This window comes from Phyllostomus discolor, chromosome X (assembly GCF_004126475.2).
Source record: "Phyllostomus discolor isolate MPI-MPIP mPhyDis1 chromosome X, mPhyDis1.pri.v3, whole genome shotgun sequence".
NCBI classification, from domain to species: Eukaryota; Metazoa; Chordata; class Mammalia; order Chiroptera; family Phyllostomidae; genus Phyllostomus; species Phyllostomus discolor.
The window spans coordinates 84904450-84970120 of NC_050198.1; the positions used below are offsets into that span (position 1 = coordinate 84904450).

Consider the following 65671-nt stretch of genomic DNA (forward strand, 5'->3'; position numbering starts at 1 on the left):
CCTTCACACTCCGCGAAAATGGAAGACTTGGCGGGAACCACACCCCCGACCCTAAACGGGAGCCCGGGAAATGAAGGGGCGGTGGGCACCGGGATGCCAGCCCTTCATGGTCGGGTGATATGGAAAGAGCAGCGGGCACCCTGCCCTCCTCCTTAAACGGGAACTGTAAATTATGAGCGGGGGACCAGACCCGGTGCTTTGGAGGGGGACGAAAATGGACTGAACGGCAGGCTTCCCACTCAGGAGCCACAGTAGCCGTTCACGTCCAACTCTGATCCACGTGGTTCCAGAGCGACTAGGAGGGAAGGCTACGCATCCCGCAATTCCTTCCACTGGTCGCGCCGTCAGGAACAAAGGGTAATGGGCCCCTTTCCCGCTTGGGTCCCCTCCCCCGCTCCTTGCGACCCCACAGGGATTTAGAGGGGGATACCAGGGGCTGGCAGCGGCCCTCCGGGAAGCGGCTCTCTGGGAAGCGGGACCTCTTCACCAGTAGGGGGCGCACTGGAGCCTCGCGCTCCCTCCTGGCGTCCGATTTTAAATCGTCTTTTAGACATTTAGGGACTTGTCTCTAGGGACACCTTTTCCTTCATGCCTGTTGCTTCTTTCAGAACACCACTTTATCCACGGGCCTATGAGGGGCGTGTTCATTCGGGAGGGTCTGGGGAGAAGCCATTACCCCTGAGGAGAAGTGAAGTTCTCATCCCGAAAAGCCAGTGGAGGGAACCCCGGAGGATCAGTTCCGTGGGAGACCTGAGGTAAGGTTTGGGTCAGTCAGGGGAGCGCCGCCCAACTGTGAGGCTGGAGCACATGGAAGGGGGGACCCCGGCCTAAATCGGCAGGGTTCCTGGATGCCCCTCAATAACCCTTACGTGCCTAGACGGGGGAGTAGACGCTTTCTAGGAACGAGTTCTTGTAGCAGAGCTGTCTCTGTGCCAGACACACTGCCGTTCGCTTTCCATGCAATTGGATATGCCAGGGGCAACTTTATGAAGAGGATGTTACAGAGCGAGGCAGTGGGTGCCATTTAGGAAACTAGCCTGGGGTGAAGTGGGAACAGAGTGTGGTTTCTTGATGACTGGGCAGGAAAAGAGTCGTGAGTATTGTTTTTTCTTGGTCCCGTCCAGGAAAGAAGACTTAGGTAGGTGAGCTGTGTGGGCAAATGCAGAGAGAGAGGACCCATAGCACACGGGCAGGTACCAGCCTTCACACCTGTGGAGATATGAATGTGACTGCCTACATGACCTCAGAGACTGAACTAAGGACATTTGGATGTTTTTAGACATGAGCATAGCAGGATTCTGTGGTTCCTAACCTCACCACCATTTCCCTCTGGCTTTTGCTATGGGTGGTGGGACCTGTTATTCTGTCCTAAGTCTCAAGCCTCAGTGCCCTCATCTGTAGTTAGGGCATAATACTAGTACCCCCTCCTAACATTGATTGGGTGAGGGCCAAATGAACTAATATATGTAGGAGGCCTGTAACAGCACCTAGCTTAATGCAGGTGGATTCCTGATGGCCTGCCCTGTGCAGTGTGTTTTTGTCATGAGAAAGCCACTTGGACTGCCATTGCAGGATGAGAATCACAGTGATGTTGGCTGAGCTACACATACCTGGAGTGGAGAAGAATGGGGGTTTGTTGAGTTGTTGCCTTTGCAGGGCATGGTCTTGCTAAGATGCCAGTGATTGAAGGTGACTGAGGGTTACTCAGAGCTAGATGAACTTCCAGGGTTACTCACTAGTATAGTATTTCTTCCCTACTTATACTCAGACTCACAAGAAAATTGTTAGTTTGGGAGTGGAGATACAAGCCTACACATCTATGGAGAGTCCTCCTTAATGGCAGGTATTTTTGGCCTTGCTCAGTGAAATTCTAGAGAGAGCTATATGCTCTCCTCTATGCACTCATGGTTGTCAAGCACTTGTAGTTAGGAGCTGAATTTTTATTTTAATACATTTCAATGTAAATGTCCACATGCTTCTAGTTCCTAACATTGGACATCACAGTTCTACAGGGTGGGTAGATGGGTTTGGACATTTTATAAATTTTTTGGAAGTCGGATGCAGAATTGAAAGTGTATGTCTGTTTTTCTAGGAAGTGAGTCCATTGCTGTCATCAGATTTTTTTTTATGTTGAAGATATTTTTTATTATTCAATAGTTATAGTTCACATACAATATTATATTTGTTTCAGGTGTACAATGTAATAATCATACACTTACATAACTTACAAAATGATCACCCTCAGTAAGTCTTATACCCACCTGACACCATACATATTTATTAAAAATATGGAATGCTTCATGAATTTTCAGGTCATCCTTGCCCAGGGGCCATGCTAATCTTCTCTGAATCATTCCAATTTGGTGTATGTGCTGCTGAAGCGAGCACTCATCAGATTCTTTTATGTTGTTGTTACTTTATTTTCTAAGATGTCTCACAACAAGTCAAACTTTTTCTAAATATAAGTATGTTTATTTTAGGCAATGTGAGTGATTTTTAAACAATATGTCTAAAGTTTACATCCAAACAAATCCTTTCTTTTGCCAACAACATTTTTATTTACATTACTTGGATTTACATGTTGAACATACCTTCATTTTCTTTCTTTCTTTTTCACAGTTTACACTCAATAATATTTTGCATTACTTTCAGGTGTATAGCATAGCAGTTAAACAATAATAGTCTTTACCAAGTGTTCCCCCTATATTCTCAGTGCCCACCTAGCACCATACATAGTTATTACAATATTATTGAATGTCCTTCTTTTGTTTATATTCTCACCTAAGGACATGTTTATTGATTTTGGAGCTAGGAAGAGAGAGAGAGAGAGACACACACACACACACACACACACACACACACGCACATCGATTGGTTGACTCCTGTACATGCTACGATCAAGGGTCGAACCCACAACCTAGGCATGTGCCCCCACCAGAAATCAAATCAGCAGTCCTCTGGTTTGATTGATGATGCTTCAACCAATTCATCCACTCAGCCAGGGCATTGACAGTATTTTTTATGCTGTACTTTACATCCCCGTGATTATTTTCTAGTTACTAATCTGTACTTCTCAATCCTTTCACCTTTTTCACCCAGCCCCACAACACCCCTCCCATCTGGCAAACATCAGTCTGTTCTCGGCATCTATGAGTGTGTTTGTACTTTCTGTGTTTGTTTATATTATTCTTGAGATTCCACATATAAATGAAGTCATATGGTATTTGTCTCTCTCTGACTTATTTCACTTGGCATAGTACCCTTTAGGTCCCACAGTGCTGTTATAAATGGTAAGCTAAGTTCTTTTTTTATGGCCAGGTAATATTCTGTTGCATATATGTAGCACCAGTTTTTTTCCACTCTTCTATTGATGGGCACTCGGGTTGCTTCCATATATGGGCAATTGTAAATAATGCTGCAATGAACAAAGGGTGCATATAGTCTTTCACATTAGTGTTTTGGGATTCTTCTGATATATACCCAAAAGTGGAATTGCTGGGTCATAAGGCAGTGCCATATTTAATTTTTAGAAACCTCCATATTGTTTTCTACAGTGTCTGCACCCATCTGTGTTTGCACCAAGGGTGCACTTTTCTCCACATATTTGCCAACATTTCTTGTTTGTTGATTTATTGATGATAGCCATTCAGACATGTATGAGGTGATATCTTATTGAGATTTCAGCTTGTGTTTCTCTGATGATTAGTGATATTAAGCAGCTTTACATATGTCTATTGACCATCTTTATATCATCTTTGCAGAAGTGTCTATTCAGGACTTCCACACATTTTTTAATTGGATGATTTGGAGTTTTTTGGTGTTGAGCAGGATGAGTTTTTTTAATAGATTTTGGATACTAACCCCTTATTGAAGGTATCATTGGAGAATATCTTTCTCTATTCAGTAGATTGTCTTTTGCTTTATTATTATTTTTTATATCCTCCCCTGAGGACATTTTTTTCATTGAGAGAGAGAGAGAGAAATATCAATTGTTTGCCTTCTCATATGTGCCCCCATAGGGGATCGAATATGCAACCTGGGTATGTGCCCTGACTAGGAATCAAACCTGTGACATTCTGGTCTATGGGACAACATACCAGCCAATTAGCCACAACAGCTGAGGCTGTCTTTTCATTTTGTTGATGGTTTTCTTGGCTATGTAAAAACTTTTTAGTTTGGTAGTCCTATTTGTTTACTTTTTCTTTGGTTTCCCTTGTCTGAGGAAATATGTCAGAAAAAATATTGCTAAGAGACATGCCAGGCATTTTACTGCCGATGTTTTCTTTTAGGGATTTTATGGTGTCGAGTCTTACATTTAAGTTTTTAATCCATTTGGAGTTCATTTTTGTATATGGTGTAAGGAAGTGGTCTAGCTTCATCTTTTTTGCATGTATCTATAGGTATAATTTTCCAAACACAACTATTGAATAGACTGCATTTGCCTCATTGTATGTTCTTGCCTCCTTTGTCAAATATTAACTGACCATATAGGTGTGAGTTTCTTTTGGGGCTCTCCATTCTACTCCAGTAATCTGTCTATTTTTATGCCAGTCCTGTGCTTATTTAATCAGTATAGCCGGGAATTATAGTTTGACATGAGTTAATGTGGTATCTCTACTTTGTTCTTCTTTCCCCAGATTGCTGTGGTTATTTGGGGTCTCTTGTGGTTTCATATAAAGTTTTGGATTATTTGTTGTAGTTCTGTGAAATGCATGATTGGTATTTCAATAGGAATCACATTGAATCTATAGATGCTTTGGGATGTATGGACAAGGTAACAATATCAGTTTCCCTTCTCCATGAGCACGGGTATATTTCCAACTATTTATATCCTTTTCAATTTCTTTCTTCAGTGTCTTATAATTTTCTGAATACAGGCCTTTTGCCTCCTTGGTGAAATTTATTTCTATATATTTTATGTCATTTGCTTCAATTTTAAAGATATTTTTGTTTGTTTTTTAGAGAAGGGGAGGGAAGGAGAAGGAAAGGGAGAGGAACATTCATGTGTGAGAGAAACATGGATCGGCTGCCTTTTGCACACCCCTAACTGGGGACCAAGCCCACAACCCAGGCACACCCACTGCAGGGCCTCAAACCGGTGATGCCCAACCATCTGAGCCACATGGGTCAGGGCTGTTCAATGCGATTTTAAATGGGATTGTTTCCTTAGTTTCACTTTCTGATAATTCATTATTGGTGTACAAAATGCAACCGATTTCTGGACATTTAGTTTGTATCGGGCTGCTTTATTGAATTCATTTATCAGTTCTGGTAATCTCGGGGTTGAAATTTTTAAGGTTCTCTATATACAGTAGCATGTCATCTGCAAATAATGACAGATTTACTTCTTAATTTCCAATTTGGATGCCTTTTCATTTCTTCTTGTCTGGTTGCTGTGGCTAAGACTTCCTGTACTATGTTGAATAAGAGTGGGGAAAATGGACATCCCTGTCTTGTTCCTGATCTTAAGAGAAATGTTTTAGTTTTCTCCCACTGAGTATGATGTTAGCTGTGGGTTTGTCACATATAGTCATTATTATGTTAAGATATGTTCCCTGTATTCCCACTTTGCTGAGACGTTTTATTGTTACTGGGTGCTGGATTTTTGTACTTATCTCTATCTATTCATATGATCATATGATTTTATACTTCGCTTTTATGTGGTGTATCACACTAATGGATTTAAAGATATTGTACCAGCCTTGCACTCCAGGAATAAATCCTAACTGATCATGGTATACAAGCTGTTTTATATGTTGCTGGATTCAGTTTGCTAATATTTTTGAGAGTTTTTGGATCTATGTTCATCAAGGATATTGGCCCACATTTTCTTTCTGTGTAGTCCCTTCATCTGGTTTTGGAATTAGGATAGTGCTGGCCTCATAAAATGAGCTTGGAAGGCTTTCTTCCTCCTGAAATTTTTTTGGAATAGTTTGAGAAGGAATTCTTCTTTGAATGCTTGGTAAAATACACCTGTGGATCTATCCAGTCAGGGACTTTTGTTTGTTGCAAGGTTTCTGATTAGTGATTCAATTACATCAGCTGCAATCAGTCTCTTCAGATTTTGTTTCTTCTTGATTGGGTTTTGGAAGATATGTATGTTTCCAGGAAAATTATCTATTTCTTCCAGATTGTCCAATTTGTTGGCATTTGGTTGCGTATAATATTTTCTTATAATTCTTTGTGTTTCTGTGGTTTCAGTTTTTACTCATCCTCTTTCATTTCTGATTTTATGTATTTGGGTCCTCTCTTTGTTTCTTAATGAGTCTGGTTTGTTAATCTTGTTTATCTTTTCATAGACCCAGCTCTTGGTTTCACTGGTCTTCTGTATGTTTTTTTAGACTTTATTTCATTATTTCCACTTTGATTTTTATTATTTTCTTTCTTCTACTCTCTTTGGGCTTTGGTGGTTGTTCTTTTTCTAGTTCCTTTAGGTGTAAGATTAGATTGTTTGAGATTTTTCTTATTTCTTGAGGTAGGCCTATAAAACTACAAATTTCTGTTTTAGGCCTGCTCTCAGTGTGTCTTACAGGTTTAGGGTTGTTGTGTTCCCATTTGTCTCAATCTTTTGATTTCTTCTTGATCACATTGTTAAACCATTCATTGTTTACTGACATGTAAACATTGAGCCTCCATGTGTTTGAGTGTTTTCAGTTTTTTTTCCTTTAATTGATTTCTAGTTTCATAGCATTGTGATCAGAGAAAATGCTTCACATTATTTTCACCTTCTTTAATTTATTAAGACTTGTTGTGTTCCCTAACACGTCTTATCATAGGATATGTTCCATGTGCGCTTGAGAAGGATGTATATTCTCCTGCTTTGGGGTAAAATGCTCGATAGTATCAGTTAAATCCATCTAGTCTAGTGTGTCCTTTATGGCCACTGTTTCCTTGTTGATTTTCTGTCTGGAAGATGTATCCATTGGGATCAATAGGCTGTAAAAATCCTCTACTATGACAGTATTAGTGTTGATCTCTCCCTTTATATCCGTCAAGATTGCTTTATATATTTAGGTGCTTCAATGATGAGTGTGTAAATGTTTACAAGAGTTGTGTTCTGTTGTTGGATTGATCCTTTTGGTATCATGCAATGTCCTTCTTTGTTTCTTATTACAGCCTTTCTTTTAAACTCTATATTCTCAGATATAAGTATTGCTTCCCCATTGTTTTTTATTTGCATGAAATATTTTTCCATCCCTTTACTTTCAGTCTGTGTGTGTCTTTCTTTCTGAGGTAGGTCTCCTGTAGACAGGATGCATTGGCTCTTCTTTTCTTATTGATTCAGCTACCCTATGTCTTTTGATTGGAGCATTTAAGCCATTTACATTTGAACTGATTATTGATACATATGCATTTATTGCTATTTTCTTTATAACTATGATCCTCTTTCACTTTCTTCTTCTTAAAGAAGTTCTATTTAATTTGAACAATGATTAAAATAAAATTTAAAAAAAGAAATTCTATTTAACATTTTCATCCGTTTCTAAAAACTATCCAAAAGATTATATAGTCTGCTACTTTGGGGCTTTGCTGAAAAGCAAGCAATTAAGGGAAATAAGGATGCCCTCTGGTAGCCACTGCTGCTTCTCCTTTCTCATTCTCCTTCTTCTCAGCTTTAGGTGCCTCCTGGGAAGAAATTCACGAAGAAATAAATTTGAATCTGAGACTTCAGGTGCCAGATAAATTGGACACTGCTGGAAGAGGGCAATGGCTACTGCCTTCAGTAATGCAGTCCAGGCCTCCTTGAATCTAGGCTCCATGTTTGTAGAGTATGATAATGACACTGAAGTCTTCCGTCAGCGCTTCAGGCAGTTCCAGTACAAAGAAGCAGCAGGGCCTCGTGAAGTTTTCAACAAACTCCGGGAGCTTTGCGATGAGTGGCTGAAGCCAAAGATGCGTTCTAAGGAACAAATGGTGGACCTTCTAGTTTTGGAGCAATACCTGAAAATTATGCCTCCTGAGGTAGAGACCTCAGTGAAAGATCAATGCCCAGCGGCTACAGAAAGTTTTGTGTCACTATTAGAAGGATTAGAGACCGAACTGGAGACACCAGAGCCACAGGTGAGAAAGAGTTTGGGATCTTGGTAATTAAACCAAAAGGGTATCAGAGGCAGGTGGGATTGGATGGGACATTTGTCTCTGTGTCATTCTTCAACTCCAGGATTTCTCCACAGTCCTTTTCATGCCGCTCTTCTGCTGGAAAAAAACATATAGATCAGTGGTTTTCAACCTCATCATGCCCAATCCTCCTCCTGTAGCAAATATTCTCTAACTGCCCAGTAAATGTACTTAAGTGAAATTCATAGTTAACATAGCCTACCTACAATCATTCCTCAAAAACACCAATATTATGCCCTAGTGTCTGCACACCAGATCTGGCCACAACCTGTTTTGTATACCCTGTGAGCTAATAATGGTTTTGAAGTGATAAGGCATTGTTAAATAGAAAATAGGAGGAAGGAAAATAAGTCACAGTCTGAATGTGGCAAAAAAAGCATAAAATATTTACTATCTGGCTCTTTACAAAGAAAGTTGTCCAACTTTGAGTCAAGTAGAGTCTAGAAGGAATTTGAAGGAAAAGAAACATAGTTCACTATAAAGTAGAAAGCATTTCAGCATGCACATGTCTGGATTTGAGTGCACCTCAAGACCTCATGAAATTGTCAGGGGCTTGCCTGTTTGCAGACCCACTGTGAAGATGACAGTCTGTGTTTCAGACTGATACAGCTCAAACACTAATAGCAGTGTTGTTGTTTGTCCTGTAATTTTCCAAAGTGGCAAACAACTCTTGGTGAATCTGAACAATTAGTAGTATAGTTTTTTTAATTAAAAATTCAATTACAGTTTACACTCAGTATTATTCTGTATTAGTTTCAGGTGTACAGCATAGTTGTTAGGCAGTCATATATTGTACTTTACAAAATATTCCCCCTGATATTCCCAGTACTCACTTGGCACCATATTACAATCTTAATGACTACATTTCCTATGCTGTCCTTTACATCACCATGACTTAGATTCCCAAAGTATTGCTTCCCTAGAGAAGTCAAGTCAAGCTAAAATTTGCAAAAATATGTTGTGATTATATGATGAACCAAGGTGAACCAGGTTCTTTTACCTATGTGAATACTTGAAGGGGCCACTCCAAATTTGGTAGGGACCCAGAGCAATTCTGCACTGTTCATTATCTGTACTCCCATCTCTGCCCACTAAATTCTGATAGCCAGCACCTGCCATTATACCCAAAACACCTCCTGGGGGTGGTGGCCCTGTTCTCTGTTCAGAAGCACTGAGTAAAGCTTGTTTGAGGCTGCCATAGGTGAGCACAGGGCAGCATCTCTGGAGAAGGGAGAAAGTAGTTCTAGTTGGGCATTAAGGGCACTGGAGTCTTGTGTGTTGATGGGACTCTGCAGTTAGCCTGCATGAGCAGGACTCTTCCAAAGTTTGCTGCCTCTAGAATGGAATGTGTTTATGATTTCCCTTCTTTTGTGTGTCTCCTTGTTTGGCTTACTACATGAGATGTTGTCTTCATGTAGTGTAATCCTGCATTGCCGGCATGGTAGGCACCAGCCAAGCATGGCACTTGAGCACTAGAAATGTGGCTAGACCAAATTGGTATATGCTGTAAGTATAAAATGCACACCACATTCAGAAGATGTAGGCTGAACAATAAAGCAGGTGAAATATCGTATAAATAATTGTTTATACTGGTTACATTATGAAATTATGGTATTTTCGATATATTGGGTTAAATACTGCATGTTATAGAGATTGACTTTAACTATTTTACTTTTCACATGGCCACTGGAAAACTTGAAATGACCTGGGTGGCTTGCATTATATTCCTACTGGGCACTGCTAGTCTGGACTTTAGAATGATGGGTTCTGGCTTTTTTCTCAGATCGATAGGCAGGAGATGCTCTTGGAAGACCCAGCAGCAGTTGGAATGGCACACGTGGTACCAGACATCTACCTGGAGACACTCCCACCCCAAGCAATGGGACCTGTCCCTGAGACCCCAGTAGCAGAGGCGCAGATCCCACAGGCAGGGCTGCAGGAGCTGAGCAATGGTGCCACTTGGGAAGGCCAGGCCTTTTGGGACCCTGGTAAGGCAAGGGTTTTATTTCCTTTCCTTGATTTCTATTTTGACAGCTCAGGAGCTCTGTAGGGTTGGGGTTGGTTAGAAACACTGAATACCAGATGAATATGGATCTCTTTGATAAAGAGTAGGAGAAGGAAATGTCTCTTGAGGAATGGCTGGCCACAAAGCACACCAGAGAGATCAGGGTTCCAAATCCCTTAAGCTGATGAACCTGCTCAGGAAGGAAGCTTTGACCAAAATGTTATACAGGAACTTGAGGAGAGTTTGGGTGTTATGAATCAAGATTAATTTCCCCAGCATATGTTTCATCAATGGAACCTGTGGTGTTGTCGTGGGTCCCAAGGGCCTCAGTGGCTCTTATGGCACAAGAGCCACATTCACACATGCTACTTTATCAATTACCATACTCACTTAAGATCCTTTAGAGGATTTAATTGCCTGTCACAGTAAAGGAAATATGTATCTTATCCATAAAGACTCAGACTGGTGTCTTTCCCAGCATACTAAGCAGATTCTCTGTAGCAGGGTCACCTGGAGTGCATTTTTAATGAGCTACCCAAGTGAGTGCTGTACATACTACCATTCTAGAACCACTGCTCAAGATGATGCAGGAGTTGATGACACAGGGAGAAATTCCAGTGGGAGAAAGCCCAGGGGAAGAAAGTCTCGTAGGAGTTCATAAAAATCTTGAGGGTGATCAAGGACTCTCCAGGATTGTTTAGAGGGAGAAAGCACAAGGTTCTCTGGGCATACCCTGAGAGATATCACATTAGAAAAGACCATTATACTGCATATGAATTAAAAAAAATCTGTTAAATATTCAGGTACCTTTCCTGGTTCCTTGGTTTCCTGTACCTTAAGTGCATAAGAATGAGTATCCTAGTCACTAGGACCCATTTTCTCTTGAAGCCAATAGAAATTCTACCTCTGGTATTTACTTACCTATGGTTTGCCCCCCTCTCTTGTGGTCTCCATTCCAGCTGCCATCTCTCCTCGCCAGGTGTCTGATAGACGGTGGGGGATTGTACATGAGAGACTCCACCCTCTCCTTGAAAAGGATGGCTTGGTCTATTCTAGGCCTAGAAATAGGACCACATGTTATCTGTGCAACACCCCCACCCATGGAATTCATCTCATAACATCACAGTAATGTTATCTGGTCACGAATTTTTCTCCCTTTCTGCATTTGTTCAATTTGTCTGGGTACCAAATTTTGTAGCTTGCTCTAGCAAGTTTTGGGCATGTAGAAGACATGTATTCTGTCTCATTTTTTAACAGAGGTGACCAGGAGGAAAACCCCAAAAGGACATATGTATCCATTAAGGTCAAAGCTAAACTATGTAAAATCTTGTCATTTATATTCTAGTCTCTACCTTACCTATATCCCTGATCTGCTAACAAGTTTTTTAAAATCTGTAATTTGTGTGTATGCCTGCAACAAGTGGCAGAACCTAGCCAGTTGTGTTCAGTTATAAATCTTTCAGCATATGAATTCCGATTACATGTGTGAATTTGCTCCTCCTACCAACAGTGTCAGGTACAAAGATCACATATGATGCTGAGCAGCACTATTGCTCTTGATTTGAATACTTTAGTCTCTGAAGCACAGGAGTCCAGTATATTTAACAAGGGAGAGATGGAATGATGGAACAAGTAAAATATATCAATTAGGGGAAAAGGAAACTACCCCTTTCTCATCACTGTTTAAAGTAATATAACATCCTTTGTCCTACTGACTGGGAGGTCTTTATGTCTACCTCATGGTCACCAAAGTCTCTTCCTCCTTAACACTTGTGGAGGGTCAAAGGATCTGCAGGCTGATCTGGGAACAAGATATGACCAGGAGGGGGCAATAGCACATACAAGCTTTGTTGGGCAACTCTTTGTCAGGTGTGCTTGTGAGGGAAGTCAGGGATCAGAGGGGAGGGGCACAAGGGAACTCTCCAGGGAGTAAGGGCTCAGAGAGGGGGCTTACCTGTCTAGGTGATATCACAGCCCAGTAGTACACTGGCAGTGTATCAGTCAGAGAATTCCAAAGGGCAGCAGCAGCTTGGAATCATATAGCCACAAGGCTCCATCTTTTCCATGGCTAGCAGTTGTGGGGTGATATTTTCTGAGCTATGCAAAGGAGGGTGGCTGTAAATGGATAAAAATATGCTTCTGGGGCTAATTTTCAAAAAATTTGATGTGAGAGAATTTCAGGTTGGTGCTTGCAGGCTTTTGAGTAAGAAGTCCCAGGTGGGAGTGAAGAACTGAACAACCTATGGCCCAGTACAAAGAGGGCTCCTTCACTCCCTTAGGCTCATTTCCAGATCAACCTCTGGGTGGCTACTGTGGCGTTTGAGGGCAAAGAGAAGAGCACTGCCAATAGAAGTAGGCATAGATGCATGACTTCTGAGTGACATTCAATGTTGACCAAACTACTCTGGGGCCAAGCTATAAAAGATGCACCAAGAGCATCCTTGCAGGGGCATGTGTCAGCAGGACAAATTTCTAGGTTAGGAATGATTGGTTAGTGGGCATATACATTTAAACCTTTAATAGATATGGTTGAATGTCCTCCAAAACTACTGTACCAATTTGCCCTCCCATTCCAGCATATGAATGCCTGTGTCTGCTCACTTTCACGCACTGGCTTGCCTTGTGATGAGTGCCATGGCTGTTTTCCCCACGTTGGCAGACAGAAGGAGGGCTGCTATCTGTGAATATCTTTTTAATCAGTGTCCAGTTCATTCAGCATTTGTGACAGTTTTTCACTGACTGCATGAGCAGAAGGTGGGAACTGTGGTCAGAAGGGTGTCAGATGGGTCAAAGGGGGATGGATAGTGGTCTTAGCTGACATGGGCTGTGAGCATTGGTTGTGGAATGTAAATTAGTGATAGGGGCAGGAGGAGGGCTCCGAGCATGCAGAAAGTGGAGGCTGAGTGCACCCGAGCCACAAGGATCTGAAGTGACACAGGAGGGAGGTGAGTAGGGCTGGTGCTGGTAGACAGCTAAGAAGTGCATGAGGTGAATATCCAGCAAGGAGCTCAAGTTTGGTCCAGCCTCTTTGAAAGCTGGCACGAGGGAGTACTATGGTGGGGTGAGTAAGTAAGGTGACAGTTCTCAGTCTTCTTTGGGTGGTGCTGCACAGAAAGGGGAAGCTGGACTGATGGTAAGTCCATGAGACGTAGCCGCCTGGTGATGATACTCCTGGCCTTGTTCTCACAGGTGCTAGATTCTGTCTCTGGGGCTGCCTCAGTCCTTAACTAGTCACGCCTTTAGCTCCCTTTTACCCAAGGGGCAGATGTTTGGGATGGTTTAATGGTAACCTGTGATGAAGTCTAGAGCCTGAAGAATATCAAGTCTACGTTCTATGTATGGGACGGGAACCCCCATAGGAACACATCCTTTAATTCTGAACTTACTTTCACATCTCTGCTATGGGGAGGCTCAGCGCTTCCAAGTTTCTGCCACCCTAAGGCTGTGCCACTGTCCACCCACCACCTTTGCCATAGCTCACGCTTTCACTTGATGGCGCCTTTCCTTTGATCCATGACATCCAGGTTTATTTGACCTGGGGCTCATTCTGACCTTACTTTTGAAATGTAGGCATAACATAAACAAAATGAACAGTTGTATTTAAAATCTCTCTATTTGAAAGATCTGGTCTTTTAAAAATGAAAGTAGGAATACGGTGTTTTAGTCGACTTCCTGTGCTTTGATATAAGGTCCTGGAAGGTGAATTTTCCTTCAGATCAACATTACCCACACTGACTTGCTAATGTCATTTTACTAATTCCAATATTTAAACATTGCCCTTTATTTCCATCTGAAATGAGCCATTTCCAATCCACACTCTTCTACAGACCAGTAAACTTGGCCAGAAGTGATATAGGGGTGTGCAAAGAGGGTGGAGACACAGTAGCTCTCACTGAGGAGAGGGGTGGTAGGATACAGGGGGACTTGTGGTTTTTCTTAGATTGACAGTGAGAAGCATTGCTTGATGATGATTTTGGTTAGTTTCAAGAGAATCTACTTCTAGACTTCAACTGAAACAAACACATACAGGTTATTATTATTTTTTGCCTGTTGCTTACCCACTTCCGTTGTCATCATAATTTGAATATTTCTTACTAAAAGTACTCCAGTAACCGTGTTCCTAGCCCCCACTTTGGCCTCTCTCTTTTTTCACTTGGAAGTCAGTTAGACAGTGTTTCTCAATTTTAATATGACGTCACTATAAGAAGACTGATTCCATGTTCTGGCCCTCACCTACACAATCCCATTCTCAAAACAACAGTGGAACACGTTCAGTGTATTGACTTCACAAGGGAATTGATTCACCTCCCTTCCATAGACTGGAGGAGAACAGCTTTGAGTCGAACACAATGGGATCTCCCCCATCCCCAGTTTGGGTTTTGTTCTTATGTTGAAAAATGAAAAAAAAAAAAAAAAACACAACAAAAATGACTTGTCAGAGGCTCCTGGTGAAGCAATGCTGGCAAGGTAGTAGGCAGATACTGAGAAGTCGCACGTCCTAGAAAGAGACCTATGCTCTGCATAAACCTGTGTTGACTCAAAACTACCCTTCTTCCCATCTCTCCTATGGCCAGCATATTCAGTGCTAAAGCCTGACCCCATAGAGCCCTGGATGAAGGAACTACAGGACTGCATGGAAGAGGAACAATTTCAATGGCTTGACTTCAAGATAGGTAGGTGAGGGTTCATGTGATGCTTGGAAAAAATCTAAAGAAATTTCCATACTTACTCCCAGAGTAAAGAGGTTTGGGATGGCACTTGGTGTATTTATCTTCCCACTAGGTGTTGAGCCATAACTCTTCTCAGTCCCTACCTATTCATTCCCCTTGGAACATGGTGAGGTCTGCAATTTCTATTCATGCCATCCATTTTGATATTGGGAGAGAAAATGTGTCAAAACAAAAAAAACCCCTGGAGATTGTGTATCCATTTTCTTTTTCTTTAGATGGAAATGCACTTCTTGGTCCCAGTTTACCAGAAGACTTCGAACAGCCAAGAAGTCCGCTGGGAAATCCTGCAGAGCAGCTACCCAGAGAGCACACATTGCCTGTCTACGATGAGAACCCCTTTCCAGAAGAAAGAGCTGATGTATCCAACCAGGAAGAACCTCTCAGCCCCAGAGCCCATGAGCAAAACCATGCCCAAAAGAGCCCACACCAGTGTCTTCACTGTGGGAAAGAATTTGTTTCCAATAAGGTACTTAATGGGCACCTGAAAATTCATGCAGGAGATCTCCCTCATGAGTGCCTTGAATGTGGGAAAAGATTCCTTCGTAAGTCCAACCTAGAAAGGCATCTTCGAGTTCACAGAAGGGAGGCACCCTATAAATGCAATGGGTGTGAGAAGCAATTCAGTCAGTTATCACACTTCACAGAACACCAGAAAACCTCTTCTGGTCAAGAAGTATACATTTGCCCTGAGTGTAGGGAGCGTTTTTGCAATAGAAAAGGTTTTGTAAATCACCTAAAAATCCACACAAATGGAAAACCTTTTAAATGTCACAGTTGTGGAAAAACATTTAATCGACAAAGAGACCTTAGAGTGCACTACATGACGCACACTGAAGAGAGACCATTTATGTGTGAGTATTGTGGGAAAAACTATAGACATAAATCAAGCCTTGTTTTTCATTTAAGAAACCATTCGGGGGAGAAGCCATAGAAGTGCATTCATTGTTTTTACAAGCTTCATAAAGAAAACATGCTTTAATGTGCACCAACTGCTCACTTTAGAGAAGAATTTGTTGAAGAAACCAGGTTCTACACAAATTGACACAAATCTACCAAAACTTTAATGTGTATTAGACTGTCTGGGAAGAATGGTTTTGTTTGAGCTTATTCATAAGAACAGCTTTGTCTTTGGTGTGCTTAAAATCCATCTTCCAAAGCATATAAATTTTAGAGCAGGGGTATCAAACTCATTTTCACTGGCTGCCACATCAACCTTGTGTTTGCCTTCAAAGGGTTGAATGTAATTTTAGGACTGTGTAAGTGTAACCACTCCTTAACTAGGGGCAAGGAGCTTAGCACTCCCACTGGGTAGAAACAGGGTGCAGGGCTGGATTTGGCCCTTGGACCTTGTGTTTGACACCTGTGTTCTAGAGTATTCACTGACACTTGACACTGTCCCAGACATGATTATTTCTTTTTTTAATAATTATATTATTCTTGTTCAATTACAGTTGTCTGCATTTCCTCCTCACTCCCTGCACCCCCTCCAAACCCACCTCCCTCCCTTGCTTCCACCATCCCCCTTGGTTTTGTCCATGTGTCCTTTATAGCAGTTCCTAAAAACCCTTCCCCTCATTATCCCCTACCACCCCCCCTCTGGTTACTGTCAAATTTTTCTTAATTTCTATGTCTCTTGTTTTATTTTGCTTTCTTTTTTCTTTTGTTAATTACGTTCCAGTTAAAGGTGAGATTATATGGTATTTGTCTTTCACCATCTGGCTTATTTCACTTAGCATAATGCTCTCCAGTTCTCAGCAGCCTCAGACGAGGCTGCTGCAGATGAGAAAGTGGGTTGAGGTAAGGACAGTGGTGTGCAGATGAAACAGAAGGGAAGAGTTATTTGAAGGGGGGGGGGATTAGGAGGCAGTATCCACAGGCTCTAATGACTGACTGGATATGAGGAGTGTGATAGCCAGATCTGTGTCCTGAGGACCTGGAGTTGGGAGACTGAGGGAGCAGACCATGAAAAGGTCTGGAACTGGAGAGCATTTGCTGTTGTAAAGGATAGGAGCTCATTCTTTCTCTCGGCTGCATAGTATTCCATTGTGTAAATGGACCATAGTTTTTTTTTTTTTAAGATTTTATTTATTTTTAGAGAGGAAGGGAGGGAGAAAGAGAGAGAGAGAGAGAGAGAGAGAGAGAGAGAGAGAGAGAGAGAGAGAGAGAGAGAGAGAGAAACATCAATGTGCGGTTGCTGGGGGTCATGGCCTGCACCCCAGGCATGCACCCTGACTGGGAATCGAACCTGCGACACTTTGGTTCATAGCCCATGCTCAATCCACTGAGCTACGCCAGCCAGCAGACCATAGTTTTTTGATCCACTCATTTGCTGATGGGCACTTGGGTTGCTTCCAGCACTGGGCTATTGTGAATTGTGCTGCTATGAACATTGGGGTGCATAGGTTCTTTTGGATTGGTGTTTCAGGGTTCTTGGGATATAATCCCAGCAGTGGAACTGCTGGGTCAAAAGTCAGTTCCACTTTCAGTTTTCTGAGGAAATTCCATACTGTTTTCCACAGTGGCTGTACCAGTCTGTATTTCCACCAACAGTGCACTAGGGTCCCCTTTTCTCCACAACCTCTCTAGCATTTGTTTTTCGATTTGTTTATGATGGCCATTCTGACCAGTGTGAAGTGGTAGCTCATTGTGGTTTTAATTTGCACCTTTCTAGTGGCCAGTGATGCTGAGCATCTTTTCATATGTCTTTGGGCCCGCTATATCCAGACATGATTATTTCTGCATAGGCGAGTCTTGTTTAATCCTTATGATGAAAATGTCTTTGTCCCAGGTCAACCACAGCACAGGTGTTAGTAAGGGATATGCAATGTTGACATTCCTTTCAGGTCTAGGGTCAGTAATCCAATAGATGGCGATGTACCCATTTGGCCTGTATGTATGCAATATTTTAGTCCTGTGGAATGCATATGCTGTTTCTGTTCGATTGCCACAGACTAGTAGTTGCAGCAACATGCAGACGATTCCCTGACGGTGCCAACAAGCACTTCCCTTGACTCCCTCTTACACCACAGGCAGAATCTCCTGTGCACCCACTGTTACATTTATACATGACTTGAGCCTTGAATGCAGTCCATTTGTGTCATGTGGAGCACTTCCCAAAGAGAAGGACAAAGGGAAACATCCAACTCTTAACATGCTGTGAGGGGCAGGGAACAGTACCCATCGCACCAGTACCAGGAAGAGGGAGTGGACTAGATAAATGTGGAAACCCTACCTGGAGTGAACTTGCAGGAAATATTGTATTTTCTTTTTGTTCCTTGAAATGATGAAAGCACTGAAGGCCACAAACTTTAAGTCTAACTTTGGTCACCTCCCCAAAATCTTATGCAATGTTCTTACTTGTTATTTTGCAATTGTCTGTTATTGCAGCTTATATTTTTTTCCGTTCTGCCCCAAGAGTTGGACATTGTCGATAATTTCTGTCAAGTTTTGTTTATATTGCAAAGTTATTAATAAATGTGGTTCATTCTAGTTTTGCTTTGAAATTTATTTACATGTTCTTGAAGACTTATGACATGACCATAGAGACTAACGGTTCCATTTGTAGGGTACACCCTAGGAGAGGAGTGGTTGTGTCATCAGCTTATAGCCATTTACCTTCTCTAAAAACTGCCAAAACATACGACACACACCTTTTCCCACTCCTTGGCCTGTGGTTTCACTCACTAATTGGTGTCCCCTGATGAAGAGAATTTCCCAGGTGTAACATAGTTCAACTTATCGTTTCCTCCCCCTTTACTATTAGTGCTGTTTGAATCCTGGTGAAGAAATGTTTTGTCTACCCCTAGATCATGAACATATTTTCTACATGTTCATTTTAAAGTTGTATTTTTTTTACCTTCCACACTCGTATCACATTTTACCTGGAGTTGATTTCTTTTACAAATGGTATGAGATAAGATTCAAGGAAACACTTGATATTTGGTCCTCAGCCTTTAGGTCTTAGCAATAATTGAGGTGGTAAGAGAATGTATTTACCAGCCTTTACATGGAATCAAACAAGTGAGTTATGAACAACATCCCAGGCGAAGGAATGTCTCATAAAAAGGTCTGAGGAGAGAAACACAGAGTGGCTGGAGGTAAAACTAGAGTGCTAGGCAAAGACCAGGTAATGAATAGAGGGTGTCGTAATCCACCTGATGAAGTGGGAACCTCATCTCTCAATCAGTGGGAGACCATCCCGCTAGTTGAGAAGAACAGGTGAAATGTGCATTTTATAAAGCCCACTCTGGCCCCTGGATGGTGATTAGAGAAGACAAGATCGGGACAGGAAGACCAGTGACGAGGCTGCTGCAGATGAGAAAGTGGGTTGAGGTAAGGACAGTGGTGTGCAGATGAAACAGAAGGGAAGAGTTATTTGAAGGGGGGCGGGGATTAGGAGGCAGTATCCACAGGCTCTAATGACTGACTGGATATGAGGAGTGTGATAGCCAGATCTGTGTCCTGAGGACCTGGAGTTGGGAGACTGGGGGAGCAGACCATGAAAAGGGAATGAGAGCCCTCTTGGCCAATAGGTCCATGGTTACCCACTGAAACTCATAGAAGTTTCAGTCCTGTCACCCTATTCACTCTGCTCAAGACTGTCTCCTGCCCACAGTGATTCACTCTTAATAATCTTTGGGGTATGTTATGTTCCAGATAATATAGGTACTGGGGATGGCAGAGTCGAGTACTTACCATCCCCAGTATCGAGATGGTAAGTACAGTCACAAACAAGTATGTGCAAGTTAACATGGGAGGAAGGTGGTCAAAAGGTACAAACTTCCAGTTGTAAGATTAGTAAGTTCTAGGGAGGCAATGTGCAACATGATGACTATAGTTACCACTGGTGTATGATATCAATAGGTAGGAAAGTTGTTAAGAGAGTGCATTCTCAGAGTCCTCATCACAAGGAAACAACTCTTTCTTTCCCTTATCTTCTTTCTTTTTGTTGTATCTGTATGAGATGATAGATGTTAGCTGAACCTATTGTGGTCATCATTTCACAATATATATAAATCACCTTGACCTTAGACAGTGATATGTGTCAATTATTTCTCGATGAAACTGGGAAATAGAAAGAGAGATTTTTAAAAAAGATTTAAATTTAGAGAAAGATTAATTTTAAAAGAATTAAAAATTAATCATTACCTTATGACACAGGAATCCCCCCTCTGGCTTGTTATCCACAAGAATGGAAATGAGCATCTGCAGGAGATATTAGCACCTCAGTGTTCATGGCAGCACTATTCTCAAGTGGCAAGCTGTGGAAACTATCTAAATGTCAACAGATGAGTGGATAAAGAAAATAGGGTGCGTACATTCAATGGAATATTATTCAGCCTTAAGAAAGATGAGGAAATTCTGTGATATACAACAACATGGATGAACATTGAAGACAATGCTGAGTGGAATAGGTCAGTCACAGAAGGACAAATACTGCATCTTTCCATTTACACAAGGAATCTAAAATGGTCTAACTTTAGAATCAGAGTCAGGTGGTGGTTACTAAGGGAGGGAGAAATGCGGTGTTGCTACTCAGTGGGACTCAAGATTCACTTATGCAAGACGAGGAAGTTCTAGGCTCCATACTGTTATGTACACATCGGGCCTATAGTTAACAGCACTGATCTGTACACTTGAAGTTTTTTAGAGCGTAGAGCCCACGTTCACTGTTCTGACTATAATAACATAATTAAAAAAAATAGAAAGGAAAACCACCAAGACTCACATTTAATGGAATAAAAGGAATGATAGGAAAGCCACAAATATTCTGTAAAATAAAATGCCAAACTGCATCTAAGGAGGGTGGTCAATAAATATTTCTGAAGTGAAGCAATGAACACATTTTTAGAAGGAGAGAACAAAGACAGAGGTTGTTTACTGGCACCTGAGGATCTACTAGGGGTGGTAGAATGGTGGGATCACCAACGTCCAAATGTTTGCTGGATAGACCCAGACACACTGTTTTACATATACTCTGAGGAAACCAGGATGGGTTCCTGGGTTCATGAAATGGGTGCAAGAAGCAACAGTTTCTTCTTTCTCAGAAGGCCCTCTACAGTGACTATGTATTGACATTCAAAGGGAAATAACTTACAGTAGAGAATGAAATACTTGCGGTGTTTGATCTGTGTGTTCTTTTTCATGCTATGTAAATCACAGAGTGAAATGGCCCTCCACTGCTTGGCAAGACAACGAGAGTTCCTTGACCTCCATTTCTAGGCTCCTTACTGTTAACAGCATCTATTATTATTTATTGAGTGCTTACACTATGTCACAATTGTTAATAAGTATTTGACATACTTCATCTCATCTCACCCTCCCAATCAGCATATGAGACAAGAACTGTTGTTTTTTAAATACACTTCAGAAATGAGGAGACTGAGGCTCAGGGAAGTTTAAAAAATTACCCAAGGTCACACAAGTAACTGTGCCTCAAACTACAAAGCTTGACTCTAAGCCCTGAAACCCTTTGTTCCTTTCTGAAAACAGATTTTTCCCAGCCTGTAACAGATTACTAGAGGTCCTTAAGTCCTAAATCAATCCACTGGGGCAAGATGTGTAGCTGTAGCATTCAGACTTTTCCAATAATAGCAAAGTAATACATAGCACACTCAGCAGGACGTGGGGTACTATCCGTAATGAAACCATCAATATTAATGCAGACAATGCGTGGATGTTCTCCCATTAATTATGGGATAATTAAACTTTACAAATATCCTCACATCCTTCCTGATCAAATTTGGCTCCCCAATTTTTGCAACAAACTTAAGAAGAGCAATGTGCTTTTCAATACCTTTTTCTGCTTCACCTCTATATATGAAGGAATGTAGACATTTTTGAGATTACCCTCCAAAGAAAAACAGGGATCATCTCTACAGCCCCAAGCCATTGTCCCGGACAAGTCACTGGTAGATTTTACCTGGGAAAAAAAAGCTTACAATGACTTAAAAAAAATTCATTCTGGGCCCTGGCTGGCATAGCTCAGTGGATTGAGCGCAGGCTGCGAACCAAAGTGTCGCAGGTTCGATTCCCAGTCGGGGTACATGCCTGGGTTGCAGGCCATGACCCCCAGCAACTGCACATTGATGTTTCTCTCTCTCTATCTCCCTCCCTTCCCTCTCTAAAAATAAATAAATAAAATCTTTTAAAAAATTCATTCTTAATGTGTAATTTTCAAAAAAGTTCATTCTTCATGGGTAATCATATCTTCAAATAACCTTAAGGCAACCAAGAAATCTTGCTGTTAGTGTGAACACAAGCTACAGTATAATGTCTCATGTCTGATCACTAAGGACAAAGCAGTTGGCATATGATAGGTGTGGATATGATATGTTTGCAGGTTTGTTGTTAAAACAAATGAACATTCAAAGAAATGAAAAACAAAAACTTAATAAGAGCTCTGGAAACAAATGAAAAGCCACCCCAGGCATCCAACCCCACCTTCCAAAGAGAGACAGGCCTAAAAGGATTTGTAGCATTCATAATCTTCATGGAATATGCAATTCTTAGTTTTTTAAAGGATACACTTTAACCCCAGTTCTTGTAGCTCAGTGAATTAAGTGCAGGCCTGCGAACCAAAGGATTGCTTGGTTCGATTCCCAGTCAGGGCACATGCCTGAGTTGCAGGCCAGGTCCCTGCGGGGGGTGGGGGGTGAGAGGCAACCACACACTGATGTTCCACTCCCTCTCTTTCTCCTTCCCTTCCTCTGTCTCTAAAAACAAAATAAATAAAATCTTTTAAAAATACACTTTATTTTTCAGAGCAGGTTTAGGTTCATAGCAAAATAAAGCAGAAGGCACAGATTTTCCATACGCCCTGTCCCCCACCCCACCCCCACACAGCCTCCTGTGTTATCAACATCTCCTACCCAAGTGGTACATTTGTTACAACTGAAGAACCTACGTTGACACACCATCATCACTCAGATTCCCTAGTTATATTATGGGTGGTTCACTCTGGGTGTTGTTGTAAATCCCACGAGTTTGGACAAAAGTATAATGACATGTATCCACCAATCTACTCTTTATAGTATCATAAAGAGTAGATTCACAGCCCTAACAGTCCCGTGTGCTCTACCACTATTCTTATTTTAAACTGTGCAGGAGCACAACAAATTTAAGAAACTCCCCCAATTCCCTATATAAAGCCAAAAGAAAAGTGATTCCAAAACCTGACAAAATAAGCATAAAGAGGGACAAGTGTAGACCAATTCCACTTACGAAGATGCAAAAGATAATATCTGAATGAAAAATAAGCAAATAAATCAGACAGTACATTAGAAGAATTATATATCACTTCCTCAAAGTAACGATAGCTCAATATTAAGAAACCAATTCATATTTTCTCCACATTCATGATTCAAAGGAAAAAATGACATAAGAATCTTGAAGGTGTTGAAGAAACATTTGAATCATCTATCACGCCTTATTTTAAAAATCACTCCTTTACCAATCAGGTTATTTCAAAAGAAATGTCAGTGTCCTGCATTCCCAATAAAACAAGAACCAAATAAGGGTTATAATGAGTCTTTTTGTACTGTAAGATGTTAGTTTTTAAACATTTCAACATTTGTGAAATAAAAATGATAACCATGCATACTTGAGATTTCCATTATTAAATCAATGATGTGCATTCAAGTTGATGGTAGTCTTAGAATTGAGGAAATCTTGTTTTGAAAGGGTCAATCAGTGTGAGATAGGCAGAAATAATGTATTTTGTAGATTCTAAAATCTGCTTTTAGGATTCGGAAGTCATAATATTTCTTATTATAGCTGTCGAAATTGACCAAAAAGAAGTTGTGGTACATATATGCAATGGAATGTTACCCGGCCGTAGAAAGAAATGAAGCCTTACCAATTGTGACAACATGGAAGGACCTAGAGGATATTATGAGGCTATTGTGCTAAGTGAAAGAAGTGAGGCAGAGAAAGACAAAGACCATATAATTTCACTTATATGCAGACTATATAGAACAAAATAAATGAACAAACAAAACTGAAACAGACTCATGGATTCAGGGATCAGACTGATGGTTGCCAGAGGGGAGAGGGGTCAGGGGGGTGGACGACAAAGGTGAGTGGACTAACAAGTACAAATTGGCAGTCACAAGATAGTCACGGGAATGTAAAGTGCAGCATAGGGAATATAGTCAATAATTTTGGAATAACTACGTACAGTGCCAGGAGGGTACTTGTAACAGAGTATATGATGGTCTAACAACTATGCTGCACATCTGAAAATAGTAGAAAATAATATTGACTGTAAACTGTAATTGAAAAATAAAATTTGAAACAGGATGCGGTACACATGCATATCCAAAGGAATAGTACACTGCTGTTTTGTCAGCCAAGTTTCTTCTCACCATCTCTATGTAGTCTCTTTTTGAGGCTCTCAGCTGGAACTCATTCATGGCACAAAAAAGCCATCGAGAACCGACCCAAGGGCACCATCTCAGGGCCTTTCCTAAATGCCAAGCTGTTATTTCTGGCCTCATGTTGCCTCGTGCTGTTCGCGTGGGGCACTGCTAGGATGTCTCCATCCCACAGCTCCAGGTAGAATGTGGGGCCAGGTGCCATTCTGCTTTGGGGTCCCCAACCTCTCTTAGATCTCTGTCTATGTTTCCTATCCTGATATTCTCCCCTTACTTTCCAAGTCTCCCAACACCCCTTTTTTCTCCCCAGTGACACTGCATACAGCTATACAGGTGTACGTACCCGGGGAGAAACTCCTGGGAGAGCCTGGTGGTTGAGGTGGGATGTGATGGGAACCACAGAGCTACCAGGAATGGAGTCAGGCACATCAGGGCAGGCTAGGGGCTTGGATGGAGGAGTGAAACAGGGCAAGGATGGCAGGCAAGCAGGTCCAAACCCCTGCAAAGCATGTCCAGGAAGAAGATGGAGCTCTGTCAGGGGAAAAGGGACAGAAATCCACTGGGAATCAGTAAAGCAGGGAGAGAGGCAGCATCCACAGCACTAGGCTTTCCAGTGAGAAAGGAAGCAAAATCTCTCCATGTTTAAAGTATTTCAAGTTTCAAAGTTGGAGGGTGAATTAAAAATAAAAGTTGGGGGCTAAGATAAACACAACACGTTGTACTTGAATTGGTAAATTCTCAGATGAACATCTGAGAACATAAATTCTAGCCCTGGCTGGCGTAGCTCAGTGGATTGAGCACGGGCTGGGAACCAAAGTGTCCCAGGTTTGATTCCCAGCCAGGGTACATTCCTGGGTTGCAGGCCATAACCCCCAGCAACCCGCACATTGATGTTTCTCTCTCTCTCTCTCCCTCTCCCTCTCCCTCTCTCTCTCTCTCTCTCCCCCCTCCCTCCCTTCCCTCAAAATAAATAAATAAAATCTTTACTAAATAAATAAATAAATAAATAAATAAATTCTAGATGAACATTTGTGGAAACTGCTTTTACATGCATAATGTTTGAACAAATAAATTAATGGATGGTGGATGGTGGGAGCAAGGTTTCTCCTCACTGTTGTCGAGGGAAGTTATAATTAAGCATGAAGGGGCAGCTAGAATGATTCACATGGCAATGGATTAGGGTTGGAGACACCAGTATGAACTCATGTTTATCTTAATATAGACACAGATGTATAGATGTAGAAATATTTATAGATATGTGTGTGTACATGTTACATTAGTTTCCTATCACTGCTGTAACAAATTACCAAAAACTGAGTGGCTTTAAACAAAAAAGTTTTTTTCTTAGTGTTATGAATGTCAAAAGTCTAAAGTCAAGTTGTTAGTAGAGCTGCATTCCTGCTGGAGGCTCCAGGTGAGAATCTGTTTGTTTCCTGGTCTTTTTAGCTTCAGAGGCCATCTGCATTCCTTGGTTCATGACTCCTTGCATCTCTCCGATTTCTTTCTTCCATACTAGTATCTGCTACTACTCACTCTGCTCCTCCCGTCCGTCTTTTATAAGGACTTGCAGTGAGTTCAGGGATTTTTTTTTTTTTTGGCGCGGTGGTGGTTGTTATCAACGAAGAGACAGGACCATGAGAGGCAGTAGTAGCACCCTAGCTTTCTTTGGGCAGTGCTTGGACAGACCAGTATGAGAAGGGAAGTCCCTCCCAACAAGAGGCCTTCCAGAGACAGAGGCATGGGGCTACCCCCCAGATGCAGAATAGGGCAAAGGAATTCCCAGGGAAGAAAGGGAAGTCAGAGGGGGGCTTGCATTTATTCTACATGACGTCATTCAGCAGCTCAGTGATGAGTGTCTGGTCAGCTAGCTCCGAAGGGCAGCAGCAGTTTAGGGTCTTTTGTAGCCCCAGGATTTGACATTTGTGGTTAGCAGGTGCTGGGTAAATTTTTGTGGAGTATGTAAAGTAGGTAGGCTCCAAATGGCTTTAAAAATATGAGGGGGTGGACTATATTTAAAGTGGTATGGTGTATGAGAATTTGAGTTTGGCAGCAGTGGGCTTTGGGCTAATGGTCCTAGTCTGCTCTGAAGAAGTAAACAACACAGGGGCTCATGGGCAGGGCCTCTTCTCCCAAGTCTCCCTGGGAATTGACCTTTCGGGTTTCCCTCCACTGGCTTTTCCAGATGAAAACTTCACTTCCCTTTGGGGCTGAAGGCTTCTCCCCAAACCCTCCTGAATGAACATGCCCTCACAGGGCCCACAGAATAAGAGGAGTGCTGAGAGAGGCAAGGGGCACCACAAAAACAGGGCACTAGTGTAACAGCAAAGGGGACAAGTATCAAACCATCTAAAGCCGGTGGAGATGCCCCACTTCTTGGAGGGAAGCCGAGAGCCCCACTTCCTGTGCCACACCCTCACAACACTCAAGGAATCACCACGTTTGTGCCCAGAGCTCCCTGGGTGCAGTGCCCCGCATTCAGGCACACGGCCATGCAATGGACCTTATCTCTGAGACCCACCAAGGCCAAGGCACCTCAGCCATTTGTGTTGGACCAGAGTTTGGATCCTTGGTCTGGACTTGGTGCTACTGGCCACCAGCTGGTGGATGCCGCTCATCCTCGCAAAGGGCCAGAGTGCCTTCGCAGGTGGATGCAGCTGGTTTTCAGACCCACCAGGTGCCCCAGGAGCCCGATGACAGCTCTCAGAGGAGACGAGCTTCTGATTGGGCTTCCAGGAGGTCAGTGGAGAAACCCTTGGGTCACTGCTGAAGCTTTGCCATGGGTGGGTGGCTTTGGCCTGACAGGCACTCCATGAAGCAGATCCTGGAGCTGCTGGTGTTGGAGCAATTCCTTACCACCCTGTCCCAGGAAGTCCACAGCAGTGTGCAGAGCTGCCCAGAAGCTGTGACTCTGAGAGTACAGGCAGAGAGAGCTTGTGAGACTGAGGGAATAGGGGAGTGTGAGAGAGAGAGAGAGGTTTCACCTGTGGTTGGTTGGCCCCAAAGACTGTGACATCACAGAGTCTTACTTCCCCATTTGGATTGTCTTGATTGGCCTGAGTAGACCTTTCCTGGCCAAGTTGACCCCTTGTAGTGTAGCCTGGAACTTCCATCCCCCAGATTTCCCGCCAAGAGCACAGAGTGAATAGTGAAGGGTGCCTGTTTCCACAGGGAGGCAGTGTGGCTACTGCAACAGTTAGTGCTGGCTGTGGACTTAGATCAAAGGGGTTCGAATCCTGGCTCTGCTGGCTGCCCACTAGCTGTGTGACTTTTGGCAAGTTACTCTTCCTCCTTGGGCCTCAATTTCCCGCCCTGGTAAAATGGCTTCTAGGGTTGTTTTGAGGATTAATGGGACAGCAGCATGTATGTTGTGATGACACTGCTGGCACCTAGTTAGTGCTTAAAACCGTTAGCTGGTTTGGCATGGTGGTAGGTGCCCGTGGTCGCAGCGACTCAGGAGGAGAGGTGCACCTGGCCCCGGATTACATTAGCTACTGGAACTCAGCTCCAAAAGAGTCCCCCAAGCTGAAAAGGAGACAGGTGAGGAACAGTTATTTGGCCAGGTAGAAGGGAAGAAGGGTTTTGGAATGGCCTCCTTGACACCAGCAGGATGGGGCATAGCTGCTAACAAGAAAACGTTTCCAAAGTCCAGGTTCTTAATATGGAGTGAAAGACCTCGGAAATGGTGGTTTGGGTTTTTCTGGAGGAGGGAAGAATCTCTTAATACAGTCCCTCTTTTAAATTAAAATTTTAATTTTGACATTGCTGAAGTTCACAATGCAGTTGAAAGAAATAGAGAGGTCTCCTTTACCCCTTCACCTCATTTCCCCAATGGTAACATCTTGCAAAACTATAGTACAGTATACAATCAGGATATTGACATTAATATGGTCTGGATACAGAACAGTTCATCACCACAAGCCTCCCTCCTGTTGCTCTTTTATAGACATCCTGTCTTTCCCATCCACTCTTCTCCTACCTGTTCCCACATCCCTCACTGCTGGCAACCACTGATCTGCCCTCCCTTTGTATAATGTTCTCATTTCAAGAATATTTTTATCTTCATATGAAGATACATTTATTGATTTTTGAGAGAGAGAGAGAGAGAGAGAGAGAAAGAGAGAGAGAGAGAGAGAGAGAACCATCGATGTGAGAAACGTCTATTGGTTGCTTCCCATATGTGACCAAACCTGGAACCAAGCCCGCAGTGTAGGTCTAAATCCGCAATGTAGGCATGTGCCCTGACCGGGGATTGAATCTGAGACCTTTTGGTGGACAGGAAGGTACTCCAACAAACTTAGCCACACAGCCAGGACCCAAGAATGTTTTATAAATGGGAATGGCATCCTACCTCTGCCTCTGGTGCTGTCTTCCCCTGAATTCTCTCCCATGCCTTCCTCCTCTGAACATATCAATACCTTTCCATTTAAAGTTAAGCCCTCAGAGGATCCTAATAGACCTCAAGTTTAACTTGTTCCCTGGACTATAGCTGAATTAGGAGCCATTGTTAAAGAATTTCCCAAGGTAACTGAGTATCCTCACAAGTGTGCTGGAAAATGCGATATTTTTATTCAGACTTTTCAGCCTGGGTCTTCTGATTTATAGCAACTAACTCATATGCCAGTTGGTGAAGGCCAGGCTCACCATTGGATGACAATTGCTTGATGGGAACATCCCAGAAGGGATTTCGAAAAACAAACCTCGAATTTGGGGAAGAAGCTAGAACACTAGCTTTGAGTAATTACAGTAGCTATCCCAAAGTCTGTTGATTGGAGCAAAAGTCAGACATGCTCAAAAAAGTCTCACAAATCTGTTCATGACCATTATAATCAACATCATGTAATTTTTCAAGAAAATTCTGGTCTCCCTTCAGACACTGATTCCACTTGGGTGACCTTTAACTCTGCGTGTTAATAGGCTGAACTGAGATCTTGCTGTTTTAGTTAAAAGGACCAGGCTGGAATGGGAAACCATGTCCACCCTAGATTTGGTTAATTTGGCCCATCAGCTTGCTTGTACTCTACATGAGCTGCCTAGAAGATTGCCAAGATTTTCAATTTCCAGCCCTGGCAAATGAAGGCCCTGGCTTATATGAAACCAAAAGACTCCAAGCTTCTGCTCTTATCTCAGAGCCAGGACATTGGAAAAGGGATTGTTGTAAGTTTAAGCACTTCAGGTGCTCTCAGCCTTCTAACCAGCCTTCCCAAGGTCCTCCTATTCCCCAGTGATGGGGCTCCAAGGAAGTACAGGGGCTTGACCCAATCCCCCTTCTTAATCTGCTTGGAAAAACTGTTCTTCAAGTTGGTAATGAATCTCTCTGTGTCCTTACTGACACTGACTCAGTTTTCTACCCAACTTAATTGAAGCGGTCCCTGCCTCAGAGTAGTAAAATAGTTCAAGAAGTGGGAATTTCAAGTATCTCAACAGGTTCTTGCCTCTGCACCTATTCCTGTTTGCTTAGGGCCCTTGAAGAGATAAACAGACTTTTCTCCTTAGTTCTTCTGCCCATATTACTTTATTAAGCTGAGACTTCCTAGAGAGGTATTGTACCATTAAATCTTTCTTCTGAAATGGGGAAATAATCTGAGAATTTGACAGGAGCTTTCAAAACAGCCCATCAGACAAGTTAAATAACTTTTTTTTCATTTAAACTTTATTGTATTTTTCCGTTATCATTTAGTCTCCTTATACCCCCCTCCACCTAGCAACCACCACACTGTTGTCCGTGTCCATGAATCCTTATTCCTTTTTGCTCCAAACCTCCACCATGCAACCTGCCTCTCACCGCACTAGCTGCCATCCTGCTCTCCATCTATGGGTATGTCATCATTTTCCTTGTTAGTTCAGTTTCTTCATTAGATTCCAGATATAAATGAAATCATCTGGTATTTGTCTTTTTCTTACAGGCTTATTTCACTTAGCACAATGTTCTCCAGGTCCAACCATACTGTTTCAAGTGGTAAAACTTTCTTCTTCTTTATGGCTGAGTATTGTTCCATTGTGTATATATCCCATAGTTGTTTTATCCACTCATTTAGTGATGGACACTTGGGCTGCTTCAGTATCTTGGTGTTTGTAAATAATGCTGCAGTAAACATACAGGTGCTTATGTTCTTTCAAATTAGTGTTTTGGGTTCCTTTGAATATATTCCCAGAAGTGGGATTGCTGGGTCAAAAGGCAGATCCATTTTTAATTTTTCAAGGTATCTCCATATTGCTTTCTGGAGTGGCTACACCAATTTGCATTCCTACCAACAGTGAAGAGGGTTCTTCTTTGTTCACATCCTCACCAGCAGTTGTTTGTCAATTTATTGATGATAGCCATTCTGACAGATGTGAGATGTTATCTCATTGTGGTTTCAATGTGTATTTCTCTGATGATTAGTTACATTGAGCACCTTTTCATATGTCTATTGGAAATCTGTATGTCCTATTTGGAGAAGTGTCTATTCAGGTCCTTTGCCCATTTTTTAATTGGGTTGTTTGTTTTTTTGGTGTTGAGTTTTGTAAGTTCTTTGTAAATTTTGGATATTATCCCCTTATCAGGTGTATTGGTGAATATTTTCTCCCATTCTGTGGGTTGTCTTTTTATTTTGTTGGTGATTTCCTTTGCTGTGCTAAAACTTTGCAGTTTGATGTAGTCACATTTGTTTATCTTTTCTTTTGTTTCACTTACCTAGGGAAATATACCTAGCAAAATATTGCTACAAGAAACATCTAAGATTTTGCTACCTATGTTTTCTTCCATGAGTTTTATGGTTTTGGGTCTAACATTTAAGTCTTTTATCCATTTTGAATTTACTCTTGCATGTGGTATAATAAGGTTGTCTAGTTTCATTTTTCTGCATGTATCTGTCCAATTTTCCCAACACCATTTACTGAATAAGCTATCTTTATCCTATTGTATGTGCTTGCTTCCTCTGTCAAATATTAGTTGACTGTAAAGGCGTGGATTTATTTCTGGGTTCTCTATTCTGTTCCATTGACCTATATGCCTATTTTTATGCCAGAACCATGCTGTTTTGATTACTATGGCCTTATGGTATAATTTAATAATAGGTACCAAGATTCCTCTACCTATGTTCTTCTTTCTCAGGGTCATTGTTGCTATGTGGGGCCTTTTGCAGTTCCATATATTTTTTTGGAATACTTGTTCTAGTTCTGTGAAATATGCCATTGGCATCTTGATAGGAATTGCATTGAGTCTATAGATTGCTTTGAGTATTATGGACATTTTCATGATGTCCATAATAGCTAATTAACTAACAATTTTGTTAATTTTTCCTATTCATGAACCTGGTATGTGTTTCCACTCATCTTTAACTTCTTCAGTTTCTTTCTTCAGTGTCTTCCATTTTCCAAGTACAAGTCTTTTACATACTTGGTTAGCTTTATTCCTAGGTATTTTATGCTTTTGTAGCAATTGTGAATGGGGTTGTTTTCTTAATTTCCATTTTTGTTAGTTCAATATGACATATAGATATGCAACTGATTTCTGGATATTAATTTTGTATCCTGCTACTTTGCTAAATTCATTGATCAGTTTTAGTAGTTTTTTCATAGAGTTTTTGGGGTTCTCTATGTACAGTATCATGTTATCTGCAAATAATGACAGTTCTACCTCTTCCTCTCCAATATGGATACCTATTTATTTATGTATTTATTTATTTTTATTGCTGCTCAAGTACAGTTGTCTCCATATTCACCCCCCACCCACACCACCACACCCATACTGGCCTCTCACCCTTGAACCTACCCCTTTTGGCTTTGTCTGTGGGTCCTTTATACATGTTCCTTGACGGCCCTTCCTCTATTTTCCTCCATTATCCCTTGCCCCCTCCCCTCTGGTTACTGTCAGTTTGTTCTTTATTTCAGTGTCTCTGGTTTTATTTTGCTTGCTTGTTTGTTTTATTTATTAGGTTCCACTTATAGGTGAGATCACATGGTATTTGTCTTTCACTGCCTGGCTTATTTCACTTAGTATAATGCTCTCCAGTTCCATCCATGCTTTTGTGAAGGGTAGGAGCTCCTTCTTTCTTTCTGGTGCATAGTATTCCATTGGATAAATGTAGCATAGTTTTTTAATCCACTCATTTACTCAGAGGCACTTAGGCTGTTTCTAGCATTTGGCTACTGTAAATTGTGCTGCTATGAACATTGGAGTGCATAGGTTATTTTGAATTGGTGTTTCGAGATTTTTAGGATATAATCCTAGCAGTGGAATTGCTGAATCAAAAGTCATTTCCATTTTTTGAGGAAATTCCACACTGTTTTCCACAGTGGCTGCATGAGTCTGCATTTCCACCAACAATGCACTAGGGTTCCCTTTTCTCCACAACCTCTCTAGCACTTGTTGTTTGTTGATTTGTTTATCATGGCCATTCTGATTGGTATGAAGTGGTATCTCATTGTTGTTTTAATTTGCAACTCTCTCATGGCTAGTAATATTGAGCATCCTTTTGTATGTCTATGGGCCTTCTGTATGTCCTCCTTGGAGAAGTGTCTGTTCAGGTCCTTTGTTCATTTTTTAATTGGGTTGTTTGTCTTCCTGGAGTGGAGTAGTGTGAGTGCTTTATATATTTTGGAGATCAAACCCTTGTCCATGGTATCATTTGCAGATGTATTTTCCCCTAAATTTGGTTCATTTTTCATTTTACTGTTTTTTATTTAGCTGTGAAAAAGCTATTTATTTTGATGAGGTCTCATTTGTTTATTATTCCCTTTATGTCCCTTGCTCTAGGGGATATATCAGTGAAAATAATGGTGCATGGAATATTTGAGATTTTCCTGCCTATGTTCTTCTCTAAGATTTCTATGGTGTCACAACTCATATTCAAGGCCTTTATTGACCTTGAAGTTATTTCTGTGTATGATGTAAGTTGGTGATGAACTTTCATTTTTTTGCATGAACCTGTCCAGGTGTCCCAACACCATTTGTTGAAGAGGCTATTTTTACTCCATTTTATGTTTTACTAATTGAACACAGAGACTTGGATTTATTTCTGGGCTCTCTATTCTGTCCCCTTGGTCTATGTGTTTGTTCTTATGCCAGTAGCATACTCTTTTGATTAGAGTGGCCTTGTAATATAGTTTGATGTCATGTATGGTGATCCCTCCTACTTTGTTCTTCTTTCTCAGGATTGCTGTGGCTATTCAGGGTCATTTATAGTTCCATATAAATTTTTGAAATGTTCGTTCTATATCTGTGAAATATGTCATTTGTATTTTAATAGCGATTGTATTGAATGTATAAATTGCTTTGTCTCTTATGGATATTTTGATGATGTTAATTCTTCCAATCCATGAACACATTATAAACTTCCATTTTTTGTGTGTCTTCCTTAATTTCTGTCTTTAGTGTTGTATAGTTTTCTCAGTATAGGTCTTTTACCTCCTTGGTTAGGTTTATTCCTAGGTACTTTATTTTTCTTGTTGCTATAGCAAATGAGATTCCCCCCCGCCCCGATTTCTGTTTCTGATGTTTCATTTTTGGTTTCAAAAAATGCCTTCAATTTCTGAATATTGACTTTAATCCTGTTGTTTTGCCAAATTCACTTATTAGGTCAAGTAGTTTTTTTTGTGGAGTGTACAGTATTGTATCTTCTGCAAACAGTGACAGTTTTACTTCTTCCTTTCCATTTTGGATGCCTTTTATTTCTTTTTCTTATCTGATCACTGTGGCTAGGACTTCCAATACTATGTTGAATAGAAGTGGTAAAAGCAGATATCCTTGTCTTGTTCGTGACCTTAGTGGGAAAGCTTTTAGTTTTTTGAGTATGTTGGTTCTAGGTTTCTCATATATAGCCTTTATTTTTTTAAGATTTTAGTTATTTATTTTTAGAAAGAGTGGGAGGGAGAAAGAGAGGGAGAGAAGCATAAATGTACAAGAGATACATTGATTGGTTGCCTCTCGCACACACCCAACTGGGGACCTGGCCTACAACCTATGCCTTGACTGAGAATGCAACCAGAGACCTTTTGGCTCTCAGGCCAGCACTCAGTCCACTGAGCTACACCAGACAGGGCTCATGTATAGCCTTTATTATGTTGAGGTTTGCTCACTCTACTCCCACTTTGCTGAGTGTTTTTATCATAAAAAGATGCTGTACCTTATCAAATGCTTTTTCCACATCTATTGATATGATCATGTAATTTTTGTCTTTCCTTTTGTTTATGTGGAGTGTTACGTTTATTGGTTTGTGAATATGGTACCATCCTTGCATCCCTGGGATGAATCCCACTTAATCATGGTGTATGCTCTTTTAAATGTATTGCTGGATGCTGTTTGCCAATATTTTGTTGAGGATTTTAGTGTCTATGTTCATCAGTAATATTGGTGTGTAGTTTTCTTTCTTTGTTGTGTCTTTATCTGGTTTTGGCATTAGGATGATTCTGGCTTCATAAAAAGAGTTTCGGAGTCTTCCCTCTTCTTGGATTTTTTGGAGTAGTCTGAGAAGGATAGGGGTTAGCTTTTCCTTAAATATTTTGTAAAATTCTCTTGTGAAACTGTCCAGTCCAGGGCTTTTGTGTGCTGGGAGTTTTTTGATTACTGCTTTGAATTCATCAGCTGTTATTGGTCTGTTCAGGCTTTCTGCTTCTTCTTCATTCAGTTTTAGGAGATTATATTTTTCTAGAAATTTGTCCATTTCACCATGCTTTTCAAATTTCTTGCCATATAGTTTTTTGTAATAATTTCTTACAATTCTTTGTATTCCTGTGGTATCAGTTGTAATGTCTCCTCTTTCATTTCTGATTTTGTTTGGGTCCTCTCTCTGTTGTTTTGATGTGTCTGGTTAAAGGCTTGTTGATTTTGTTTACCTTTTCGAAGCTCCTGGATTTACTGATCCTTTGGATTGTTCTTTGAGTCTTCATGTCATTTAATTCTGCTCTGATGTTGATTATTTCCTTCCTTCCACTCACTGTGGGCTTTTATTGTTGTTGTTGTTCCTCCAGTTCTTGTAGATGTAGGGTTAGGTCGTTTATTTGAAATATTTCTATCTTTTTTAGGTGGGCTATGAATTTCCCTCTTCAGACTACCTTTGCTGTGTCCCATAAGTTTGGGGCTATACCGTATTCAGTTTCATTTGTTTCCAGAAACTTTTTGATTTCTTACTTGATCTCATTCTTAACCCATTCATTGTTTAATAGCATGCTATTCAATCTCCATGAATTTGAGTGTTTTTGAGTTTTTTCCTTGAGGTTGTTTTCTAGTTTCAGGCTGTTTTGGTGCTGATATGATTTCAATTTTCTTGAATTTGTTGAGGCTTGTTTTGTGTCCTGTCATGTGGTCTATCTTTGAAAATGTTCCATGTGCATTTGAAAAAAATGTGTATTTTGCTTCTTTGGGATGAAAGGCTCTATATATATCAGTTAAGTCCATTTGATCTAGGGCATTGTTCAATGCTGCAATATCCTTGTTGATGTTTTGTTTGGAAGATCTACTCATTCTTGACTGCAGAGTGTTAAAATCCTCTAGTATAAGCATGTTGCTGTCTATATGTTTCTTGAAGTCCTCCAATATATATTTTTCTTATATATTTGGATGCATATATGTTTACAATATTTATGCCTTCTTATGGATTCTTCCCTTGAGTATTATGAAGTATCCTTCAGCGTCTGTTTTTATGTCTTTTTTTTTTTAGTCTATTTTGTCTGATATAAGTAATACTACCCCAGCTTTTTTTTTCCTATCCATTTGCTTGGAATATTTTTTTCCAGCTCTTCACTCTCAGTCTGTGTAGGTCTTTTGTTCTGAAGTGGGTCTCTTGTAGGCAGCATATGACTGGGTCATATTTTCCTATCCACTCAGCTACCCTATCTCTTTTGATTGGAGTATTGAATCCATTTATATGTAAGGTTATTACTGATAGGTACTTACTCATTTCCCCACTTTGTACCTGTGTTCCTATCTCTCTCTCTGTCAGTCTTTTTCTTCCTCTTCTTATAGCAGTCCCTTCAGCATATCTTGCAGTGCTGGTTTGGTGGAGGTGTATTTTTTTCAGCCTTCTTTTCTCTGGGAAACTCCTTTTTTGTCTTCCACTTTAATTGAGAGCCTAACTGGGTAGTCTTGGCTGTAGGCCTCTGCTTTCCATTGCTTGGAATATTTCTTGCAATTCTCTAGTAGCTTGCAGTGTTTCTGTTGAGAAATCAGCTGCTAGCCTTAACAGAGCTCCTTTGTATGTTACTTCTTGTTTTTCCCTTGCTAGTTTTAAGATTCTCTCTTTGTCTTTAAAACTTGTCATTTTCATTATGATGTATCTTGGAGTAGACCTCTTTGGGTGGGAATCTCTGTGCTTCCTGAATGTGCATGGTGTTCCCCCTCTCTAAGTTTGGAAAGTTATCTGTCATTATTTTTTCAAACACAGTTTCTACCCCTTGCTCCTTTTCTTCTCTATGTCTGATAGTTTGCTTGCCTCCATTTCATTTAGCTCTTTTAGCAGGGAGTCTTCCATTCCTTTTGATTGCAGGTACTTTCTTTGTCTCCCCATTTTAGGTGAGTCTTTTTTGTTTGTTTCTACAATTCCAGATGTTCTGCTTTGCTAGCTGTCTTTGTAGTGTGAACTCGTATGGGAGGAGTTCTGTGGGACTCACTGGTATAGTCTCTTTGATCTTGTCTGGATGCTCTAGGATTTCCCTTTCTTCTGTTTGTGTGGGATCCTTTGTTGTACTTGGGCTTTACCTGTTGGTGGCTCCTTTGTTGATGGGTCCTCTCCTCCAGCAGGTTTACTGATATTCAGAACTCCCACCTTATATTGTATGTAATCAGGGACTGGGAAAAGGTGAAATGGATTAAGACTGCTGGAGAATATTTTATGGGATTTAAAGTACCAACAAATAGACAACAAATAGGAGAACCTTTGGAGAAGTACAGCAATAACCATGATATTTTGCCCAACTAGCCACTTTTTATAAAAGGTGAAAAAGAGGTAAGACTCTTGTTAGAGGGGAAAAAGAATGTTAGCTGGCTCCAGAAAGCAGAGTGCTTATGCTAGGTTAGATGGTGAGATATAGTGAGAGTAAGGGATAGCAAATTTGTGTAGTGCATGAAAAAAAAACAAAGTTAACCGCAACAGTAATAAAGCTCAGGAAAAGAGTGAAATGGATGAAGACCAGGAAAGGGTGCTGTGTGGGAATTGAAACAACAATAACATGACAAGAAATATATGATCTGAATAAAAAGAATAAAAAGTAAAGGACCAAGAATAGTGTGTTATTGGAATATGAGTGAAGTGAAGGAAGACAAATTAAAATGCAATATGAAAGGGGGAACAAAGAAAACCAGTGAAACAATGAAATCAAACAAAACAAAGAAAACTAAACAGAAGGATGCAAAATAAAATAATAATAATAACAACAATAAAAATAAAAAGTAGAAAATAAAATGCAAGTTCTGTAGGACAATAGCAAAGTGAATTTTGTCTCAAATGTTGGCATTAGCCCTCTGATCTCTCTCTGGATCCATCTTTGATCCTTTCACAGCTCCAGGTCTTATTGTCTTACACTTGGAGGAAAAAAAAAGCCTCCTGCTGACTTTGAACCCACCAAGTGGGTTCTTCTGGTCTTCCTGGATGCTGCAGGCAGGAAGGGGCTCAGCTCCATTTTTTTTCCTTTCCTGTGGGTCTGTGTTGGGGGCTCGGTCTAGGCTACAATATTCACAGATGTCCAGCCCCCACTGTCCATATGCACCATGCTGGCACCTTTAATCCACCTCATTGTGCCACCCTTTGATTAGCCCCTGAGGTGTACTGAGTGGGAGCAACCCTTCTCCCTCTTTGCTGTCCTGGGCACTGTGTCTGAAAAGTCCCTTCAGGGCAGTTTAGTTCCTTTATTAAATTAAGTCTCTCTTGGGACTGCTACCACTCTGAGGCCCTGCTTCCCCACTTTGATCAGTCCATGAGGCACCATGATTTGCAGCAAATTGTGTCCGTCTCCCTCCCTCTTCACTGGCCTGACTGCAACACACCAGTGTTCCTTGCCCAGTGACTGAGAGCCTTTTTTATGAATAAATTCCCTTTGGTTGCAGCTTGCCATTCTTAACAAGCACCAGGCTTTCAAAACAGCCCAACTCTCTGACCAGTCCTGAGACTATCTGGGTCAGGGTCAGTCACAGCCTAATTCTTCTCCCACCTCCAGGTGTCCCTTGGCTTCTCAGTTTCTCTGGTACTGCCCCAACCGGTGACCATAGTCCCAGCTGGGGGACACCACCTCTGTGTGTCTCCCACTGCTTCTTTATCCCCTGCAGTGACTTCAAGCATCCAGGTTTCTCCTGGCGCAGTACTGGCTTCCTTGCTCTGGGAGCAGAAGGAGCTGCAAAGTTATGATTGCTGATCCAGTTCTCCTCCAAATCTGTGGCAGCCATTGTATCTGGGCAGGCCCCAGGGACCTTCCCATCACCCTATGCAATCTCCTCACCATCTGTTTTTATTTTTATTTATTTTTTTATTTTTTAAAATATATTTTATTGATTATGCTATTACAGTTGTCCCATTCCCCCCCTTCATTCCCCTCCACCCTGCTCAACCCCTCCCACTTGCATTATCCCCCCACCCAGCATGGATCACGTATATAAGTTCTTTGGCTTCTACATTTCCTATACTATTCTTAACCTCCCCCTGTCTATCTTCTACCTACCATTTATGCTACTTATTCTCTATACCTTTTCCCCCTCTCTCCCTACCCACTCCCCTGCTGATAACCCTCCGTGTGATCTCCATTTCTATGATTCTGTTCCTGTTCTACTTGTTTGCTTAATTTGTTTTTGTTTTGGCTTTTGCTTTAGGTTCAGTTGTTAATAACTGAGTGTATTGTCATTTTACTGTTCACATTTTTATCTTCTTTTTCTTAGATAAGTCCATTTCACATTTCATATAATAAAGGCTTGGTGATGATGAACTTCTTTAACTTGACCTTATCTGGGAAGCACTTTATCTGTCCTCCCATTCTAAATCATAGCTTTGCTGGAAAGAGTAATATTGGATGTAGGTCCTTGCTTTTCATGACTTTAAAGACTTCTTTCCAGTCCCTTCTTGCCTGTAAGGTTTCTTTTGAGAAATCAGCTGACAGTCTTATGGGAACTCCTTTGCAGATGTCTGTCTCCTTTTCTCTTGCTGCTTTTAGGATTCCCTCCTTATCTTTAATTTTGGCTAATGTAAATATGATGTGCCTTGGTGTGTTCCTCCTTGGGTCCAACTTCTTTGGGACTCTCTGAGCTTCCTAGACTCCTGGAAGTCTATTTCCTTTGACAGATTGGGGAAGTTCTCTTTTATTATTTGTTCAAATAAATTTTCAATTTCTTGCTCTTCCTCTTCTCCTTCCGCACCCCTATGATTCGGATACTGGAACATTTAAAGATGTCCTGGAGGTTTCTAAGCCTCTCCTCATTTTTTAAATTCTTGTTTCTTCATTCTTTTCTGGTTGAATGTTTCTTTCTTCCTTCTGGTCCACACCATTGCTTTGAGTCCTAGTTTCCTTCCTGTCACTGTTGGTTCTCTATACATTTTCCTTTATTTCACTTAGCATAGCCTTCATTTTTTTAAATCTAATTTGTGACCATATTCAACCAATTCTGTGAGTGTCCTGATTACTAGTGTTTTGAACTCTGCATCTGATAGGTTGGCTATCTCTTTGTCGCTTAATTTGTATTTTTTCTGGAGCTTTGATCTGTTCCTTCATTTGGGCCTTTTTTTTTTTTTTTTTTTTGTCTCGGCATGCCTGTTACGTAGTAAGGGGCAAAGCCTTAGGGGTTCGCCAGGGCAGGTCAACCCACATCACTGCATTTTGATGTTGTATGTGGGGGAGGGGCTTGAGAGGGAACAAAGCCACTTGCTCCCCTCTTTGCAGGTTTTCAGTCACTTCATCCACTAACCTCAATCAAATTGGATCCTTCTGGTGCTCATTCCTGGGTGGGTGGGTTTGTATATGTTCTAGGTCCTTGTGGGTTTCTTCAATGAACTCTCCTGTGAGGTTGGGAGTTTCTTCCGCTGCCACCTCAATCCCCACAGGTGTTTTCAATCAGAGGTTTTGAGGCTTTCTTTCCCCTGAGCTGGAACCCTGGGTTGTGCAGTCTGTCTGACTTCCCAGTTGTTCCTCCCAGTTTATCTGCAGGTGAATGTTGGACCACCCAGTCTGAAATCTGCTGCCTCACCAGGTCCGCAGCTGCCACCTTGCCCACCAGCCGCAGCCTTGCTTTGAGCCCTCTCTGCCCAGCTGCCCATCTCCACCCCTCCTACCAGTCTAGATGAATGTTTCTTAACTCCTTGGTTGAGAGACTTCCATAAAGCTCAATTTTCTGTCAGTTCTGGTTGTTTTTTGTTTTTAAATTTGTTGTTGCCCTTCTTTTGGTTGTGCAAGGAGGCACACTATGTCTTCTATGCCTCCATCTTGGGCGGAAGTCTTTATTTTTACTTGTTTTTTAAAAGATTATTTATTTATTTATTTATTTTGAGAGAGATGGGAAGGGAAGGAGAAAGAGAGTGAGAGAAACATCAATGTGTAGTCACCTCTCATGCACCCCCATTGGGGGACCTGGCCTGCAACCCAGGCATGTGCCCTGACTGGGAATCCAGCTGGCAACCTTCTGGTTTGCAGACCAGTGCTCAGTCCACTGAGTCTCACTAGCCAGGGCCTTACCATCTGTTTTCAAGTGTTCTATACAATCTTTGGCTTCCAAACTGCATACAAGCTGGGATTCCATTGGCTGTTCAGTCTGTTCTTTAGAACATCAGCTAGGTGTCCCAGTTCTGTGCATGAGTAAGTGGGTTCAGCTCCCACTTCCCTCACCACCATCCTGAGTCCAATATGGATGCCTTTTATTTCTTCTTCTCTGATTGTATGTTTCTAGGAATTCACTGATTTCATCCATCTTATCCAGTTTGTTGGTATACAGTTGTTCATAATATTTCCTAACAATACTATGTATTTCTGTGGTGTCAGTTGTTATTTCTCCTCTTTCATTTCTGATTTCATTTATCTGGGTCCTTTTCCTTTTTTTTCTTAATGATTCTGGCTAAAGGTTTGTCAATCTTGTTTATCTTTCCAAAGAACTAGCTCTTGGATTCATTGATCTTTTGCGTAATTTTTTAGAACCTATTTCATTTATTTTTGCTCTGATCTTTATTATTTCCTTCCTTCTACTCACTTTGGGCTTTGTTTGTTGTTCTTTTTCAAGTTCCTTTAAGTGTGAGGTTAAATTGTTTATTTGAGCTTTTTCTTTTCTTTCTTTCTTTTTCTTTTTCTTTTTTTTTTTTTTTTTAGATAGGCCTATAATGCTATGAATTTCCCTCTTAGGATCACTTTCCCAGTGTCCCACGGATTTTTGGATTGTTGTGTTCTCATTTTCATTTGTTTCAAGGTATCTTTTGATTTCTTCCTTGATATCATTGTTGATGCATTCATTGTTTAATGACATGTTCTTTAGCTTCCATGTCTTTCAGTGTTTTTCAGTGTTCTTCTTGCGATTGATTTCTAGTTTCATAGCATTGTGGTCAGACAAAATGCTACATATTATTTCAACCTTCTTAAATTTATTGAGACTTGTACTGTGTTCCAATATGTGGTCTGTCCTAGAAAATGTTCCAAGTGCTCTTGAAAAGTATTTATATTCTGCTGCTTTGGGATGAAATGCTCTGAAGACATCAATTAAATCTATTTGATCTCATTTAAGGGTGCTGTCTCCTTGTTGATTTCCTGTCTGGAAGATCTATCCATTGAAGTCAATGTGGTGTTAAAATTTTGGACTATGACTGTATTTCTGCTGAGCTCTCCCTTTATGTCCATCAAGATTGGTTTCACATAACTTCCAGCCAAGATGGAGGCATAACTAGATACACATTGCTTCCTTATACAACCAAAAGAACAACAGATTTAAGAACAAAAAACAACCAGAACTGCCAGATAATTGAACTGTATGGAAGTCTGACATCCAAGGAGTTAAAGAAGAAACATTCATTCACACTGATAGGAAGGGCAGAGATGGGCAGCTGTGGTGGAGAGGACATGCAGCAAGGCAGCAACTGGAGGACCTGGGCAAGTGAGGCAGTGACTGGTGGAGTGAGTGGACCCACATTGGGTCCAGATAATGTTTGGCATTAAAAGGACATAAGGCCTCTAATGAAAATTACAATTTGTCCAAATTCAGTTCCATATTTGAGACATCTGATATGGGAACCAGAATTACCTGGATACAGATAAGCTTCAAGGTGTCCTAACTTTCCTAAAGCCCCAAACTAAACATCAATTGTGATCATTTCTTGGGCTAGCTGGCTATTGCTGAAATTGGATCCCAAATCTCTCTGTTATGGCAAAACCTCTGTATGTTTTACTAAGGAATGATACTCCTGACACAATATTTGGGAAGAATGGAATGCTATAGCCTTTAAAGCCTTAATGGAAAGTTTAATAAACTCACCTGCCCCTAGACATCCCAATGATCATATTCCCTTTTTCCTTTAGTGTATGGAAAGGAAGGGAATGTCCCGTCACTGGTCCCATCACTGAACCTTTCCATTGTAGACAAACCTCTTCTGTGGTTCAAGTCCCTACCTGGGGATCTCTGCTCAAAGTCCATAGTGATCTGGGGGCCTATCTTACTGGTCAGATGCTTCAATAAGCCTGTGCTGTTTGGCCAGTTTTACAACATTTTCACTGCATTTATCATCCTCAATCCTCAGCTTTACTCAAATGTACTAACGGCATTATTAAGATTCAATTGACAAAATTTGTAGAAACCCTCCAAATACCTTGGCCAAATGCATTGCCATTGGTTCTTTTAAAACTCAGATCCACTGTCTTTGGAGCTCATAAACTCTCACCTTTTGAGATAATTACAGGATGCCTGATGTATCTGGCTCCTGCTGCTTTCAGTCCACACTTGAAAAAGGGAGACATACTTCAGTATTTTAATGCCCAATTGACTCTATTGAAAATCACCATGCTTTTGTAGAGCAATCTTTTCACAGTGCCCTCCAAGGAAATGAAAACCCCAAACATCATTCTCTGCAACCTGGATATTTTGCTTACTGGAAAAGATACCTTGAAAATACTCCCTCCAGCCTTGCTGGAAGGGCCTTTATCAGGTACTATTGACTAACTCTGTGCTGCTAAACTCCAGGGAGTAGACTTTTGGATGCATGTGTCACATCTAAAAAAGGCACCAAACCCTGACTAGAACTATACACAATTTGGTGATCTGAAACTAAAGCTGTCAAAAATCAAAGTAGGCAATCTCTGGAGAGAACTTTCCCAAAATTACTAGGCCAGGCATGCACAACTGCCAGTAGCCATGGGGCATCAGGATCCTAGCAAGAGGGTCTTTTCAGGGGTGCAAAACCCCTAGCAAGAGGGTTTTTTCAGGGACATGAGATATGGGACATGGTGCAGGAGACTAATGGGAACATGGACTCAATGGGTAAGAACTTATTTTCCAGGTAGAAAATTGTGCCATTTCTCACCATAATCCTGTCCCTTTGACACCCACTTCTCTAGTATAAGCTCTGAATTTTGCCAAGAAGCCTATATGGGAAGCGCCCCTGCAGCTAAAGTCCCCTTGCCTAGGATCAATTCCATGTCTGCCATGTGGCCCAGTAGCTTCGGACTCAAGCCTCAGTTACCAGAGCATCAGCTAAGGAGGCTGCTCTGTGGTGGACTTCCTAATGCCAAACAAGTAGAATCCAGTGACCCCCACCCCCAACACACACACACACACACACACACACACACACACACACACACACACACACAAACTCACAACATCCCAGGATACTGTGCTTGCTCTAAGTTTTTGACTCCTGGTAATTTCAACATACTTGTTCATTTGAATTCTCTTATACATAAAGAATGATAAAGAATATTCTTCTTTATTAGTATCTTTAGAGTCTTGCCGAAAGAAAATAGTGCGATTAATCTGTTGTACTCTATTTGGAGTATGTTATTTCATTATTTGTCTTATTAAGAAATATTATCTTGATTGCTTCTGGGTTGTGAAATTCCCACAGCATATTTGTGCTAAATAAATTGCTGGGATTCAAGAAGAATTTTTAGATTAGCAAAGAGTCATTGCCCAAACCAGAACTCTCTAACAGTCCTCACAAATTCTCAGTATTTATAGTCTAATGTCCTGTAGCTGCTCCACATGTTCTTACTGATGAGCCCCAACAGGGCCCGTCAGCTGCTGGGGCTGCTAACTGCTTCTCAACAACAGGTGTAGTGACATAACTTATTTCATGCTACAAGAAAGTAACTTTTCATGCTCGCTTTGGCAGCACATATACTAAAATTGGAATGATATAAAGATTAGCATGGCCCCTGTGCAAGGATGACACGCAAATTCGTGAAGCATTCCATATTTTTACAAAAACTAGGGGGAGGGTGGTAATGGGAGGGAAGTGGGGAGGGTTGCGTGGGTGGGTTGGAATGGGAGTAAAAGGGAGAAAACTACTTGAACAATGATTAAAATAAAAAAATTAAAAAAACTTTTTTCTTTGTCATAAACAAGTGGATTAAAACTACTTAAGTCACAAACAAGTTAGAAATCATGTTAAATCTATAAATCACAATATGGACTATTTTTGACCAAATGGTTCAACACTAGGTGAACATTGATAATTTGGAGACACTGGTATACTCCAGTTCTTAGAAAAATAACTCATCCAGAGGACAACGCTAAACATTACAGGGGATGTAAGATAAAAGAAGGTCCCTGTTTCCGAGGGAAGCATAATGTAGTATAAACAGCACAGGATATGACAAGAGACCTAAATTCCTGTCTAAAATCTGTCGCTGGTTATGTCCTACATCTCATATACATCATTTATATGCCAAAGAGGAATATAAATGGAACCTATATTACGAGAGTAAAGCCTGCCTAACAAGGATGTGCCAATGAATCAGAAAAGGGTTTTAAAAATACCAGGGACAGTGGTTCCTTCACCTAGCCAGGGACCTCACCAGGACCAAACTGTCTCTACTCAAGGAGGCTCCGGACAAGCCTAGTGAGGTGAAGCTGCCTGTAGAAAGGGCCGTTGGCTGCTGGAAATCGATGCAGGAATATTCCGAACAAGCAACTCTTCGCTTAAGTCGGGGATAAGAGATTGAGATCCTGGCACCTGTTGTCAGTAGGCTAACACCACTCTTAGGCGAACAGTGGCTCTCAGGGCTCCTCTGAGCCTCCAGTGGGCTTGGAGACTCGAAGGCATTAACTCTTTTTTTGCATCATGGGCTGAACTGGAGCAGAAGGCCAGTCAGTTCCTCCCGGATGGAAAGGACCCATGGGACGGTTCCTGGCAGGTTAGGCTGAAACTGCACAGGTGGAGGAAAAGCGATAGATGGCTGGGCGTGGCTGTCACAAAACACCGGAAGTAAATCTTCCTTTTCCGGTTGGGGCCGGTCCACAGTCCGCGACCCCAAAATGGCGGGTTAGGGTACAGTCTCCCGGAGATAGAGGGATCGGGTGGGTGACTGATCTTCCAAAGTCCCTCCCAAGAGCTCCCAAGTCTTGGCGCTTCACTCGCCAGGAATCACTTGCTCCGGATAACGCCTTCGTAGTGGTGCAGGAACCAAGCGCTTTCTCCCCAGAATAGCCCGGAGGCGTGGCTATTTCAGAGTCTAGCAAGGAAGAGGGAAGTGGCGTCCACGGAGGCCAGAGCTGCGTGAAGGTAACCGAGAACCCCGATTTTCCCTTTGTATTCGGTCTGGAGAGCCTGAGAGATGCCAGCCGCATGTGCTAGTTGCAGCCTGCGAGGCGATGGGAGCGAGGGGTAACCGGGGACGCAGCCTTCCCCAATTCCCGGTGGCATCATTGCTAGGCGGCAGCAGTTAGCCTGAGAGCAGGCGGGAACTTTTCTTAGCAAGGCCGGCATTCAGGCTCCTATTTTCACATCTAGCCTCCGGAAGAAATTTCTTTGTACTTTATGTGCAAATATCACCCAGGGTTGCTGCTGAAGCACACTCAGACTGCCCGCGTGCAAAGGGCTTCATTATGGTCACCATTGTGGTCGATCCAGGTGTAGTGAATTTGTGGTGGGGGACTGGCCAATGATGTTTTCCACCGCACCCAGCGAAATTTTCCAGTTTCCGCAGACTTAAATTATTGGAGAAAGTTGCATTACAGCTTTTGCTGATATAAAAATCAGGCGGTGTCCCTGTACTTCCTGAGCCTTGGTAAGCACCAAAGAACCAACCATTTCTTTGAATACCAGTGGCATCCTCGAAATAAATTTGTCGCTCTTTTTGCTGGACATCTCAGGGAAAATCAGACTTCCAAGGGTATCCTCAGCCTTGCTTAAAGATCTTTTATGACCATGAGGAAATGTGAAGTCAGGAGAAGGGGTACCTTTGCTAGACCTTTCCTGTCTCAAGAATTTTAACCATCACCTTTTCTTTCCTTTTTTACAATCTGCCATTTGTGTATCTCATAAAACAGATGTAAGTTTTTTCAGTAAAGTAAGCAAGAAATTTAACACACAGGTATGAATTTGCACAGCACCCTTTATAAGTCTTCTCCAAAAGTACCAACAAAAAAAGTGTTGTGGACATCTGATTGCTTTGTCAAGGGATGTTCGCTGTGAGGAATAAGGTTACTTTTTCCCTGATTACTTTACTTCTTTTTTGATCTTCCTGTTTTAGTTCTCCTGCCAGTGTTAATGCAATGGAAAGGAAACTATCAAATGTTCTGTGAAGTAAAGGTTTCAGTCTTCATAAGAGAATAAAGGGGAGTAGAAGTTATTTTCCACCTGACTAAAGACAAAAGATTGGAATGATCTGTTAAAATTTAGAGAAACTAAAATATGCTCTATTTGTAAAGATGGGACAGGAAGCACACAGATTAGATAGTCTCAAAGCTCTTTTTTGCAAATGAGTGCCAGTTTTTTTTACCTATCAATTTTTCCACAATCTTTTAGCCAAAAATTATCAGTTGACATCTGTATTCTCTGAGCTATTCTTTGTTTCAAAGTTCAGTAACATAAAAGGAGAGAAATACATGTTCTGAAGTAATCTGTCATCATGAATGTCCTAATACTTGTCAGTTGATATTGAGGAGGAAGCAGAACAAGTACTTTTCTGTTCATTCTTCTCTGATAATTATAAATAGCAAGTAAATATGTGTGTCATGTGGCTTTCATCGTGACATGTACTTTTTCTTTCCTTCCCTCAGTGCCCTTGGGGACAAGATCCATTCAAGTCCTCAGTTGTCAAAGGTGGCACCAGGAAGATGTCACACATAGGAGAAAAACTGTTCCTAGAACAAATTATGATGAGACATTTGAAGGTGAATGAATGCTTATACCCACACATGGAGGCTTTGTGGGAGACTAAGGGGTCTGTTAAAGAGAGCTCCAGTCAGAGTAAGAAATCCAGCCCACAGGTGAACAGTTTTGGTCCTGAGAGTGCTCGCCAGCACTTCCGGAGCTTTTGTTACCATGAAGCAGCTGGACCATTTGAGGCTGCCAGCCAACTTCAGGAATTATGCCATCAGTGGCTAAAACCAGAGATCTACTCAAAAGAGCAGATCTTGGAACTACTGGTGCTAGAGCAGTTCCTGACCATTTTGCCCAGGGATACCCAGAACTGGGTGCAGAAGTATCATCCACAGAGCATCAGAGAGGCTGTGGCCCTAGTGGAACGTTTTCAGAGCGAACCTGGTGGAATAAGTAATGAGGTGAGAAAAAAATTCCTTACACATACAATTAAATAGGATAAAGGTAGATGTGTTGGGGGGTAGTTAATCAAGGAATGAGATGGGTTAGGTCACTCTTCCCTGGTTCCTTTAGGACAATTAGATGGGATCTGAAATTACAGATATGCAGCAATAGTTTACACAGGATTCAGAGCTCCTGGAAGTCTTTCCTGGCCTTAAAAAAAAGAAATACATTTCACCCATTTTAGGGCCAATGAACATTAAGGGTGGTGGGCCTAGTCTGGCATGGCCAAGGATACAAGACTTGATTTCTTAGAAACAGTAATAAAAGGCAAGATAGATTTGGGAAAGGGGGAAAATCTGGAAAAAAACAGATAGTGCTTAGAGATCAAAGGAGAGGGTAGCAAACAGAAATACAAAGCAAACAACTCTGGGGAGACTGCAGAGGAGGAGAAGAAATAGAAAAAAATGGGAAACAAAGATATGGAAAGAAGAAAAATGCCAACAGAAGTGAAGAGAATGAAGATGCTGAGGGGTAGAGCCTTTAGTAGTGGGAATGCACATCTCTGGGCCAGGAAAAGAGCCTTGATTGCCCTCTCTTAATCATCTTGTCCTTGGCTTTGCTGGTTAGTAGTGAACCAAATTATGGGGAGATGACAGCACACTTCCTTTTCTCTGGAACCCACCTTGAGGAACACAGGGCTGGACCTATTTTTGTGTTTTACTACAACTAAATTATGTGGAGTGAGGTTAGAGCTCAACTTTCCCCAGTTTTTTCCCTATTGCATCCCCATTCTCCATGAAATTCTCCCCCAGCCATGAGGTGATTAGAAATTTTGACAAAGAGGAAAAACTTTTTTATTCAATGTCTTATTTTTTAGAGAAAACCAAAAGATAGAAATGCACTTAGGCAAGGGCCTAAGTCAAAGAAACAAGCCAGTGAAGGTGGTATGAGAATGGGCAGCCTACCCCCATTATGCTAGTGGCCCGAGTTGTGGCTATATGTGGAAGGGTGAAGCTTGGCAGTAGTCACAGCTTTTTCATTTTATACTAATTTTCCCAGGTGACATACATAATTCTTTTTGTGAGAAAAGGGTGGCACAATACCTTTTAGTTTTTTAATGACTGACTTTGATGTCACACACTCCCCAAATCTGGACTCCAGTCTTAGACTCTATTCTTGTTCATCCCTCCACCACCACCCTTCAACCACAAGTAAGTTTTGTGCTAATGAGGATGGGGATTATTTCTAGGTCACAGCCCATGGCCTGGGAAAGGAGACAGTGCTCTTGGGAGGAACACCAGTGATCCCAGGCTTTAAGTGGAAACCAGCAGAGCCCCAAGCAATGGGTATGTTCCAGAAAGAATGTTGGAATACATTTCAAATACTACAAGAACAGCTGGGCTGGAAAACTCACAAAGAAACCCAGTCTATATATGAAAGAGGTGAGGAGCTTCATAATCTCTTCTTGGAGCTGTGATAGTAATTGGTTCAGTTAGGGTATCATAGGAATATTCTAGGTGTACAGCCATGGTACCAGTTAGGATGTGTCTCAGGTGGGAGTACAACAGGCCAATGGTGGGTGAAGGTAAGGGTCATCTGGGGTACAAAAATATCCAAACCACAGAATTCTGGTATTCACATCATGGACCTTGCTCCTTAGAAATTTGAGAGAATAAGGTAGAACAGGGACAGGAGGATCAATTGCATCAGAAAATGGGCTGTTAATGGCAAAATAGGAAGAGAATTTTGCACCAGGAAAAACTAAAAAGCAAAAGTGTCCCACATTTCCTGCCATATACTGGAGGGTTTGAGTCTTTCCTTTTCAGACACCTTTAATTCTTGCCCAGGAAAAAATAGTGGATTTTCTTTTATTAATTTCTCATGGAATCTGGGGAAACAGTCAACTGGGGAACTGGTTTTATGGAGTGGTGGATATTTGGCTCTTACTTACCAAGAGAGGGCGACTTAGGGCATTATACACACAGTTGTGAAGGTGAACCATCTTTACTTAAGGAATCCTGACATTTTACATTTTAGAAATCAGCTCAGGATATTCATAAACAGAAAAGAGAAATTTTCTGGCTCTTTTCCACCCACAGCTGTGCCTACTCAACAGATTCTAGCCTTTTCTGAGCAGAAAAGCACCCAAAACTGGAAGATGGCATCTGAGCTCATCTTGCCTGAATCCCAGGTGAGCTGTACATTCCAGATTTTTCAGGGAGCCTGAATATGATCTTATCTGTGCTTTTCTCTGCTACCCAAGACCCACAGTGCCCAGTAGGTGTCTGAGCCAAGTTTGCTACAGATGTCCTCTAGGCAACTACACTTGGCACAGTAGGAATTGGGCACCTCCCAAGCTTGTTTACTGATCTCTTTGCTGCCTTTCTTTTCTTCTACTCACTTTCCCCCCGTAATGTTATACACTTAACTTCAGTGACTTCCCTACCATGTAATTCAGAAATGGGTGATAGTATGGCTTCTGTAGTGGCAAGTACTAACTAAAACCCATTCTCTTCTTTAGAGTTTGTTGACATTTGAAGATGTGATCGTGTCTTTTTCTGAGGAAGAATGGGAATTACTGGACCCTACTCAGAAGATTCTCTACCATGATGTCATGCAGGAAAACTATGAAACCGTTATCTCTCTAGGTAAAGATTTTTCTTTTCCTTTGTGTAGAAGTTGAATAATCAGTTATGTCCTCAGTTTATGGAAAATGCTTTTCTGTGAGAGAGTCCCTGTGTTCCAGTAGCTGGTTGGTCCTCAACCTGATGACATGGGGAAAAGAAAAAGCATATCCAGATCACCTGGAGCCAAAATTTTCAACCTTTTTCATCTCGTGGCATATATAAACTAATTACTAAAATTCTATAGTACACCAAAAAAAATATTTTTTTCTAGTCTGACAAAAAATAAGTATAATTTTGATTCATTCTCAATGGACGGCTATTGTTGTGTTGCCTATTGTCATTTCTTAATCGACAGTCTAAGGGGAAAGAGGTCAGTGCCCCTGACTAAATAGTCAGGTATTGCATGTTTTAAAAATTCTTTTTTTTAGTTCTTTTTTAAGCATATTTTATTGATTATACTATTACACTTGTCCTGTTTTTTCTCCCCTTTACCTCCTCCCTGCACCCACTTCCCTCCAGCATTGCCCCCCGCTTAGTTCACATCCATGGGTCGTACATGTAAGTTCTTCATTTCCTATACTATTCTTAACATCCCTCTATCTATTTTGTACCTACCATTTATGCTTCTTATTCCCTGTACCATTTCCTCCATTCTACCTCCTCCCCTATCCACTATAACCCTCCATGTGATCTCCATTTCTGTGATTCTGTTTCTGTTCTAGTTGTTTGCTTAGTTTGTTTGTTTGTTTTTAGGCTCAGTTGTTGATAGTTGTGAGTTTGTTGTCATTTTACTGTTCATAGTTTTGATCATCTTTTTGTTAGGTAAGTCCCTTTCACATTTCATATAATAAGGGCTTGGTGATCATGAATTCCTTTAACTTGGCCTTATCTGAGAAGTGCTTTGTCTGCTCTTCCATTCTAAATGATAGCATTGCTGCAGAGAGTAATCTTGGATGTAGGTCCTTGCCTTTCATCACTTCAAATACTTCTTTCCAGCCCCTTCTTGGCTCCAAGGTTTCTTTTGAGAAATCAGCTGACAGTCTTATGGGAACTCCTTTGCAGATGTCTGTCTCCTTTTCTCTTGCTACTTTTAAGATTCTCTCCTTATCTTTAATCTTGACTAATGCAATTGTGTTGTGCCTTGGTGTGTGCTTCCTTGGGTCCAACTTCTTTGGGACTCTGAGCTTCCTGGACTTCCTGGAAGTCTATTTCCTTTACCAAACTGGGAAAGTTCTCTGTCATTATGTTTTCAAATAAGTTTTCAGTTTCCTGTTCTTCCTTTTCTCCTTCTGGCACCCCATGATTCAGATATTGGGACATTTTAAAGTTGTCCTGGAGGTTCCAAAGCCTCCTGTAATTTTTTTTGAATTCTTTCTTTATTCTGTCCTGGTTGAATGTTTACTTCTTCTTTCTGCTCCAAATTGTTGATCTGAGTGCCAGTTTCCTTCCCTTCACTGTTGGTTCCCTATATATTTTTCTGTATTTCACTTTGCATAGCCTTTACTTTTTCCTCTATTTTGTGACAGTACACAACCATTTCTGTGAGCATCCTGACTACCAGTGTTTTGAACTATGCATCTGATAGGTTGGCTATCTCTTCATTGGTTCATTCTATTTTTGGAGTTTGATTTGTTCTTTCATTTGCGCCATATTTCTTTTTCTAGGTGTGCACCTGTTATGTTGAAGGGGCAGAACCTTAGGTATTCACCAGGGTGGGGCAACCCTCTTTGCCGAGGGGGGGTTGCTTTGTTATCAGTGGGGAGGGGAAGGGAGGAATGGTGGAAAAGGTACAGGGAATAAGGAGCATAAATGGTAGGTACAAAATAGACATGGGGAGGTTAAGAATAGTATAGGAAATTTAGAAGCCAAAGAACTTACACATACAACCCATGGACATGATCTTAGTGGGGGGAATGCTGGCAAGAGGGTGGTGTAGCATGGATGGAACTAGTGAGCATTATGCTAAGTGAAATAAGCCAGGTGGTGAGGGACAAATACCATATGATTTCACCTTTAACCAGAACCTAATCAACAAAAGAAAAAAAGCAAGCAAAATGTAACCAGAGATATTGAAATTAAGAACAATCTGACATTAACCAGAGGGGAGGTGGGAGGAGATAATGGGGGGAAGGGTTTTCAGGAAATACTATAAAGGACACATGGACAAAACCAAGGGGGTAGGTTGAAGCAAGGGAGGGAGGGAAGTTTGGCTGGTGGGGGGAAAATGCAGATAACTGTAGTTGAACAGTAAAATAATTTTTAAAAAGAGGAGGAAAAAATGAGACAACTGTAACAGCATAATCAATAAAACATACCTTAAGATAAACAAACAAACAAACAAACAAATCTTGAAGCATGCCCTGGCAGGTTTGGCTCAGTTGGTTGGGCATCATCCCACAAAGTTGAGGTTGTATGAGAGACAGCTGATCAATGTTTCTCTTTCACATCGATGTTTCTCTCCTTCTCTTTCTCCCTCCCTTCCCCTCTCTCTAAGAAATTTAAAAAAAAAATTCTTGCAGCACACCAATGTGCCTCTTGCAGCCCACCATTTGAATACCACTGACCTAGGGAGCTTTTTACAAATTCACATTCTACTTCTTTATTCTAAAAATAACTCTTTTTTAAGTTTTTATTTATTTATTTTTAGAGAGGGAAGGGAGGGAGAAAGAGAAAGAGAGAAACATCAATGTGCGGTTGCTGGGGGCCATGGCCTGCAACCCAGGCATGTGCCCTGGCTGGGAATCGAACCTGTGACACTTTGGTTCAAAGCCCATGCTCAATCCACTGAGATACACCAGCCAGGTCTAAAAATAACTCTTGATACATCATATCATACTCCCCACCCCACCCAGAAAACCTGTTCTTCTCATATCTTTTCCATCACAGTAAAGGGCAGTGATTTACCCAGTTGCTCAGGCAGAAAACAACTCAGTCTTTATTCAAGTCTTTCTGTTATTCCCCACAACAGATCCATCAGCAAGTCTTCAAAATACATCCTGAATATGAACATGTCTCAACCTCTCCCACTCTTTTTAAAGATTTTATTTATTTATTTTTAGAAATAAGGGAAGGGAAGAAGAAAGGGAGAGAAACATCAATGTGTGATTGCCTCTCATGTGTACCCTACTGGGGACCTGGCCCACAACCCAGGCATGTGCCCTGACTGGGAATCAAATGGGTGACTCTCTGGTTCACAGGGTGGCACTCAATCCACTGAGCCACACCAGCCAGGGGTTCCACTTTTTTATTATTAAATTTATTGGGGTGACATCCATCAACAAGATCATATAGGTTATAAGCGTACCTTTCTATGATACCTGATCTGTGTATTGTGTTGTGTGCCCAACACCCAAAGTCAGACCATCTTCTGTCACCATATATTTGCCCACCTTTACCCTTTACTACACACCACCCCCTTCCCTCTGGTAAGCACCATACTGTTGTCTATGTCTGAGTTTCAGTTTTATATTGCACATATGAGTAAAATCATATGGTTCATAGCTTTTTCTGATGACTTATTTCACTTAGCATATTCTCAACCTTCTTCCACTCCTTTTTAATAATATTTTATTGATTATGCTATTACAGTTGTCCCAAGTTTTCCCCTTTGCTCCCCTCCACTCAGCACCTCCACTCCCTCAGGCAATCAGAATACCATTGTTCATGTCCTTGGTTCATGCATAGGTTCTTTGGCTACTACATTTCCTATACTGTACTTTACACCCCCATGGCTATTCTGTAATTACTATTTATACTCCTTAATCCCCTCATCTCTTCACCCATCCCCAACACCCCCCACCATCTGGCAACCATCAAAACGCTATTTCCATGATTCTGTCTCTGTTCTTGTTTGCTTAGTTTGTTTTTTAGATTCAATTTTTGATATGTATTTATTGCCATTTTATTGTTTATAGTTTTGATCTTCTTTTTCTTAAATAAATCCCTTTAACATTTCATAGAATAATGGCTTGATGATGATGAAGTCCTTTAGGTTTTTTTTTTGTTTGTTTGTTTTTTCTTGTCTGGGAATCCCTTTATCTGCCCTTCAATTCTAAAGGATAGCTTTGCTGGGTAGAGCACCCTGCTTTTTATGACTTTGAATATTTCTTGCCAATCCCTTCTAGCCTGCAAAGTTTCTTTTGAGTCATCAGCCAATAGTCTTATGGGAACTCCCCTGTAGATAATTAATACTTTTCTCTTGCTGCTTTTAAGTTGCTCTCTTTATTTTTAACCTTTAACATTTTAATTATGATGTGTCTTGGAGTGGGCCTCTTTGCATCCATCTTGTTTTAGACTCTCTTCTTCCTGGACTTGCACATCTATTTCCTTCACCAAATTAGGGATGTTTTCTTTTATTATTTTTCAAACAGATTTCCTTGCTCTTTCTCTTCTCTTTCTGGCACCCCTATGATACAAACGTTGGACTACTTGAAGTTGACCCAGAGGCTTATTATAATATCCTCAGGGTTTTTAAACTATTTTTCTTCTTGTTGTTCTCATTGGTGTTTTTTTTTTCTTCCTTGTGTTCCAAATCACGTATTTGATTCTTGGCTTAATCCACTTTACTGTTGTTTCCCTGTAAATTGTTCTTTATTTCAATTAGTGTATCCTTCATTTCTGACTGGATCTTTTTTTATGATGTTGAGATCCTCACTAAGTTCCTTGACCATCCTTATAACCAGTGTTTTGAACTCTGCATCTGATAGATTGCTTATCCCCATTCTGTTTAGCTCTTTTTGTGGAGTTTTGATCTGTTCTTTCATTTGGGCCATGCTTCTTTTTCTCCTCATTTTGGCAGCCTCCCTGTGTTTGTTTCTATCTATTAGGTAGAGCTGTTAATCTCCCAGGCTTCATAGAATGGCATAATATAGTTGGTGTTCTGTAGGTCCAGTAGCACAGCCTCCCCAATCACCCAAGTTAGGCACTTGAGATGTCTCCCCTGTGTGAGTTGTGTCCATACACCCTCTTGTAGTCGAGCCTTGACTGCTATTGGCATGTCAGTGGGAGGAATTTACTCACAGGCTGGTCAACTTTAAGGACTGGCTGAGAACACTGTCTGCCAACCACCAACCACAGTAGAGGATCAGCTGTGCAGAAGCTCACCCCAAAGAGCAGGACTTACTTCAGTAGGGTTCTGTACCCCACTGAGTCCATCCCTTGAGTGCTTTTTTTTTTTTTTTTTTTTTGGAAATGGTTAGATACGATGCTTCAACATGGTCTGAAGCTAGCCACTGGGTGCACTGGCTCTGGGGTCTCCCTGGAGGTTCAGGCTAAGATCAGCTGCCACCTGTGTTCTGCCTGGGGCCACCTGGCATGAGTTACAAAGCAACTTTCAGATGGCAACTACTTGTGGCGGGCTTGGAGGTGCCCAGTTGGGGCCAAGCTGCTAACCAAGGCTGGCTGCTGATAGTGCCAGGCCTGAGGCCACTTAGTGAGAGGTATAGGGCACACTGAGGCCAGATGATACTTGTTTTAGAGATTTTAGGAAACTCTAAAGCCAGAATCAAGACAGGCTATTCATATGGAAAAGCCACTGAAACAACTTAGGCAGACCTAAAAGTTGGGTGGGGTGGGCCTCAAGGAATCAGCAGGGTGGGTAAAACAGTATGAGCTAGGTTGATGGAGTCTTAGATATGGCACTTGTCTGCTGGCTCTGTGAGGGGTGGGAGACTCGTCAAAGAACCATGACCTCTGCCAGCACTACTATCTGGGAGAAAACTGTTCACCCAGTGCTCTCCCAGATGAACAATTCACTTCCTTCCCATATGTGTTTGGTGCCATTCAAGCTGTTGCCATAGTGCTAGAGCTCAGAGGGAGTGAGTCTGAATAAATCTGTGCATGGGCTGTTTAAAAGGAACTGCCTGGGAGTCCAGCAGTTTCTGTGTTCCACAGCTACAATCCCCATTGTTTTTTATAGCCAGAAGTTATGGGGACTTACCTTCATGGCACTGGGACCCTGGGCTGTGGGGCCTGGTGTGGAGCTGGCTTCTCAGGGGATACCTCTGCAGGTGAGATATCCCTCCCAATTTTTATGCACCACACATGAGTGTGGGGCCAGCCCATTCCTTGTCTCTGCCCCTCCTAACAATCTTGATGTGGCTTCTTTAATTTCCTAATTCTAGGACTTTTGTTCAGCTAGATTTCAGGCAGTTCTGAATGATGGTTGCTCTGTAGTTTAGTTATAATCTTGATGTGGTTGTGGGAGGAGACTAGTAACACGTTTAACCTACACTACCATCTTACCCAGAAATTGCCCTTTATTGTTTTGGGCTTACCTTACTGTAATAGCCACAACTTCCATTACTTTGTTGAATAAGAGTAATGAGAATACACATCCTTGCTTTGTTTCCACTTTTCATGAAAACACTAAGTCTTTCACCATTACCTATGATGTTAGTACAGAGGGGGTTTTTTTGTTGTTAGTCTTTATCAGTCTATATAATTCCTGAGTTTCTTAGTGTTTTTATCATGAGTGGATGTGAGATTTGTCAAATACTTTTCTGTGTCAGTGGATAAGATGATGATCTTTCAAAGTTTACTGATATGGTGGTTATATTGATTGATTTCAAATGTTGAACCAGCTTAGCATACCTGCAATATATCCTACATGATCATGATATATAAGTCTTACATATTGTTACATTCAGTTTATCAGTATTTTGTTGAGGATTTTTTCATTTAAGTTCATGGGAGATGTTAGTGTATAGTTGTCTCTTTTAGAGTACTGCCTTTGTATGATTTTGCTATCAGGGTAATACTGGCCTTATAAAATCATTTGGATAATATTTCTTCTCTTTTCTGAAAGAGATTGCATAAAATTGGTGTTAATTCTTTAAATATTTAGTAGAATCTTCCAGTAACACCATATGGACCTGGGAGATTTTGTTTTTGTGGAAGTTTTTAATTATGAATTCGATTTCTTTAATGGCAATAGTGCTATTCAGATTACCTATTTCATATTGGTTGAATTCAGGTAGTTTATACTTTTTGAGGAATTGGTCTATTTTCCTCTAAGTTTTTAAATTTATGAACATAAAGTTGTTTATAGTACTTCCTTATTATCTTTTTAATTGCTGCAGAATGTGTAATAATATACCCAATTTCCTTCCTGATATTGGTGAGTTATATCTTTTTTCCTTTTGTTTTTGTCAGTCATGATAAAAGTTTATCAGTTTTTTTAAGAGCAAGCTTTTGTTTGATTGTGATCTCTGGTCTGATGTTATTTGCTTTCTTCAACTTCCTTTGTTTTTTTGTTTTTTTGTTTTTTGCTTTTTTCTAGTTTTTTGAAGTAGAAACTTAGATTATTTATTTGAGACCTTTCCCCTTTTCTATTATTAGCATTCCAGGCTGTACATTTTCCTCTGAGTACTTCTTCAGCTTCATTACACATATTTTGATATATTGTAATTTCATTTTCTTTTTTTAGGATTCACTTTTTATCATTGACACTATTACAAATGTCTCTTATTTCCCTCTCTTTGTCCGCCTCCACCTATCCCCCATCCCCCTTCCCCAGCCTTTACCACACTAGTGTCTGTGTCCATGGGCTCTGCGTATATGTTATTTGGTTAATCTCTTCACCTTCTTTTATCCAGTCCCTCACATTCACATGCCCTCTGAGATCTGTCAGTCTTTTTTATATATGCATGCCTTTGGTTCTATATTATTCATCAGTTTAGGTTGTTTATTAGATTTCACATATAAGTGAGATCATATGGTATTTATCTTTCACTGTAATTTCATTTTCATTCAACTATGTTTTTTTTTAGTAACTGCAGTTTTAAAACTTTTTTCTTTTTATTTATTCTAGACAGAGGGGAAGGGAGGGAGAAAGAGAGGGAATGAAGCATCAATGTAAGAGAGTAACATCAATTGATTGCCTCCTGCATGTGACCTTACTGGGGACTGAACTCGCAACTCAGGCATGTGCCCAGACTGGGAATCAAACCAGTGACCTTTTGTTTTGCAGGATGATGCTCAACACTCAGCCAACTGAGCCACACCAGCCAGAACTCAACTATGTATTTTTTAATTTCTTTTGAGATTTTCTCTTTAAACCATGGATTATTTGAAAGTATTGTTTAATTTCATATATTTATAGATTTTCCTGTTTTAGATTTTTCTGTTTTTTGAACTCTGCTGTGATTACATTTTTGTCAGATTGCCTTGTCTCACTCAAGTTATGATTTGGGGCGGGGGGTGGTGGTTCTCAGTGTGATGGCTGCTTTTTTTATTGTGTCCTGATCATTTTGTCTATTATGTTAGGAGAATCTGCATCTCATTTAAATGTTTTTTAAAAGATTTTATTTATTTATTTTTAGAGAGAGGGGAAGGGAAGGAGAAAGAGAGGGAGAGAAACATCAATGTGTGGTTGCCTCTCGTACATCCCCTACTGGGGACCTGGCATGCAACCCAGGCATGTGCCCTGAACTGGGAAATCAACTGTCATCCCCTTGGTTCGCAGGCCAGTTCTCAATCTACTGAGCCATACCAGCCAGGGCTAAATATTTTCATTTAATGGGAAATCACCATGTTTTAGCACATAGATTCTTACTTCTGTGGGGTATGCTTCCAATGACAGTTTAATTTTCAGAGACTTTTTGGTATTTCTTTGGTTTATGTAGTGCTGCTAGGGCACCCTTCTATTGTCCCTGCTGGTGCTCCCTGAGGGTAAGGAAGGTATTTATCTAGGCCAGAGTGTCTCTCAGTGGAAATGGGAAGTCTCACACCCATAGGGATAAATAGCCTTCCTGGGCCAGGCCATTTTTTTGTGCCTAGGTACCTCTTGCTAGTTCTGCCTGCCCACTTGGTGTCTTCTGATGGGTTCTGATGTTGTCAGAATGTTTCCCATTCAGACTGTTAAGGAATAAGCCTGTAAAGGGAGCCTCTGCTGCTAGGTTGAAGAGTTAGAAAACACTAGATCTGGGTTGCTTTCTTCTGTTGGGTGTGGGAATGTAAGACACTTTATGTTATTCTCCTCCTCCTGGGGTCCCAAATTGTTTTGCCTTCTTTTTACCACTTTTTAAATTTCTCTGTTTGTGTGTGTCAGATTTGTTGTTAGACCTAGCAGGGAGGATCAGAAAGAAATGGATCTATGCAGTTTTGTCCAGGTTGGCCCAGAAATCACTTATTCCAGTACTTTTTAAAAGCAGTCATCATTGATTTTTTTTTTCTTCATTCCTAGTTTTCTTGTTCTGGAACACAGATGGCTAATTCTTCTGTTTGTTTGTTTGTTTTTATTTGTTTGTTTGTTTTTCCAACAGGGTTAAAGCTCAGACATGACACTGGAAATGAACCACTTATATCTGCTTCTACATTAGAAATAGAAGCATCGGGATGTAAAGTATTAAGAAAGGCCAGAATGAAAGTTGCCCAGAAAACAACAGGCAAAGAAAATCATGGTGGTGCACACAGGGTACGGAAACGGCCTCGAGCTTTTCTAGGGAAAAAGAGAAAGAAACTTTCAACTTGTAAACAAGAACTTTCAAAACGTCTGGATCTTCATGGGAAAGGCCATGCAGGAGAGAAACCTTTTAAATGTCAGGAATGTGGGAAAGGCTTCAGAGTCAGTTCCGACCTAATTAAGCACCAGAGAATTCACACTGAAGAGAAACCATATAGATGTCAACAATGTGATAAGAAGTTTAGATGGAGTTCAGATTTAAATAAGCACTTAATGGCGCACCAAGGAATAAAACCATATAGATGTTCTTGGTGTGGGAAAAGCTTCAGTCATAACACAAATCTACACACACACCTAAGAATTCACACAGGAGAGAAGCCCTTTAAATGTCATGAGTGTGGGAAAAGATTCATTCAGAACTCTCACCTTATTAAACACCAAAGAACCCACACAGGTGAGCAGCCTTATTCTTGTAGCATATGCAGGAGAAATTTCAGCAGGCGGTCAAGCCTTCTTAGACACCAGAAGCTCCACAGGAGAAGGGAATCATGTCCAGAGTCTCCAGTCTGAAGAAAGTCACCATATGGAGCTTGACCCTAGAGGCAATAAAAGAATACAAAATTTTGAAGCAGCCAATGATAGGATTCTGTCATTGACAGAGAATTTGGGAGGGGAACATGTCATGCTTCGCATAAAGGAATCTAAGCTGTCTGTATTACTCAGCATTGTATCTTCAGTGCCTAGCACAAGACGGATACATGATGAGTACTTTATAAATAAAAGAATGAAAATATAACCATCCTGTATCTCTTGTTATCTATCTATATATCTATCTAGTTACTCACCTTCCCAACACTCTTGATCTAAATTCTTCAGGTGAGTATCAGATACTCAACGAATGTATGATGGTCATTAGTCCTACTCTCATTCTTTCTCAGGAGAAATGGAAAATAAGAATATTCAGGTTCTCTAATGGAGGTCAGAGTTTCTATCGCTATTACTCTGTCTGGATAAACAGCTCAGGGAACTTTATTCTGGAGCAGCAGTAACAGGATTCACTGTTTGCCCTGGGAGAAAAATTCCCATTCTAGTTGCCTCTTCCATAAACACCCACTACTGCAATATTTTCTGTCAAGGAATTCCCAGCTGCAAGTGAAGGCCTGAATGTCAACACAGACCTAGAGACTTTGCAAGTACTTGATATCTCTTTCTGTTGGTCCTCAACACTGAGGTATATAGAATGAAATGGTGAAGGAGGCAGTCTGGGCCCTCATTCTGGTATCTGTCTGTAAAAAGCACACAGCAGTGGTAAATGGCCTTTCTTGACTTCAACTATGTGGACTGGAGGTTTTCAAATTGGTGCCACACTGTTCCAGAGTCTAGAGGGAGGCCCATTATTATAGCTGTTAAGCACAACCTCATACACCTGGATACTCTTCAGGAAGGTCTGGGGCTTTTGTAAACTAATTTACTACGAATAGCAAGGAGAACCCTGTGGCTTCATGGCCTCAGTGCACAGTAGATATCAGGAGGGAATGCCCAGAAGTGTCATATCAAAGTAAGGTCTATGGCTTAAAATGATGGCCCCACTAAGAGCTAAATCAGATAGAAACTTTCGATATTGATGGTTTCCTTCCTTCCCTATTGGCTTCAGTGATTATCTTCTGAGAAGCAATGTGATGTCAAGGGAAGTTGATCCTAGTTTAAGATTTTGACTAAAGCTTCTATATATTGGTTCATAAAATTTTATCTTTTTGTGAAAATGGCATGTTTCATATTAAATTTGAACATTAAACAAAACCTTGTTAGCAGATTATTTAGAGATGTTAACTTGCTTTGGAATAGATATCTTCAAATTTTTTTTTTTATCAAGAAACTTCTCTAAGCCATTTTTTGGTTTTCTAAAATGTAGATAATTCCTTCCTCTCAGGGCTGCTGTGAGGATTAAATGAGACATGTCACCATGCCTAGCACTGATGGACCACATACATGTTCCATAATCATTTGGAACATTCTTCATCTTTCAGCTAGTCATTTTAAATCGACGTCTGCTTGTTTAGATTTTAAGCATCCCTAATTAATGGTGTTTTTATCATTTCCAGCTGGCTTTTGAGCCTCTTCATGATAGCCTGAATGGTAGCCTTCTGGTATGACATTCTTTTCTGAGTTGCTTCTCTCTACTCATTGTTAAACCATAAGCTAATGACCCTCTTCAGCTACATACACTGTTAATCAGTAACAGAACCTGCAAATATACCAGATGCCTGAAGAAGGTGGGAAGGTGATGTCTGGGTTGGGATTTTTATGGATAGTATTTACACTATTAGATGTATCCTCAAACTAACGTAAGATGGGTAAGGTGAGTATAGAATGGTCATTAAAATAATGAAAGAACCCTGGCTGGTATAGTTCAGTGGATTGAGCACAGGCCTGCGAACCAAAGGGTTGCTGGTTCAATTCCCAGCCAGGGCACATGCTTCGGTTGTGGGCCAGGTCCCCAGTAGGGGATGTGCGAGAGGCAACCACACATGGATGTTTCTCTCCCTCTCTCCTCCCCTCCCCCTCTCTAAAACTAAAATAAAATCTTAAAAAAAAATAAAGAGCTAAGCCTAGAGGAGGAAATGGCCTGGAAAGAAAAGACCCCATTATAATCAAAGTTTGAAGACTGACTGCCCCACCATCCTTTGTAGAACTTAATAATATTGTGCCCTTGGAATTAAGGGGGAATTAGAAGTTCTTACAAAGTGCACTCTCTTTGCGTGAGTCCATGTATAATAGCACCCTGGATAGCTGCTACTACTATCACCATTTGTGTAACATTTAGAAAGGAGGAAAACTCAAAAGTAGAAGGAAGTACTGCATCAATGGAGCCAGCAGTTACTGCCCACTCGTAAGATTCAGGAAAGTTCCTGATAGGTCAGCAGAAAGGCACTCCATATTCACATAGCTGCCAATCTCTGTTACAACACCTGTTAGCTTGAAAGCTCATTTTGTAGGTTCTCATCTAGCATTCCCAGGAGAGGTCAAAAATGGAATATAGGTCCTATTTTAGAGGTCAGTTTTTTTAAGGTGTCAGGATGGCCTTTACAGATGAATGGACAGAAACAGGAAGAGAATTGAAGATTCCTGATTCCAAGGTCAAACTCCACTGCTCTTTGGCTCCAGGGGCTCCAGGAAGAAAGGACATTCTTATTCCCCTGGTGTGAATGGGATTTAGAAATTGAAGGCTTCTGGCTGACACATCAGTACCTATTCTTCCTTTTCACTTCTCTGACACAGCCTCCTAAGGCCAATTTCCCATGCGTTCTGACCACTTGTATCAGCCCTCACCATCTCTAAAAAACAAACACATTGGACACTAAGGAAAGAAATGGCAGAATGGAATAAAGGGGAGAGGTGTCACTCTGCTTTTTACTTGTCCACTACCTCCATAGTATTTGGCTATGATATGTGAACTCCACTGCCTTTCTGAAGACAACAGGAAGACAGCATATGAAAGCCCAGGGACTGGATAAGTACACAAATTATTTGACCAGGGGACAGAATGAAGTGGCAGAATGTTCCAAATTCAGAACCCACAGGAAACAAAAGCTGACCTGAACCAGGTGTGAGAGGTGAGGGTTCACATTCCAGTATCTGTGTTCCTGTCTCAGGAAGTGAGGGATACCAGGGAAAAGACTGTGTGGGTAAAGAGGATGAGAAAGGAGCTGAGGGAGCAGAGGACAGCAGTCCTTTTCCACTCAGCTCTGCATTTTAAGGCCTGGGGTTGGAAGTCATGGGCTCAGTAAGTAGAAAGCTGCTGCCTGCTGTGGCTGAGGCACAAGGGCATGGCAGTGACACCAGCTCTTTGCATTCTTCCTCCCAGAAAACAGGGATGGCTTCTAACCAAAATACTGTTCAGGTTCCTTTTCACCACCTTACTCCCCCTGCCACAGGCCAGCTCTGCTCCTGACATTTTGCCAATTCCATTACCACAGCATGGGAGAGGTGCCCAGGGATATGATATAGTAAGAGTTAGTGTGTTCCACTCTTCCCAGAGGAATGGACACAATAACTGAGGATGGCTGAGGATGGGGAGACCTGTTTCCAATTTAAAGGAGGGTACTCTCTACAAAAGCACTATCTGGCTCAACAGCTTTACACAGTTTCTGCTAAGCCCTTCTATTCTCATCCTTCTGTTTGCCTTCCTCTTCTCCCTTTGTGCTGCTGGTTCCTTATTAACATGTGGATTCAGCCAAGGAACAAAGCCATGGAAGAACTGACAAGGAGTGAGGGAAACTCCTGAAGATCAGCAATCATGAATATATGAGGGAAGAGGGCAGTAGCCAAGGTTGAGAGGAGCAGTGATGAGTGCCATATCAGATCTCCTGGACAACCTAGAGAAAAGAAGGAGGGAAGGTGGCCAGGCCATCTTCAGGAAGCAGTTGTATTCTACGACTGGGATTTAGGGATGAAGTAGAAAGGAAGACCTAGGAAACACCAAGAAAAATTTCTTCTTCACCTTCTCAGGCTCCATTTGTCTGAGTGAGACTTACAGTGGCAAAAAGAAACTGATTCCAACACAAGGGCTGCAGATACCTCAGAGAAACACAAGTTTGGTAGCATAAGATCTCAGGTCTGAGGGATTTCTCTTCAGACAGTACCCATGTATCTGCCTATCCCCAGGCTTCCCTTAGGGAGGTCCTCTACTTCCCTGAAGGGAATTATTCTGGTGTTTCATCACCTTGTAGCCCATTTCCCTGTAAGTGACAGGAGTGTAAGAACCTCATTTTTCATGGAGGCTTTATCATGTAGGCATGATTGATCATTAACTCCATTTCTAGCCCCTCTCTCCCCAGAGGATTGGGGAGTGAGGCTAAATGTTCTAAGCTTCTAATTATGGCTTGGTCTTTCTGGTGATCAGCCCCAATCCTGCAGCTATTTAGGAACCCACAAAGAATCACGTCAATGAAGCAAAAGATACTCTTATTACCTGGGAGATTCCAAAAGATTTAGAAACTTCATGTCAAAAACTGGGGCCAACCATTTATGATAAAAACATTCAGCAAAGTGGAAATAGAGGGAGCATTCCTCAACATAATAAAGGTCATATATGAGAGACCTACAGCCAACATCATACTCAATGGGCAAAAATTAAAATCTTTTCCACTAAGATCGGGCACAAGACAAGGTTGTCCACTTTCAACACTTCTACTCAATATGGTATTGGAAGTTTTAGCCACAGTGACCAGGCAAGAAAAGGAAATAAAAGACATCCAAATCGGAAAGGAGGAAACAAACTGTCACTGTTTGCAGATGGCATGATAATGTACATAGAAAATCCTATAGACTCCACCAAAAAACTGCTCGACTTACTAAATAAATTTGGCAAAACAGCGGGATACAAAGTCAATATCCAGAAATCAAAGGCATTTTTGTATACCAACAATGAAACAGCAGAGGCAGAGATCAAGAAAAAAAATCCCATTCAATCCTGCAAAAAGAAAAATAAAATACCTAAGAATAAACCTAACCAAGAGGTAAAAGACCTGTATGCAGAAAACTACACAACACTGAAGAAAGAAATCAAGGAAGACACAAACAAATGGAAACATATACCGTGATTGTGGATTGGAAGAATTAACATCATCAAAATGTCCATACTACCCTAAGCAATCTACAGATTCGATGCAGTACCTATTAAAGTACCAATGGCATACTTCACATAGAACAAACACTTCAAAAATTTAGATGGAACTATAAATGACCCTGAATATCTTGCAATTTTATGAAAGAAGGGTA

At 41.1% G+C, this 65671-nt stretch overlaps 2 protein-coding genes and 2 non-coding genes across 6 annotated transcripts; 3 read left to right on the top strand and 1 right to left on the bottom strand.

Moving 5' to 3' along the window:
- Positions 1–2282: 2282 nt before the first annotated feature.
- Positions 2283–2388, bottom strand: LOC114505804. The gene has a single exon (XR_003685274.1). It is a non-coding gene; the product is annotated as a U6 spliceosomal RNA (small nuclear RNA).
- Positions 2389–7632: 5244 nt separating this feature from the next.
- Positions 7633–16044, top strand: LOC114505488 (zinc finger protein 449-like). Its single transcript, XM_036016366.1, has 4 exons — positions 7633–8061; positions 9902–10106; positions 14647–14796; positions 15069–16044. Exons 1-4 carry the CDS (start codon positions 7708–7710, stop codon positions 15782–15784), a joined length of 1425 nt encoding a protein of 474 aa, XP_035872259.1. The 5' UTR covers positions 7633–7707; the 3' UTR covers positions 15785–16044.
- A 28422-nt stretch (positions 16045–44466) lies between these two features.
- On the top strand, positions 44467–44570 carry LOC114505811. The gene has a single exon (XR_003685281.1). It is a non-coding gene; the product is annotated as a U6 spliceosomal RNA (small nuclear RNA).
- Positions 44571–45598: 1028 nt separating this feature from the next.
- Positions 45599–60693, top strand: LOC114505109 (zinc finger protein 75D). 3 transcript variants are annotated; one of them, XM_028522991.2, is made up of 6 exons: positions 45599–45874; positions 47374–47877; positions 49110–49302; positions 49960–50051; positions 50382–50508; positions 59751–60693. In XM_028522991.2, the coding sequence occupies exons 2-6, from the start codon at positions 47431–47433 to the stop codon at positions 60458–60460; spliced, it is 1569 nt and encodes a 522-aa protein (XP_028378792.1). In that variant the 5' UTR covers positions 45599–45874; positions 47374–47430; the 3' UTR covers positions 60461–60693. The 3 variants fall into 3 exon arrangements, with proteins under 3 accessions (XP_028378792.1, XP_035872299.1, XP_035872300.1); XM_036016406.1 differs by having other exon boundaries at positions 49110–49206; XM_036016407.1 differs by lacking the exons at positions 49110–49302; positions 49960–50051.
- Positions 60694–65671: the final 4978 nt, after the last annotated feature.

Bases quoted from the DNA above. Each gene is read 5' to 3' on its own strand.
- LOC114505488 (XM_036016366.1), top strand. From the start codon at position 7,708: ATGGCTACTGCCTTCAGTAATGCAGTCCAGGCCTCCTTGAATCTAGGC. The intron at 8,062-9,901 runs GTGAGAAAGAGT...CTTTTTTCTCAG, and splicing joins TGGAGACACCAGAGCCACAG to ATCGATAGGCAGGAGATGCT. The intron at 10,107-14,646 runs GTAAGGCAAGGG...TATGCTCTGCAT, and splicing joins CCAGGCCTTTTGGGACCCTG to AAACCTGTGTTGACTCAAAA.
- LOC114505109 (XM_028522991.2), top strand. From the start codon at position 47,431: ATGTCACACATAGGAGAAAAACTGTTCCTAGAACAAATTATGATGAGA. The intron at 47,878-49,109 runs GTGAGAAAAAAA...GATTATTTCTAG, and splicing joins CTGGTGGAATAAGTAATGAG to GTCACAGCCCATGGCCTGGG. The intron at 50,052-50,381 runs GTGAGCTGTACA...TCTCTTCTTTAG, and splicing joins TCATCTTGCCTGAATCCCAG to AGTTTGTTGACATTTGAAGA.